At 39.0% G+C, this 72089-nt stretch overlaps 1 protein-coding gene across 1 annotated transcript; it reads right to left on the reverse strand.

Annotated features, from left to right (window-relative positions):
- Nucleotides 1–26736: 26736 nt before the first annotated feature.
- LOC141301497 (uncharacterized) lies at nt 26737–35666 on the reverse strand. The gene is made up of 9 exons (XM_073831694.1): nt 35413–35666; nt 35156–35307; nt 34876–35081; nt 34575–34653; nt 33102–33188; nt 30305–30409; nt 30147–30218; nt 27118–27323; nt 26737–27029 (listed from the first exon to the last, which is right to left on the reverse strand). Exons 2-9 carry the CDS (start codon nt 35269–35271, stop codon nt 26737–26739), a joined length of 1164 nt encoding a protein of 387 aa, XP_073687795.1. The 5' UTR covers nt 35272–35307; nt 35413–35666.
- Nucleotides 35667–72089: the final 36423 nt, after the last annotated feature.

The following is a 72089-nucleotide window of genomic DNA, read 5'->3' on the forward strand; positions in this document are numbered from 1 at the left end:
ACTACACCTTGTTCAACAATCATTGCAACTTTATCCACACTGTCAACAAAAATCACAACTCCATTGTTCATTCTGGATGCAGATTTAATACTACCATAACCAACTATTTGTCCGACTGCCAACACGCAGTCCTCCACAGAGCAGTCTACAGTCGGACACAGTTTGCACGCGTGCCGGCGTGTGAGCGCCTCCAGCTCCGCGAGCCGACATGACTCCCGGTACAAAGGCTGGTGCCCGCCGCCACACAAACACTAACTCACTTAAAACACACCACTAAGATACCAACAAAATTACCCCAAAACAAAAAACAACATAAAAAAGTAGAAAAAAAGATAGAAAAGAAAGCACTCACGCCAAACGCTCACACTCACGCCTCAGCACACTCGCTCAGCACATGCGCACAGAGAGAGAGAGAGAGAGAGAGAATTTTTTTTTAGAAGCGCTTTATTTAACAATAAATTAATCCCACAATTAAATACACTTTTTTCTCACCAATAAACAATCCATTATTTACAACAACATCAATTAATAGAAAACACCCGTAACATCACACAGAAAAAAATAATTCTCCTTCATATGTTGTACACAAAGCATCGTACCCACACCATATCTGTTCAAAAATAGACAAGTCATTCATGGCTTTATAGAAGCGAAAATCAATAAGAATTCTCGATTTTATCAACGTTAGAAAACAGACCATAACATCATCGCTTGACTGCTGTAGTATCTTGTTCTTTCTGCTAACATAAACAGCCATTTTTGCCTGACCCAATATAAAATTTAGCAATTGACATTTAAAACGTTTAGGTTGCAAATACTTAAAACCAAAAATGAAAATCTCATTAGAGAACATTTCATTAAACCTCTCAAATAAATCGCTCAGCTTGAGAAACAAGAGTTTTAACCTAGAGCAAAGTAAAAAGACATGAAAAATAGTCTCCCTTTGATCACAGAAGGGACAAACCGAATTAACATCAGAGTTTAACTTTGAAACAAAAGAATTTACAGCAATCGCACCATGGAGTATTCTCCACTGTAAATCCCCTACTCTCTTTGATAATGGTGGTTTATATATAGATCTCCATTCAGGTTTACATTCGTCACTAAGCTTAAAAAAAGATCGCCAAGGAGAATCAATTCTCTCCTCCAAAGATTTCCTATTAAAAAACAAAACACATATTCGATACAGTTTTTTTCCATCACATGTCAGAAAATCCGTTGTCAAATATTCACAATGTTTTAAAAAGAAACTTGTGTTTTCATCAAAACTTGGCAGAACAGTTATACAAGGAAACAGATCATTAGCATCAGACATATCAGCCCCTGTAAAAAACTCTTTCAATAAATATTCCTCATCAATTGTAAAGCAATCCTTAAGCTTATTTAAAAACTGGGTAAGTACACGAAAAGATTTAAAACCCAAAAACTTAGAAACAGCATCCACCTTCTTAAAATCAGGTCCCGCTACATTCAAAAGCAAACCCAAGGTAACCAGTTTGGACTTCTGTAGTGCATAACTCACTCCAGGTAAGTTAAAATGTGCTGTGACATCCATTCGAGCCCCAGCAATTAAAGGCTCTTGCAGCAACCAGTAAACAGAGTGATAATTCTCAATCTTTTGTACACGAAAATAACCCCACACTTTAAAAAGATTTTTATAAAATGTTGGTAGTCCTGACAATTCTAATCTCGTAGCATCCATTAGAAAGAGGGGTTTGTCCAGTCCAAAACCACCAACCGAACGCAGAAGAGTGCAACATGCGGCCCGCCAACTGAAATTGATCGAGCCATCAAGGAGTCTCTGTATGAATTGTAAACGGAAAGCTGCACATCTGCTCTGTAGATGAATCAAACCCTGACCACCTTCATCCTTAGGGAGGAAAAGAACACTTTGTGGGATCCAGTGCAAACCATCCCAAAAAAAGTTCACCATTGCTGCTTGAATCTCAGCTAAAAGGTGAGGAGGAGGATCAACGCAGGCCATCTTATGCCAGAGTGAAGAGGCCACTAAATTGTTCAGAACAAGGACTCGTCATCTATACGACATATTGGGCAGTAACCATGTCCATTTCTCCAGTCGACTTTTAACTTTTTCCAGAACCCCATCCCAGTTCTTTTGCATCACGTCGTCTTCTCCCAGTTGTACTCCCAAATATTTGATACCCCCTCTACTCCAGGTCAACCCATCAGGGAGCCGAGGCACTCCTGCAGTCCACTGACCCAGCAGTACAGCTTCACTTTTACTCCAATTTATCTTAGCAGAGGAAGCACTTTTAAAATCATCAATTAAATTAAGCAAAACCTGTACATCACTCTGTCTGTTAATTAAAACAACAACATCATCTGCATATGCTGAAACACAACATTTCTTTGTACCAACAGGTAAAACCAAACCACACAATTTACTTCTTATTTGTACAAGTAATGGCTCAATCGCCAAAGAATACAGCATACCAGATAATGGGCAACCTTGCCTTATACCCCTATAGAACTTGAATGGAGCACATAAACCACCATTTATTTTAAGCATACTCTCAATGTCGCAATAAAGTACTCTAATCATATTAATAAATTTATCACTAAAACCAAAAGCTGATAAAACACTCCATAAATAATAGTGCTCGACTCGATCAAAAGCTTTCTCCTGATCCAACGATATTAAACCACAGTCTATATTTAACAACTTGGAAACATAAAAAGTGTCAGGAATAAAAGAAATGTTGTCAAAAATGGATCTGCCAGGGACACAGTAGGTCTGGTCCGGATGGATTACCTGATTTAAAACACCAGCCAATCTATTTGCTATAATTTTTGAGAGTATTTTATACTCATTGCAGAGGAGTGAGACGGGTCGCCAGTTTTTTATCTCTGTAAGGTCCCCTTTCTTAGGTAGTAGGGTGATTGCTGCTCTTCGGCAGCTCAATGGCAGCCTGCCCTCTAACAAACTATCACTGAGCACCTCCAGCAGATCATCACCCAACTCCATCCAGAAAACCTTATAGAATTCAATTGGGAGACCATCTATTTCAGGTGCCCTCCCAGACTCCATACTTTGCAGGGCCTCATACATTTCACCCAGAGTCAAAGGTTTTTCCAGGATGCTATTTGCATCCTCCGACACTTTAGGCAACCCGTCTAGGAACGTAGTTTTCCCCTCAAGCCTTCCTAACTTGAGCTCACTTCCAAACAGATTCTGGTAAAAAGAAACTGCTCTTTGTCGGATATCCGCAGAATCCGATAATAACACACCATTCTCAGAACGGAGCGCATGAATACAACGTCTCTGCCCATTCTTTTTTTCCAAATTAAAAAATTTTTTTGATGGTACATCCATCTGATCCACATTTTGAAAACGTGAACGGACCAGAGCCCCTTGTGCCTTGTAACCTAACAGATCCGACAGCTGTGCCCTCTTCTTAAAACACATTTTTAAAAAATGTACCTCGCTCAACTATTTCTTTCTCTAAACTTTCCAACGAATGAGTCAACTCCTTTGTAACATGGAGAGTATACTGCTGAGCAAACTGCCTTATCTTTACCTTACCCACATCCCACCACTGTTGTAAAGATTTAAAAGAAGACTTTGTTGTTTTGTGAACCTCCCAAAAAAACTTAAAAGATTCCTTAAAAAAAACATCATTTAATAAACTAGCATTAAAATGCCAGTAAGAACTCTTTGGTTTTATTAAACTTAAAAACAATTTACAATTAACCATGCTATGATCTGTAAAACCTGAAGGTGTAATGTAACATTTACTAAAAATACTCAATTGATGTTTAACACAATAAAATCTATCGAGCCTAGCCAATGATATAACATTATCCCTTGAATGTGTCCATGTATACTGTCTATCATTCCCATTAAAAGACCTCCATATATCACACAGTTCGTATTTCCTTATAATATGCGTAAGTCGTTTTCGTGAAGCCAAATGCGGCTCAATGTGATTCCTGTCAAGATCAAGCTCAGTACAATTAAAGTCCCCACCAAGAATGAAAAAACTTTCAGAATCACAGTTTTGAAGGGTCTGACACAAAGTTTCCAAAAACAACAATCTCTCTACTGGCACAGTAGGAGCATACACACAAACAAAAATAAAACCATAATTCTCAAAGACAGCTTTGACCTTTAAAAGTCTACCTTTGACGACCTCTTCAACATCATATGACACAGGAGAAAATTTTTTTGTAAATAAAATACCAACCCCCCCACTCATAGTTGTGTTATGACTTAAAACAGAAATACCATTAAATTCCTTCCCCCAGTCAACAACATTATTAAAATCACTATGGGTTTCTTGTAAAAACACCACATCAATATTCTTCTGTGAAATTATTTCAAACAACATTGCTCTTTTTCTAACATCTCTTGCACCATTAACATTCAGCGTAGCCATGTGTACTTCACTCATGGCTATCAAAAAATAAAATAAACAAAAAAACAAAGAAAAAAAACCCCAAAAACTTCCCATTAAACTATTAAACTGCTTCGTTAGTCAGAATGTCACGAGTATTTTTCACAATTTTTTTTAATCGGTACATTTCTTTATTTGTAAAGTACCCCTCTCCCATTAAACTTTTGGATTTGTCAACAAACTGCTGCAGATCAGGAAAATATTCCTTCACACACACACCTCTCTTATTCTTAGTTGATCTAAGAAATAATTTAATATCATTCAAATCATAGTTTCGCCCAGCAAAATCACTTTGTGAGAGTGCCACACTCGAGTCAGATGACTCTCCATCACTCACAGTATCCTGATCCTCCTGCTCTTCACATTTTCGAACTATTTTAGCAGAATTTGTTTTATTTTTCTTTCTTTTGAGGGGAATTTTAAAACCCGTTTGTTCTTCACTCACTGTCTCACAATTAACTTCCATGCATACTTGGTTATCCTCTATACTCACGCTATTATTATTATACACATCATCCCTGATCTGTACATTAGCTCCAACATCTTTACAGTCAATTTGTGTAGTGCATGGAGTCTGATGTGATGAAGACCCAGCGTCAGTCTCAGTCTCAGCGGGAGGATTCATATCCGTCACCGCTACAGTTAGAACCGCCTCGGGTAACACCGCTTCAGACACACCGGCCACATCTTCCACATTCTCATTCACATTTTCATTCACAACTGTTTCAGCTTCTTTCTCAACATTTTTAGCGGGACAATTACGCAGTAAATGTCCGGGCTGTCCACATCCAAAACACTTAAACTTAGCTGTCGTCACATAAATCGCGTAATCAAATTCCTCAACGCGAAAACTTAGTGTCACATCAAGCTCCTCATCATTATGAAAGATCATATAAACAAAACGCCTGAAAGAGACAATATGCTTTAACAGAGGTGACTCACTGTTAATAGACATCATTTTGATAGGGGATACCAGTTTTCCATAACGAGATAAAGCCTGTGTTAATATCTCGTTGCTAATAAACGGTGGAACATTGGAGAGAGTAACTTTTTTTGCCGGCGTTGACAGGGGGAGAACAGGGACAAATTCACCATTGATAACAATTCCGTTTTCAACTACTTCATTGGCTTTATCCACGCTATCTAAAAACACCACCATAGCACTGTTCATTCTAGCGGCAGATAACACACTCTCATGACCAACAACATCACCGATAGCAAGACAACACTCCTCCACACCCACCGCAGACACCACTTTAACTGCATGGCGTCGTGTGAGTGTGTTTAAAACCTGCACGCGTGGGGCCGACATGCTTCCAAACGGACAGCACTCGGCCCGAAAAAAAACAAAAACTCAAACAACAAAAAAAAAAAAAAAAACAACAATAAAAGAAAGAAAGAAGAAAATAAACTCACTTGCAGTTCACCACTCACGCTCACGCTCACGCTCACACACCGGAAGTGACAGAGAGAGAGAGAGAGAGAGAGAGAGAGAGAGAGAGAGTCTGATATCCCCCACCCTCTCCTCAAATATCACACCACCATTTAGAAGAAAGACAGAGTGGATCTTAAACCATGTGCATTTTGCTAGCAGTCCATTTGAGGTATGCTGTAGTAACATTAAGATGTGTTTTACCCTCTGGAAAAAATGTAAGAGTCTTTTTCATTAACCTCAAAGCTTTTGTTTTATTGCTTGAAATTGTACATTATCAGGTTTATAATGACAAGATGTTATATGTATATGCACATAGATATTGGTTTTCTGAGCACACTGTCATGCTTTATGTTTTCTGGGGACTCTCCATAAATATATTAATGATTACAGCTCATATTTACATTAACAAATTTATATATATATATATATATATATATATATATATATATATATATATATAAGTATGATTGTAAGTATTTTAATTATAATGGCTCAAAATTAAGTATGTTTTTTTAGTGTTTTAATTTAAATGGCTCAAAAGATATCCTCATAAACCACATAATTACAACATAAAACTATATAAGCATACAAAACTGTGTTCTGATAAATCATATAAACAAGTATAACCACACACAGCCACAATTGATTATATATAAAATGACATTTATTATTGTATATAAATAAAAATATAAATCTTACATCTTTCTTTTCTCACATCCTAAAGAAATGTATCCTGTCATGTGGTTGCCGTGTGGTCACCGGATGTCTGGAGACTTCAAAAATGACCCTGCATTGCTACAATTTCACCGGTCAGAGTTCAACCAACATTAATCTTCTTACAAACCCTAAAGCCATCTTTAACATGTCACAAGGTCATCTCCGGAATTTTAATTGTCTATTCATAACCATCTGGACATCATTAGCGGGTCACGAGGACGTGGTCAAAGGGGACGAAAGGTCACAGAGGGGGAGGGGAAAGGGCACGAAAGGTCACGAAAGGGGAGGGGAAAGGTCAAAGGTCAAAGTCATTAATCATTTTGACATAAACCCAATCATATGACTACTCAGATGGATGATGCTTCTAGTCAAATCAAGTCTCCTCAACAGGTACGTTCACATTAATCACTGGAGATTCAGTCTTAGTTTTAATCTTTTTTGAGCATATTTTGTTGCATATCTGGTGTAAATTAGTTCGCCCACCAGTTTAACGACATCCGTCCAGTTGGTTTCCAGTTGCAATTTATTTGAATGGGTTCGGCCTAGCTGTTTCGTGGACACGCTTCCGAAAGGGCCGATCGAGCTGAAATCGAAACCTTCGGCTTGAGGAGACCCCCTCGGCCAGTCGGAAAAGTCCTGTGACCGTACGGCCTTTTTTAGGGGCAAAAGGTCAAAAAGGGAGCGCGCGTCCATCTGCCATTTATATGAATGGGTTCGGCTTAGCGGGTTCGTGGACGTCTCCCGTTCAGAGACGCTGGGTCGTAGGGCCACGAGATTCGAGACTTGCACATCTCTGGGGCCCCTCGCTCACACCCCCGAAGCACGAAGCCCTAGGACCTCGGGGAAAAAAATACAGCTTTGACACTTTGAAATCACTCGAAAGCCTCTGACAGTGTAAGCTCCTGGGACATTTCTGAAAAAAATCCCACCTGCCATTTATTTGAATGGGTTCGGCCTAGCAGGTTCGTGGACACGCTTCCGAAAGGGTCGATCGAGCTGAATTTCGAAACCTTCTGCTCGAGGGGACCCCCTCGGCCGGTCAGAAAAGTCCTGTGACCGTACGGCCTTTTTTAGGGGTACCGTACAGCCTTCGAAAGGAGCACGCGTCCACCAAACTGGTATTTGTAAAACAAATTCTACAGTATGAGATGAAACTGACAGAATTGGCTTCCACTGAGTGTGCTGAGTACAGTAGAAGTGTTTTTATCAACAATATTGGTGATGTTTATGTACATGACGAAATGTCCATTTCCAATTTATTCAGGCCCGTCAAATAAGTTGTGGGTGGACATGCACCATATGTGGTGAAATACTAGAAAACTCAACCTGAAATCCCCAATGTTGTTCATTTGTAAGCAAATTATACAGTATTATGACATGAAACTGACATAAATGGATTAAAATGAGTGTGCTGAGTACAGTAGAGGTGTTTTTATCAACAATATTGCGATGCATATTTGCATGACAAAATGTAATTTCCAATTTATTCAGCGGGCCCTTCATACTGCTCCCATGGACATTCATTTTTATGCAAATTCTACAGTATTATGACATGAAACTGGCAGAACTGGCTTCCTCTGAGTGTGGGGAGTACAGTACATGTGTTTTTATCAACAATATTAAGATGTTTATATATATGACGAAATGTCCATTTCCAATTTATTCAGCCCCGTCAAATAAGTTGTGGGTGGACATTAGGGTTGGGTACCGAAAACCGGTGCCAATACGGCACTGGTACCCATATGACCGGTATGTACTGGACCGGAACAGAACGCAAATTTCGGTGCCACTTAAGTGCCTGAACTGTCTACTGAAATTTGTCTTCTGGTGATATGACACGGATGTAAGAAGCATTGATTTGTCAACATGCATGATCGCTAGTTAAGTTTAAATACTGCATTCATGGGGTGTCAGAATTAGGGGTGGGAATCTTCTAGGGCTGCACAATATATCGAAGAATTATCGTTATCGTGATATTAGTATACGTGATATCAATATCGCAGAGAGTTGCGATAATTGACATTTAATTTATGTGCCAAACATTTGTGCATTGTGCTATTGGCTAGACCGGGCCAAAAGGAACCTGGTGGCTCAGAGCAAAGAATGAAAAATAAATACGGCAGGAGTATGAAGGGAGAAAATGACAGCAGCGCTGAACTTGTGCGTCTGAAATATACAGGGATCAAAATTGCGACCGTTTATGCTCCCAAAATTGAATCTGCGCATCCTCAAATTATATTTGGGAGCATTTGTGCGAGTGCGAGAAATTGTTGTGGTGCGACCTAGTTTAATTTCTTTACAAAACTTTTGTTAACCTAACTACTGCACAGACTGCTGTGAGCTGATGCGTTCGCTGTGAGCTCCAACATTACATAACCATTTAAACTTAATCTTTATTGTTACCTTAAATGAAGATTTGAGATATTAGCCATCTTCCTGTCACTGAAAATGCGCACCGCTGAACTAGGAACCGGCTGTTTTTTTCCTGAAACCTCTGTTCCGGATTTGTACAAACTGCATTGCAATTAGGGGTGTGTGGTTTGACGATTTTTGATTGTGGACAGTAAAAAGGTTCTGTACAACGCGGCATACATTCACATCAGATGATAACTCAGCGACCGAGTTCCACTCATGAAGGGGAGTATTTTCCACTGGGGACACGCTTTTCAAAATCCTGTTGGTGTCCCCCGACTTTCAAATGGTTTGTTAAAGTAATCTCTTGTATTGCAGAATGCATGCTCTGCACCGCCGAGAGTTTCGCGCGATCCTTAAAACGAAACCAAAAGTAAAACGTGCACGCACTTTCAAAAGAAAGTTTAATACCCCACGTTTAGAGAGTGACTCCCCAAAGCATGCAAATTAGGCTAGATAAAATATCTAGGCTGTTATTAGAATGTGGGCTGCCTAATAAGTTGTGTAGTTGTCTATAACTCTGTATCATACTTGAAAACATTTGGTCTCTATTTCCACTTTGAATATTGAAAGAGTAGTCTACTTTGAATATGGATGCATTTATTGTCTATTTTTTGTTATTTGTACTGTTTTTTTTTTTTTATTGATTCTGAGGCTCTCAGAAACAGCCCATTTGATATGCCAGGCAATTGGAATCGGCCATGAAGAATCAAGATCGGTGCATTACTGAAAAGAAATTGGGTGCTCCTAATTTTTTTTTGATGCTCCTAACTTTTTGAAGGTTAATATTAAACTTTTTGTTTAATAATATTTGTTAAAAAAAAAAAAAAAAAGTGTAAGCTCTTTAGTGTATGGTTACAATGTTTGAAAGCAATTAATTTTGTGTTTGCAGGTCTGTAGTAACAGCAAACCAGAAATCAGAATATCTGCCGAGATTTTAAGTAATTCATAGTGATTTAAAAGTCCAAATTTTTGCAACTTCCTTGATATAGTTTTTTTTTTATAGCTTTAATTAGATTTAATTCGGATGACAGAATAATATCTATTACATGTTTATTTTAGCATGATCATTACATATATAAATTATTTTAAAAAAAGATAATAATAATAATAACAATAATAATTATTAGAGCATTTCTCTAGGGAAATGTAATATCGCAAGAAATATCGTTATCGCAATATTGAACACCAAAATCGCATATCGCATATTTTCCCAATATCGTGCAGCCCTAGAATCTTCAGGCACTTCACGATCCGATTCCAAAACGATTCTTGATCTACATTTTTTCCCCAATTAATTCTTCTGCTGTGCAAATACTTTACAATTTTAAAAACATGGAAAATTGCGGTTTCTATGCTTTGTTTATAGCTGGAATCTCTGTCAAAGTAGGCGTGTCAATCTTTACTGGTTCCAAGATTCTATTTAATTACAGTTTTCATTTTCAACTAAATATCATGATGCGCACATTCTCAGTTTTCAATAGTACTGCACATGGCTACATTTTCATATACGTTTTATATCAAATTTATTTTGTGCCAATTTTACTTTATTTTTTAAATTATGTAAGCCAGGTACTATTTAAAACAATTAGTTATTTAAAATAAGTGTTCTTTAGGTATCCGAAAGTTTACAGACAATAATTTTTCTTTTTTCCTCAGCATTACTGCCATTTTATTATTACTGATGGGATCATAGACAGGCAGCTTTAACAGGCTGCATAATGCACAACAGTGGCGAGCGGTGACTTTTTCCCCCCAGGTATGCTAAAACCACCAGTTATACCAAAAATAATATCTTTAGATTATTTAGAAACCAATAAAATCAGAGACGAAATCATATTTTAATATTTCCTCTTTTTCCTGTTTGTTAGTATTTTTAAAAAAAAGTATATACTTTTTCTAAGGCAATTTTTTTTTCAGTGGACTTTCAAATTTTGAATTGTGAAATTATGAAAATATACAGTTTGGATGTTTTTTTTTTTTTTTTTTTTACATTTGATTTAGTCGAGTAAGTTGTGTATCAAACACAATATGATTTTCGGCAATCGAGATCTGGCAGCAACAGCACGTTTTTCCGCTTGGGCGAGCGCTTCGCGGCAGCTTACTCCGCAAATGAAATCAAGCATGCCAGGAAAACAGAGAATGGAGTCGAGAAAGATGCAGAGAATCTGCTTGCCCGGAAGATTCAATCTCAAATAAGGGATCAACTTATAAACATGTTTATATTAATTAACACGTGAACATTCATTCCTGGGTATGCGGAGCATTAGCGGCTTATATGGATGGAACGCCACTGATGCACAGATCTATTTCGATATATCAGATGTTTTGTCCTGCTCTGAAAACATAACTGACAGTTGACAGTTGTACGGTATGTACAGTTTCGTTTAAAACTTTTCGAAAATGCAAGTGCATTTAACCGCATCCGCAATCGAGCTTAAGGACGAACAAACACAAAGCACACGTGAAAGTCTGTCAGTGCACGAGTTTCCTGCATTTCATAGTAGGCTACTGCAATCCAGACGGCATAAATGAAAGCATATCTTAACCCAGTCAGCAATGACATGTGGGGCCCAGATGAGGGCTTCATGGGCGGCAAATGTGGGCCCCATTATGGGCTTGCACCCGGGATTTACATTGGGGCCAGCTGTGGAAGCCCAGACTTACTAAGTGGGACCTGTAAGGGTACTGCATGGGTCTTAATTGGGCAATTCATGCCAAACCCATTTGGGCCCCACCTGCCCAAAGAGTGGGTTTGCACCCGGGATCCACATGGGGGCCAGCCGTGGATGCCCAGATGGGTTAAGTGGGATCTGTAAGGGTCTTATGTGGGTCTTAACTGGGCAATACATGTCAGACCCATTTGGGGCCCACCAGTTTGTAGGGGTTTAAAGTGGGCTTGCACCCGGAATCCACATGGGGGCCAGCCGTGGATGCCCAGATGGGTTAAGTGGGATCTGTAAGGGTCTTATGTGGGTCTTAATTGGGCAATTCATGACAGACCCATTTGGTCCCCACCTGCCCAAAGGGGTTTAAAGTGGGTTTGCACCCGGGATCCACATGGGGGCCAGCCAACGCCCAGGAGGTCCAGGCCGCCCCAGACGCCCCCCCGGGATGTGCCGGAATCCGCCCCCTCGCCCTAGCCACACACCCGGACGCCCCGGCAGCACCCCCCCAAATAATTACAATAAAAAAACCTTCAATAAAGTGTCAAAGCATGCTCAAGGTGGACAATTAACATTTTTATTTAAAAGACAAAAAACAGTCTGCAATACAAAGTCTGTGCAAATGCCATATAAAATTTACATTTTACATTTCAGCTATTTTTTTAAGAAATACAGCACAATTAAATTAAAAGAACACGGGACAGTTTCATTAAAACATTTAATTAAATATATGTTTACCTTAAAACTATTAGAAAATATTTCCTGATAATTCACTCACCCCCATGTAATCCAAGATGTTCATATCTTTCTTTCTTTAAGTCAAAAAGAAAGTAAAGTTTTTGAGGAGTAGATTTCAGGATTTTTCTCCATATAGTGGACTTCAGTGGGATTAAGGTCAAGGATAAAGGTTTCAAAATTTCAATACAGCTTTCAAATGGCTTTACAAGTTCCCAGTGACCCTTATTCCTTGGGTGGGATGATGTAGAGCCCTTTGAAGCTGCATTGACAATTAAATTTGGACCTTCAACCCCTTGGCTCCCATTTAAATATGGAGAAAAATCCTGGAATGTTTTCCTCAAAAACCTTTTTGACAGAAAACGAGACAGACACAAGCATCTTGAATGACACAGGGGTGAGTAAATTATCAGCAGGAAATATTTGTGTCAGAATTGAACTAGTCCTTTAAAACTGAATAAATACAAAACCAATACATCTACAAAATTGTCAAGATTAACGATTTTATTAGTTTCAGATGTAAATTTAGATTATTGAATTTTTCATTACCAGTTATTCAGAGCTCCGAGGTGAAATTTAACTGAAAATGCATTTCTATTTCATCCACATCATTTTATTTTAATCCACAATATTCTACTGACTCCCATGGGCTCCATATACAGTGGTGTCCAAAATTATTAGAACACTAGTGTTTTTACCAGCTAAAAATGATTTTAATTCAGTCATGTCTATCTTTTGCTGTAGTGTTTCAATGGGTAATTTATTTTATATTTCTAAACATTAATTTTGCCATTAAATGTAATAATCCAGTAAGATTTTTGTTTGACAACAGCCAGTGCTCCAGAGATCTGATCTTATCATCATCCATTCTGCACAGAATGGCATGAAGAAACAGAACAAACTGAGACAGATTAAATCTAGAAGAACTGTGGCAACGTCTCCAAGATGCTTCAAGAGACCCACCTGCAAACCTGAAAAAATATCCGCAAGTGCACCAAGTGCAAAAGCTGCTTTAAACACAAGATGATGGTCACACCAAATGTTGATTTAATTTAGTTAAAAGAAGTTAATTGATAAAGAAAACATTTATGACATTTTTATCAACATTCTCATTTTACAGAATTTGTACACAAGTGCTTAAAACTTTTAACAGTACTGCTTTGCTGGTAGGTTTCTTTAAGCATCTTGGAGATGTTGCCACAGTTCTTCTGGATTTAAATGATGAGATTAGACCTCTGTGTCAAGCGCTGTTTGTTTTCATACTTATTGTGTCACTGATTATTATAATTAATGGCAAAATGAACGCTTGGAAATGTATACTGATATTTCATACTGACACACTATAGCAAATGAAATAAGTTTAAACCATTAGTTAAGGTAGTTTAAATACTAGTGTTCTAATAATTTTGGGCACCACTGTAGCTCTGATAATTAATGTAGTGTGAGAATAAGTGAAACCAAAACATACAACAAAAGGTCCATGACTCTGCACCAGAAGTGACAGACACACCAGATAAAGAGCAGCCATCCTCCAAATGGCCAGGAATCAGCTGAATCAGCTGGGGGTAAAAAACAAAACAAAAACAAATTTAAAACAAAAACTGAAGAAAAATACTACGAACTTTCCTTTAAAAATAAATTTATGTTAGTGTGTCTTAATGTAAAATGAATACTTACTTCCACTGAAGATTAGAAGATTTTCATTCCCAAAACTTCTGGATCATAAGGGGAAACACACACACAAGCAATCAATTAAATTAAAATTAATTTGTTTGACATTATCTACTTACTGACAGACATGGTCTTGCGAAAATGTACTCACCGGCTCCATACCAAATCTGCACAGCTGATCCAAAATCCTGGTTTACATCTAGTATTCTTCTCCATGGAGTCCAATGATCATGCTTTCACTCAGGTCCTCTCTCTGTCAGATGAGTTCACATAACAGTGTTCTTAGGTTACTCATTTTGAAGTTCTGTCACATTTTATGAGTTTGATCTTAAAACTAGCATGGGTGCACGATATGACCATATTATTTCACAATAGTAATATATCACAGTATAGTTATTTATAATATTGTATTTCATTCAACATACGATCAAAGTAGTTACAAACAATAGGACTAATACAAAGGCAAGTTAAGTACATTTAATGATTTTCTCTTTAGTATTTTGTTGTTTGATTATAATTAAGACCGACTGGTAACGTTAGGCTTAATTATACTGCTGTAACTTTAAGAAGAAAATGCACAGATCCAGTAACTGACACCTAACCTGGTTAATCTTGAATCAAAATATTAGTGACTGTATTTAGGTCAATTACATCTTAAGTAAACTGTCTGTATTTGACTATTCAAGTGAGCTGCAGATTTCTTTCACTACATATATTCGGCAAGACATAAATATAACGTTAGCGCCTAGCCGCAGCTAACAGTATTAGTTAATACTAACAAAACACTGTAACACACACTGGTAGGATACTAAGATATGTAATCGCGATTAGTATATCACTTCAGTACCTTAATGTAACTAGCCTAACAGTCTATAGAACTTTATATAATAGTAAAAGGTACTTACCTTTTGCAGTTTGCATGATCTTTAGCTGCTGGTAAAAGTCCATATTCGCGTTTGTTTGTTCTCAATCTTCATCCCACAACCAAAACTCGCTCAAAATATGAATTAAACAGTCAGACGTAAAATAATCCACGTGAAAGCCGTTGCTTGAGGAACGACCGAAACAGACTGCAGCAGAAGCCGATCAGCATATTCAAATTTAACCGGGAAACGGCTCCCTACTAGTCATTGGCCAGAATAATCAAAGGCAGCGATAATCAAACGCTCATTGGCTGTCGCCAGTACCGTCATAGATTGCAATTTGCCGTGTTTCACTTTCAGCCGGTAATGCGTGATTTAAATAAGAAAGCGCGTCATTAGCTTTTTCAGCATTTAACAACTTGAATTATGCACTGCTTCCCACACTAAATTATCATCCTACTGTATATTCCACCAGAGAGGACTGCAAACGTATTGTCATTTGGACTACTGTGGCATTGCTTTTTGACACGACTAATGCAAATAAATTATACACTCACTCTTTATTGGTTAATTTTTCCTTTATAAAAATAAAAAAAATGTAATGCAATACATTTTTATTGCATGGTTACATGATTTGTGGATTTTAAGACTGATTTTCTATTTTATACATATTCTACTTTTTTAGAATTACAGAGTTTTAATGTAAAATACACCTAAATAAAAACTAATAAGATTTACTTTCAAATTACACCATGTTCCAAATTATTATGCAAATGATATCTTTCTCCGATTTTCATAATTAGTCAATGCAAATGACAGTCAGTATAATTTTTTAAGTTATCAACCATAGGGTATAATTTGAATTTTATTGAACAAACCTCCTATTGATAACAGTATTTATTTCAAAAATAAAAAACTGAAAATGCACTGTTCCAAATTATTATTCACAACAGAGTTAAAACATTTTATAGGTTGTAAAGAACTGAAAATTGGCATTTTCTGAATTTGCAGCATTAGGTGGTCATATTTACTGAAATCAAAAGCTATTTCAATCAAAAACATCCTAACAGGGCAAGTTACATCTTAACATAGGACCCCTTCTTTGATATCACTATCACAATTCTTGCATCCATTGAACTTGTGAGTTTTTGGAGAATTTCTGATGGAATATGTTTGCAGGATGTCAGAATAGCCTCCCAGAGCTGCTGTTTTGATGTGAACTGCTTCCCAACCTAATAGATCTTTTGCTTGAGGATGCTCCAAAGGTTCTCAATCTGGTTGAGGTCAGGGGAGGATGGTGGCCACACAATGAGTTTCTCATCTTCATACTTTGCCGAGGTCATTTTCACACCTTCAGGGACCCTAAAGGAACCTACCAGCTCTCTCCCTATGATTCCGGCCCAAAACGCCAGCTCCTTGTTGTGGTCGCAGCCTTGTTGGGACATGTTCCATCCACTACTCCATCCATCTGGACCATCCAAAGACGCACGACACTCATCAGTAAACAAGACTGTTTGAAAATGAGTCTTCATGTATGTCTGGGCCCACTGCAACCGTTTCTGCTTGTGAGCATTATTAGGAGTGGCCGAATAGTAGGTTTATGCTCAACTGCAAGCCTCTGAAGGATCCTACACCTTGATGTTCGCGGGACTCCAGAGGCACCAGCAGCTTCAAATACCTGTTTTCTACTTTGTAATGGCATTTTAGCAGCTGCTCTCTTAATCTGATGAATTTGTCTGGCAGAAACCGTCCTCATTCTGCCTTTTCCTGAACAAACCAGTCTGTGCTCTGAATCAGCCACAAATCTGCACAGTACAATGATCACACTTAAGTTTTTGTGAAATATCTAATGTTTTCATACCTTGTCCAAGGCATTGTACTATTTGACACTTTTCGGCAGCAGAGAGATCTTTTTTCTTTCCCATATTGCTTGAAACCTGTGGCCTGCTTAATAATGTGGAACAACCTTTCATAAGTAATTTTCCTTTAATTGGGCTCATTTGGCAAACTATTTATCACAGGTGTCTGAGATTCATTTCAGTGATCCAAAGAGCCATGAGACACAATACCATCCATGAGTTTAATTGAAAAACAATTTTTTTTTTATGTTTATGACACTTACATCCAATTTGCATAATAATTTGGAACACGGTATACAAAAAGAACATTAAATTGTTAGTATAGACATAAACCTTAATGAGCTACATTATTTAATTACAGATTGTTTTTGTAATTTTATGTCAATGTGTAAGTAATTTAAGAAAACAGAAAAAATACTGCAAAAAAAAAAAAAAGAATTCCTGTAATTTGTCATTAATGGAATAATACTTAAAATAATAGTTAAGTTGTTAATTTACAGATATTGTTTGTAATTTTACAAAGTAATGTAATTTTAAGTTTTTAACAATTTAAAATAACACAAAAAATACTGTAAAAGTAATTTTCCTGTATAAAAAAGAAAAAAAAAGTAATTTGCCTTTAATGATATAGGACCTAAAATAACAGTCAAGTTGTTAGTTTACAGATATTGTTAGTAATTAGTGGTGGGCATAGATTTTTTTTTTATCTAGATTAATCTCACTGTAATTTTGAAATTAATCTAGATTAATCTAGATTAAAATGGCTAATTTGAATTCTGCTGAAGGCTATCCGAATATGTGTGCTACCCAAATAATGACTAAAAGGTCTTTGAGAATGGGTTTCTCAAGCCAGGTGGCACATTAGACCAGGCACTCATCTCCTGTTTCCAAAATGCATCACAAACTGCTTGACAATTGCATTTACAACATAATTAACTATACAAACTTGTGTAACCAAGTACTTCTGCGCAAAAGGCTGCATGACGTGCGCGTTCCCCTTAAATACACAGACGCGTGCGGGCATGGATATCTGTGTGCATAGTCTTCGATTAAACTGCGTTGCTTTTAGAAGCGTCAATTCAGTTGTTGCATATAGTTTAATGTCTTTATTTCGGGATTATCAAAGTAAATTATAACTCAAATTTGAGATTTTACTGGGGCACGTGCAGGGTCTAGCAACGCACCTGCCCTGAAGCAAACCCGGCGGCTTCATAGGTGCATCCATGTTTGCACGTCTCGTTTGATGTGGTCATTTCACACTCACAGTAGGCATACACACAGGTTGAAGACTCGTTCTCACCTCCTACAGTGGCTAGGTATACGTCATCCGCACTAAAATATCAAGGTGAAAGTCATCATATCTTGCGTAGTTTAGACCCAGTTCCCAACCCAACTTTGAGAATAGATTAACGGCGATATTCTTTTTATCGCCTGATAAGAGTCTCACGTTAACGCAGCACGTTAACTCCAATAACGGCCCACCACTATTAGTAATATTACTAAGTTATGAATGTAATTTGAAATCACAGAAAACTACTGTAAAAAAGTTAGTTATTTTCTGTAAAATTAGTAAATTAGTAAAACTGCAGTTCAAACCAAACTTAGCTTATAAATATGCCATTCAAGACGCATATATGTGTTCCCAGATCAAACCTATGCCCACTTGGCCCATAAATATGCCATTCAAGACCCATATATGCATTCCCAGATCAAACCCATGCCCACTTGGCCCATAAATATGTCATGCAGGACCCATATATGTATTCCCAGTTCAAACCCATGTCCACTTGGCCCATAAAAATGTCATGCAAGACCCATATATGTATTCCCATATCAAACCCATGTCCACTTGGCCCATAAATATGTCATGCAGGACCCATATATGTATTCCCATATCAAACCCATGCCCACTTGGCCCATAAATATGTCATGCAGGACCCATATATGCGTTCCCAGATCAAACCCATGCCCACTTGGCCCATAAATATGTCATGCAGGACCCATATATGTATTCCCAGATCAAACCCATGCCCACTTGGCCCATAAATATGCCATGCAGGACCCATATATGCATTCCCAGTTCAAACCCATGCCCACTTGGCCCATAAATATGTCATGCAGGACCCATATATGCGTTCCCAGATCAAACCCATGCCCACTTGGCCCATAAATATGCCATTCAAGACCCATATATGCATTCCCAGATCAAACCCATGCCCACTTGGCCCATAAATATGTCATGCAGGACCCATATATGTATTCCCAGATCAAACCCATGCCCACTTGGCCCATAAATATGTCATGCAGGACCCATATTTGTGTTCCCAGTTCAAACCCATGCCCACTTGGCCTATAAAAATTCTATGCAGGACCCATATATGCATTCCCAGTTCAAACCCATGCCCACTTGGCCCATAAATATGCCATGCAGGACCCATATATGCATTCCCAGATCAAACCCATGCCCACTTGGCCCATAAATATGCCATGCAGGGCCCATATATGCATTCCCAGTTCAAATCCATGCCCACTTGGCCCATAAATATGTCATGCAGGACCCATATATGCATTCCCAGTTCAAACCCATGCCCACTTGGCCCATAAATATGTCATGCAGGACCCATATATGCGTTCCCAGATCAAACCCATGCCCACTTGGCCCATAAATATGCCATTCAAGACCCATATATGCATTCCCAGATCAAACCCATGCCCACTTGGCCCATAAATATGTCATGCAGGACCCATATATGTATTCCCAGATCAAACCCATGCCCACTTGGCCCATAAATATGTCATGCAGGACCCATATTTGTGTTCCCAGTTCAAACCCATGCCCACTTGGCCTATAAAAATTCTATGCAGGACCCATATATGCATTCCCAGTTCAAACCCATGCCCACTTGGCCCATAAATATGCCATGCAGGACCCATATATGCATTCCCAGTTCAAACCCATGCCCACTTGGCCCATAAATATGTCATGCAGGACCCATATATGCGTTCCCAGATCAAACCCATGCCCACTTGGCCCATAAATATGCCATTCAAGACCCATATATGCATTCCCAGATCAAACCCATGCCCACTTGGCCCATAAATATGTCATGCAGGACCCATATATGTATTCCCAGATCAAACCCATGCCCACTTGGCCCATAAATATGTCATGCAGGACCCATATTTGTGTTCCCAGTTCAAACCCATGCCCACTTGGCCTATAAAAATTCTATGCAGGACCCATATATGCATTCCCAGTTCAAACCCATGCCCACTTGGCCCATAAATATGCCATGCAGGACCCATATATGCATTCCCAGATCAAACCCATGCCCACTTGGCCCATAAATATGCCATGCAGGGCCCATATATGCATTCCCAGTTCAAATCCATGCCCACTTGGCCCATAAATATGTCACGCAGGACCCATATATGCATTCCCAGTTCAAACCCATGCCCACTTGGCCCATAAATATGTCATGCAGGACCCATATATGCGTTCCCAGATCAAACCCATGCCCACTTGGCCCATAAATATGCCATTCAAGACCCATATATGCATTCCCAGATCAAACCCATGCCCACTTGGCCCATAAATATGTCATGCAGGACCCATATATGTATTCCCAGATCAAACCCATGCCCACTTGGCCCATAAATATGTCATGCAGGACCCATATTTGTGTTCCCAGTTCAAACCCATGCCCACTTGGCCTATAAAAATTCTATGCAGGACCCATATATGCATTCCCAGTTCAAACCCATGCCCACTTGGCCCATAAATATGCCATGCAGGACCCATATATGCATTCCCAGATCAAACCCATGCCCACTTGGCCCATAAATATGTCATGCAGGACCCATATATGTATTCCCATATCAAACCCATGCCCACTTGGCCCATAAATATGCCATGTAGGACCCATATATGCATTCCCAGTTCAAACCCATGCCCACTTGGCCCATAAATATGTCATGCAGGACCCATATATGCGTTCCCAGATCAAACCCATGCCCACTTGGCCCATAAATATGTCATGCAGGACCCATATTTGTGTTCCCAGTTCAAACCCATGCCCACTTGGCCTATAAAAATTCTATGCAGGACCCATATGTGCATTCCCAGTTCAAACCCATGCCCACTTGGCCCATAAATATGCCATGTAGGACCCATATATGCATTCCCAGTTCAAACCCATGCCCACTTGGCCCATAAATATGTCATGCAGGACCCATATATGCGTTCCCAGATCAAACCCATGCCCACTTGGCCCATAAATATGCCATTCAAGACCCATATATGCATTCCCAGATCAAACCCATGCCCACTTGGCCCATAAATATGTCATGCAGGACCCATATATGTATTCCCAGATCAAACCCATGCCCACTTGGCCCATAAATATGTCATGCAGGACCCATATTTGTGTTCCCAGTTCAAACCCATGCCCACTTGGCCTATTAAAATTCTATGCAGGACCCATATATGCATTCCCAGTTCAAACCCATGCCCACTTGGCCCATAAATATGCCATGCAGGACCCATATATGCATTCCCAGATCAAACCCATGCCCACTTGGCCCATAAATATGCCATGCAGGGCCCATATATGCATTCCCAGTTCAAATCCATGCCCACTTGGCCCATAAATATGTCATGCAGGACCCATATATGCATTCCCAGTTCAAACCCATGCCCACTTGGCCCATAAATATGTCATGCAGGACCCATATTTGTGTTCCCATTTTAAACCCATGCCCACTTGGCCTATAAAAATTCTATGCAGGACCCATATGTGCATTCCCAGTTCAAACCCATGCCCACTTGGCCCATAAATATGCCATTCAAGACCCATATATGCGTTCCCAGATCAAACCCATGCCCACTTGGCCCATAAATATGTCATGCAGGACCCATATATGTATTCCCAGATCAAACCCATGCCCACTTGGCCCATAAATATGTCATGCAGGACCCATATATGTATTCCCAGATCAAACCCATGCCCACTTGGCCCATAAATATGTCATGCAGGACCCATATTTGTGTTCCCAGTTCAAACCCATGCCCACTTGGCCTATAAAAATTCTATGCAGGACCCATATGTGCATTCCCAGTTCAAACCCATGCCCACTTGGCCCATAAATATGCCATGCAGGACCCATATATGCATTCCCAGTTCAAACCCATGCCCACTTGGCCCATAAATATGTCATGCAGGACCCATATATGTATTCCCAGATCAAACCCATGCCCACTTGGCCCATAAATATGTCATGCAGGACCCATATTTGTGTTCCCAGTTCAAACCCATGCCCACTTGGCCTATAAAAATTCTATGCAGGACCCATATGTGCATTTCCAGTTCAAACCCATGCCTACTTGGCCCATAAATATGCCATGCAGGACCCATATATGCATTCCCAGTTCAAACCCATGCCCACTTGGCCCATAAATATGCCATGCAGGACCCATATATGCATTCCCAGATAAAACCCATGCCCACTTGGCCCATAAATATGTCATGCAAGACCCATATATGTGTTCCCAGATCAAACCCATGCCCACTTGGCCCATGCCTGTCCCTTATGTGACCCATGTAATCAGCTCATATGGGCTTCCTATGTGGGACTCATACTACAAAACCTACATGGGACCCGCTGATTTCACCCAGCCAAAGCCCATGCCCACACAGTTCCCATGGAACCCGTAGTTAACCCAGCTGGGCCCCACAAGTCATTGCTGGCTGGGTGGCAATATTGCACTGGTCTGTTGGACTTGGTTGAACAAAAATAAACAATATTTTGTTGCTTCAGTTTATGTATTCAGTCATTATTCAATGGTTACTAAAAATCCATATGAAAAAACTTACTTCTCACTGTTCTCAGGTCAAATATTTATATGCGATTAAAATGCGATTAATTTCGATTAATTAATTACAAAGCCTCTGATTAATTAGATTAATTTTTTTAATCGAGTCCCGGCCCTATATATATATATATATATATATATATATATATATATATATATATATATATATATATACATATCCTTTATAGATACACTTTATAGTCGATACACTAAGGGGACCAACAAAATAAAATATCACCTCATTTGTATTTGTATAGTGTTTGAATACAGTACATGAAAATCTAGTGAATAAAATATAAAAACAAAGAGAAACATTGCAACTATAAGAACCAGTCTTCATTTCATGTTGTAGTACTGTTCATCGTTTGATAAACATTTTGTTGTCCTTTTATTTAGCTCTCTTTATCTGGTTTTACTGGGTTTTTTTTTTTTTTTAATAAAGTGCAGTTGAGTTGTCAACCTTGGCTTGTCATCAGTTGATTATTTGTCTTTTATGTGTAGAACATTAAACCTGTATTCAACTTCTTTATGGAAATATGATTCACTGATTTTAATTTTATTATAAACTTTTCATTTGACCCTAATGTTTCAAGTAGTTGAGTAACATTTGGTGTCTTACATTTTAATAAAACATTAAATAAGTAATATTTTATCATAAATACATACAAAACATAGATAAATATAATTATATAAAATAAATATTATCTGTAGCTATATCAAATTATTTTAATATTGAGGTACTATGTAGCTGTACATTAAAATAGAAGCTTAATAATAATATTGAGCCCAAAAGTGCAATGAAAAATGAATATTCTTGTTGAATTTCAACACAACGTTGATTTAGCCAAAAATTACAAATTCTTCATAGCAATAATAAGCTTTAATTTGACAGAAACATCTTTATATAGGCTCAACTTGGGTAAAATGATGATTTTATTGCATAAACAATTAACAAAACACAATTATTTACTCTAAATTCTAAGTCGATGAATGATGCCAGTGTCTGACTTCCACCCCCCTCGAGGAGGCCGGCCTATCCGTCGGGGGCTCACCTTAATCAGCCTGACGGCGTGCCGAGCCCTTCCCTGGAGGAAAGTCGGATGGGCTAACCAGTTCTGAACCTGTCTTTTTAATGCGTTTTTTCGAAACGCTATTGCACGCGAACGCCGCGAGCGATCCGCACCAAACTCGGGTCGATGGTAGAGCGTCACGGCCCCTATCCGACGTCGCCCACCCCGAGACTCTAGCCCTCCGGGGGCCGGAGATAGGGCCCCCCAAACCCCACACTTTGACCGGCTGTCACTCGGCCGAATCAACATAATGATTTACTCTAATGTATATATATAGTACATTTATAAAAAAATTATAAAAAATTTAGTCTTTTATAAAACTTATATTAAACAGCTTTGTGCTTTATTTGGCTGGTGGTTAAATATATATATATATAAATATATCCTTTATAGATAAAGTTTATAGTCGATACACTAAGGGGACCAACAAAATAAAATATCACCTCATTTTTATTTGTATAATGTTTGAATACTGTACATGAAAATGTAGTGATAAAATATAAAAACAAAGAGAAACATTGCAACTATAAGAAGCAGTCTTCATTTTCTGTTGTAGTACTGTTCATTGTGTAATTAACATTTTGTTGTCCCTGTTATTTAGCTCTCTTTATCTGGTTTTACTGTTTTTTGTTTTGCTTTGTTTTTTTTTTGTTTTTTTTTTAAATAAAGTGCAGTTGAGTTGTCAACCTTGGCTTGTCATCAGTTGATTATTTGTCTTTTATGTGTAGAACATTAAACCTGTATTCAACTTCTTTATGGAAATATGATTCATTGTTTTTCATTTTATTATAAGCTTTTCATTTGACCCTAATGTTACAAGTAGTTGAGTAACATTTGGTGTCTTACATTTTAATAAAACATTAAATAAGTAATATTTTATCATAAATACATACAAAACATAGATAAATATAATTATATAAAATAAATATTATCTATAGCTATATCTAATTATTTTAATATTGAGGTACTATGGAGCTGTACATTAAAATAGAAGCTTAATAATAATATTGAGACCAAAAATGCAATAAAACATGAATATTCTGGTTAAATTTCAACACAACGTTGATTTAGCCAAAAATCACACATTCTTCATAGCAATAATAAGCTTTAATTTGACAGAAACATCTTTATATAGGCTCAACTTGGGTAAAATGATGACTTTGACCGGCTATAACTCTGCCGAATAGACGCCGAACCGCACCAAACTCAGGTCGATCCTAGACCTCCTACGCCCCTATCCGACGACACCCACCACGAGAACCTACCCCTTCGGGGACCAGAGATAGGGCCCGAACCGCCGAACCGCACCAAACTCGGGTCGATCCTAGACCTCCACGGCTCCTATCCGAAGACACCCACCACGAGACCCTACCCCTTCGGGCAACAGAAAAATATAGTCTTCATAAAGTCACAAACAGCTTTGTGTTTTATTTGGCTGGTGGTTAAATTTCAACACATGCGTTGATTTAGCCAAAAATCACAAATTCTTCATAACAATAATAAGCTTTAATTTGACAGAAACATCTTTATATAGGCTAAACTTGGGTAAAATGATGATTTTATTGTATTAACAATTAACAAAACACATTTATTGACTCTAAATTCCTATAGTTTGAATACTTATTTTTCTATCTATCTATCTATCTATCTATCTATCTATCTATCTATCTATCTATCTATCTATCTATCTATCTATCTATCTATCTATCTATCTATCTATCTATCTATCTATCTATCTATCTATCTATCTATAGTTTGGTTTGTTTGTTTTGCACGTATAATAAAATCTGTTATATATATATATATATATATATAGTAATTTTATAAAAAATTATGACACCCAGTCAAGGACATCCAGGGGGTCACTGTTTCCCTTCCTCCCGCACCCCACTCCACTAATTGTGCGCACATGTCACAGTCGTTTCACCCACAGCTGTTCCACATTATCACCACTATTTAAGTCTTCCCTCTCCCTGCATTCTGTCTGTTGGTATTGTAGTCTGATGTCTGTTTTTCTTGTATCCAGTTATCTGTGTTCTAGCCTTTGCCGTGTCTGGTTGTGCCGTGTTGACCTTTTGTTTTGTTTTGTTTGTTTATTGTTTAAATATTAAAAGCATCTCACCTGCATTTGGACCCTGACCTCATTTCTCCACGTGACACGGGGAAGGACATCTGTTCTGAGAAATTAATTTCAAAATTAAAAGGTGTTGTCTTTTTAAAGTTTAAACTCAAGCTTATATATTTATTATTTAATTACTATAAATGTATTAAAATTTAGGATATCAACTCTTACTCATCTACCTGTAACATTAAAAGTTCAAATGAAAAAAAAAAAAAAAGTTGAATACAGATTTAATGTCCTGCACATTATAGAAAATAAAAATAAAAAAATCAACTGATGACAAGCCAAGGTTGAGAACTCAAGTGAAGTTTATTTTAAAAACAAAACAGTAAAAACAAGTAAACAACAAGTCTTGGAGAGATTTGCATATTCAACATACTGATAAATCCAAAATAAGTATTAAAATAAATGATTTTAAAACAAAGTGAACTATAAAAAAAATAAAAAAATAAAACAATAAATCTTTTTTTTTTTTTTTTTTTTTTTTTTTTATGATGAACGACGAGTAGTGACATAATTTGTGTAAGTAGTGAATTCTGGAGAGCAGCTGGATGAGGGTCAGATTATTGATTAAAAATCCATCCAGTCTAATTCCAGTCCTTTCCCAGCAAAGGATTTTTTCTTACTGCCATAATCATAAAGTAACTCCTCATCTGCCGAAATGTCTCTTACTGCTATAAAGAGCACAACATCCCCTTGATTGTAGACAACCTAGGACGTACGTTTGCTCTTTTACTGGAGTGCTGAATCAATCGTCCGTAGTAAACAGAGAGAGGGTGGCACTGGCAATTTTTTTCGTGTGCATCAATGCACATGGCCTTGTTCTGTTTGTTCTTATAAAAGAACAAATGTCCCGGCTTTATATCAGGGGAGGAGGCATGAATCGCCAGCCCCTCTTCTCAGCTGACCAGCTGGCCGTGGTAATAAAAAATTACCTCCCCTTTCTGAAAGTCCCTTTTAGCCAAAACAGCAGCACACCCCCTCTCAGGGACGTCCCTGACAGTCAGTCCTTTCCAGCCTTGTCCTCTGATCATTCTCCCAACAAAGTCACTGTCAGGGGCAGAGTCAAGGGAGCCGAAGGGTGTCCACTTCTGGAGGATAACAGAAGCCTGTGGGACATTAGCTGACCAGCCTTGTTTTTCTACCCAGGCCTCCATTTTTGACTGCGAGGGCCGTCGTCGTCCGAAATGTTCTATAAAAACAAGCCGTTGAAAGCATTAGACATTGTGGTTACAAATACTTTGAGATTTCACTGACCTTTCACATGTGTGGACACTCACCAAGAACATGCTGTTCACTCAGCTTGAGCTGCTCGCTACGCCAGCGGTCATAGCAGTGCCTCTCGTGTTGTCCGCAAATTTGCTGCCGGCATGTCCTTTTTGGAGGAGGCCCGTCCAGAGTCACTGGCCAGGACTGCATTAAAATGGCAACAGCCGTTTGCTCATCCAGCACAGACTCTCGGCTGGTTGATCCAGTAAGCCCTTGCCTGTAAGATCAATGAATGAATGAATAAATTAAAGAAAGAAAGGGCAAATTAGAGACTGCTGACTGAAAAAAAAATGATTCATTGAATTTACTAAAAATGTTTAAGGTTAGTGGTTGCAATCAATTGATTTGATCTAAATTTAAACAAGCACATTTATTTGGATTTAATAAATTTTATTTAGTTAACTTTTTATTAAAAAATGAGTAATTTCAGCCCAATTTAATTATGCTACTTCCTCTAAATTTATTTATTTGTTTCTGAAGAAAACATATTCATTGAATTTACTAAAAATGTTTAAGGTAAGTGGTTGCAATCAATTTATTTTAGCTACATTTAAATAATTACATTTTGTAGACTAAATTTCAAAATTGTTTTAATCACTTACCTTATTTATTTTTTCTGAATGAGAGGTTCTTAAATGGCTTTGCAAATAACACAACAAGTTTAATGTTTTGAATTTAGTTTTAATGTCATCAAATGTATATTCAGTAACAGTTTCTTTGTATGTACAACAAGTGTTTGGAAGACAAGTGCTTACTTAAAGGGATAGTTCACCCAAAAATGAAAATTTGATCTGCTTACCCCCAATGCATCCAAGATGTAGGTGACTTTGTTTCCTCAGAAAAAATACAAACGAAGATTTTTAATGAAAACCGGTGCAGTCTGCCAGCCTTATCATAGACGTGGATGGGCACCAAACCTTTAAAAGTAAACAAAAACATGCACAGACAAATCCAAATTACACCCTGCGGCGATCGTTTTTTGTGAGAAACTAAACAGTATTTATATCATATTTTACCGTTGATACACAGCCACGTCCATCTGTCATGAGCACGAGTTTGGCATCAGTCACGTCACATGTGCACGCGCTCTAGCGTAGAATACGCAAACGCCGGAAGCCATCTGTCACATGTATACGACACTCATTGTTTACACAGTGCACAGAGATTGTGGGTATAGTGGCTATACAAAATGGTAATTACTTGCGCGTATCCTGGTTGTTTAAACCGATTTAAAGCTAAAAGATTACGTTTGCTTGCGCAAACTCATCCGGGACTTTTCGCTGATTTCCCCTTACGGCGTTTGCGTATTCTACGCCAGAAGCGCGTGCACATGTGACGTGACTGATGCCAAACTCGTGCTCATGACAGATGGACGTGGCTGTGTATCAAAGGTAAAAAATGATATAAATACTGTTCAGTTTCTCACAAAAACCGATCGTTTCGTGTCTTAAGACATCAATGTATCATCACGAGCCGCAGGGTGTAATTTGGATTTGTCTGTGCATGTTTTTGTTTACTTTTAAAGGTTTGGTGCCCATCCACGTCCATGATAAGGCTGGCAGACTGCACCGGTTTTCATTAAAAATCTTCGTTTGTGTTTTTCTGAGGAAAACAAGTCACCTACATCTTGGATGCATTGGGGGTAAGCAGATAAACATCAAATTTTCATTTTTGGGTGAACTATCCCTTTAACATTGCACATTCACAAAATAAACATTAACAAAAATTCACAAGTGAAAGAGGCCACATTGTTGAGTGCTGACTTTAAATTGCAAAATTAATTAAAAATATGTGGAAACAGGCGACAGTATTTAGTGATTTAACAGTATATAGTATTTATTCAATAGTGAATAAAACAATAGTGCTAAAACTGTTCATATGTCAAGCAACAAACTGCAATTTGTAATGTATTATACAGGTTTGCCCATGGTGATGTTTTCTGGGTCTTTCAAGGAGTCATCTCTTTGACTGTCCTATATTTAAATAAAAAGAAACTGTTATTAGTAGGGTTGGTTATCAACTGATATTTACCAGCCAATATGCACAAAAACACATCAGTGTGTCATCATAAACAGCAGTTTTTTTTTTTAGGTTAAAGTAAAAGGAAGCAGATGAGAAAGAAAACTGACAAATCTATACAATCAGGGGTAATTATAGTCCTAAACTATGACATCCCCTTCCCCCATCTCTACAATGTTATTGCAGTGTTTATTATGTTTTTAACATTATACTTTTTAAAACAAATGATGCCAAACATATAACATGCTAAAAAAAATTCACAGCAATAATGATCCAATTATTATTTTTTTTAAAGGGACAGTTTGCCCAAAAATAAATTATGTGATTAGTTAGTTAATTAATTAGATTAATTAATTCACCCTCATGTTGTCCCTAACCTGCAAATAGAACACAAATTCAGATATTTTTAATGAGATCTCTGAGCTTTATAACCCCGCATAGACTGCAACACTACTCAACTGAAATGTTCTTAGGCCAAGAAACACATTAAAGATATTGGCAAAATAGTAGAACATGCAAGAACCATGTTTATAAGCAGAGGAAAACACACACATATGTCATTGTAGTCTTGACAATGGAGGCAGGGAGAAGAATTGTTGAATAAAGTTATTTTTGTTTTCTTTGCACATAAAACATTATTCTTGTAGCTCTGTAAAGATACAGTTGAACCACTGATGTCACATAAATGGTTTCACTTATGTCCTTAGTACGTTTTTGGGCCACTTATATTGTTGCCGATGCAAGTCCAGAAACCTCTCAGATTTCATTTGAAAAAATCTTAATTTTTTTGGTTCTGAAGATAAACTAAGGTCTTCTGGTTTTGGAAAGACATATTTTTCATTTTTAGGGCAACTATAAACCTTTTAGTATTTGAAATTTAAGTAGAATTAAAAAAAAAAATCCTTTAAGATTTTAAATTCAAGCAGAGACATTTTTGTCTAGACAGTGTATTTGACATCACTGTGTTAAATAATAATACATATGGGAAAGGAAAAGACAATTGATAAATGAATACATATACCTCCTGTAAAAAGCCGAAATATTTGACCACTTTCCTCCCAGGAAGACCTCCTTTCTGGAAAACAGCAGTGAGCTGTGGAACATAACATAATATTATATGATACATTTCATTAAAGTCAACTGTTTATTGTAAAATACTTTAATATTAAAAATACTTACTGTGCATATTGCTGGAATAATACAACTTCAGGAAAGTGGCGAACCTGGAATATTCCTTCGGCATCAAGGAAATCGTATGTGTTCACACGCACGTACAGAGAGTCCCTCAAAAGAAACAAAGCACACAATAATTAATATTGTTAGATTAAGACACATTTTACATGCTGCACCATTAAAGCTAGCAAAACGGGGGATGTATTAGTAGTAAAGACATTTACCAGTTTACATTAAAGGAGAAGTTCACTTCCAGAACAAAAATGTACAGATAATTTACTCACTCCCTTGTCATCCAAGATGTTTGTGTATTTCTTTCCTCAGTCGTTAAGAAATCATGTTTCTTGAGAAAGAAAGACACAAACATCTTGGATGACAGGTGTAAGTAAATTTTTGTTCTGGAAGTGAACTTCTCCTTTAAAGTCATCAGTAACACTTTATGCACAAATATGCATTAATTTACACTTAATTAATGCACAGATAATCACAAGTAAATGTATAATTCATGAGGAACTAAACCATTTATTAATTATTACTACATCAGCAACTAATTAATATTCTATGATTTATAGAATATATAATCAATACATTGTTATTAGTTAAATGTTTTCATAAAGTTTGTATTTACTAATAACTTAAAATTTTATTAACTCATAATATAAAATCATGTGTTAATTACCACAGTGGTCAAAGCTATACGCTTTAACTTCCAGTTGTCTGCTTTAATTACTCATAAGCTAATGGTTTGTAAATTTATCATTATGTTATGACTTTACTTGTTGGGGTACATGATGTATTAATTCTAAATCCACAATTACAAATTACTCAAAAATTATAGTTCCCCTTCAGTCGAATCACTTCGATGTTACATTGGGATCTTGCTTAAGAGACCAATCATCTCTGAGCCTTATTCCAGAAAAAAAAAAACCTTCTACAGAGTTCTTCGGAGTTCATGCTCCCTCCCGCTGGCGTGCTGCCAAAACTAAAAGTGTTTCAAAAGAGCATTGTTTGGCAGCCGCCAGCGTGGTCCTGCGGGCTGCCGTTTTCACGGCATCAAGAAGCCTTTTTGCATTCCGCGGCTCCTCCCTAGGCAAACCGGGATCACAAAAGAGCAATTTCTCATGGCTGTTAAGACGTTCTTTTCAGAATGGCTTTTCGGCCGTGCGTTTCTGGGTGTGGTACTTTCCTCTCCTCATCGGACGGACATGAATGCTGCCTCACGTGTTTGGGCTTCGAGCACGCTGAAGCGGCGTTCACGGATGGTTCATGCCCACACTGTGAGAGCATGACCATGGCCATGCTGAAGTCCCGCGGCTCGTTTGCGAGCCGGCTCCCCCCGCCTTCCTCCCGCGGTCGGTCGTTAAGCCGTCAATGCTTTTCGGCCACCGCGGCGAGGTCCGGGGGGGACATCCAAGTCACGGTAGAGAACGTACCGCCGGCCCATAAAGCCCTGCGGACTTCTCTATCTCAGCATGGCACCTCTCTAACAGACATTTGCAGAGCTGCGGGTTGGACTACACCCAACACCTTCGCTACGTTCTACAATCTCCGCGTAGAGGCCGTATCCTCCTGTGTCTTAACATAGACATCAGGTAAATGGGAGATCGGCTGGTGCCGGCTTGCTGCGCCATTCCTACGGGATCCGTACGCCATTTCCCAGCTGTTCCCTCCGGCGAACCTGGGTCCTCCATGCCCCGCAGTCAGCCTAGAGCGGAGTAGTTTCTGACTGTGCTCCTGCCGGGTCTCCTTCGCCCCGAAAGGTTGTGACAACATGTCTCAGTATTTTTTCCCTCGTTCAGCCAGAAGGCCTTGGTTTCCCTCGTGTATCCCTAGACTTCTATTGATATATTGAATTACTCTGATTCCACATGTAAAATGATCTCATGTGCTCCGCCCCCCCAACCCCTGCTTCAGTACAACTGGCATCCCTGTGGGGTACCCTACTTGGCCCCCAGGGCGTTGGGAAGGTTACGTTCATATCCGCCTGCAGACACGTCCGCCTGTCTGCACGTGGTGTTGTGCGTTACGCGGCGTCAGGGTCGTGGCCTGTTCCATGGGTCTAAGTTCCCAATGTAACGTCGAAGTGATTCGACTGAAGGGGAACGTCTAGGTTACGTAGGTAACCCTCGTTCCCTGAAGGAGGGAACGGAGACGTTACATTCCCCTGCCACGCCCCTGGCGTCGCGCTGACGCCGGCTCGATCGGCTCCTCAGCAAAAACCTGAATGAGTGGTGCGCGCCGCCATCTTATATACCCGTATGTACGGGGGTGTGGCTGGCACGCACACACCACTCGCCAATTTTATTGGCCTTTTGAATAAGGCTCAGAGATGATTGGTCTCTCAAGCAAGATCCCAATGTTACGTCTCCATTCCCTCCTTCAGGGAACGAGGGTTACCTACGTAACATAGACGTTCTGTGCCTCATAACTATCATAATCTTTGCAGATAATTAGCTAATGATTAATTAAAGCAGACAATTGGAAGTTGAAATGCTATGGCTTCAACCCATTGTGGTAATTAACACATGAATTTACACTATTAGTTAATAAAATAAGTTATTAGGGAGTAAATACACTATGACACATTTAACTAAAAACAATTTATTGATTACTTAATCTATGAATCAGTTAAGTATTAACTCATGATTATCCCTGCATTAGTTAAGCATGAGTTAATGCATATTTGTACACCTGTATTGTAAAGCATTACCAAGTCATCTGTATACTGTAATGAGTAGTGATTAGTAAAATAAAATTACTTACTGTGCAAATCATTAAAATAATAACATTTAAGGAAAACTACCTTAAGTCACACCATGGGAACCTGGAAACTTCCTTTGGCATCAAGAAAATGGTATGTGTCCTAGTCACAGGAACATGCAGAGAGTCCCTCAAATGAAAGTAAAAACACAATAATTATTATTGCTATTTTAAGACAGTTTACATGCTGCACCATTAAAGCTAGCAAAAAGGGGCATGTTCACATGATTACAATTGTGAACATGTGTCACCAAAACATTCAGAAATCCAATGTTATATTGTGAGATTTATCGATAGGAACTAACTGGAAATTCCCCACATAACTTATATACCTTCGTCCATTTTTTAACTTTCCATTATGAGCAATATTTGGATTTCGATGTGATGGCGTCCAGTTTGAATGAAACACATCTATATACAGCATACATCTAACGGCGCATTTTAGGCTTATAAAACTACTTTTCATCCAAAAATATCTTAAAAGTACATTCCGTCACATAAAAAAGTAATATTTGTTTTATTTGTGTAAGTTATATGCATGGGCGTAAATTTCATTTAACAGTAGAAATATAAAATTTCTCATGAGCAATTTTTGAAGGGGACACAAAATAATACAGTCAAATTGTACTTATAAAGATACACAACAATAAAAACAAGGAATTAAAAAAAGGTTTAAAATTTTATTTAAAGTGAGGTCAGCTCGGACGTAAAACAGTGCTCATTTAGAAAATGCACAGCTAAATGAAATTATTCACAGTCGTGACGAGCGGGCCTTGAACCCGAGTCTGTTTGGCTGGACCCACTAACAGTGGCCTCTGTTGATCAATATTCTATTTGTGGCCATTAATGTTAAGTTAACATTATGCCAAGTCGTCAAAAATAAAACAATGCATGGGAAACGGCTTTGGCGTGTTAGTTGCAGTGCATTATGCAACAAGCTATGGTAAACAAACTAACGTTAACTAGATAAGTAATATTTTAATCGCTAATATTGCAGATTCATGGAAAATTACATCGGTAATAAGCATTTGTGTCGCAACCAATTTATGAATGAGTCTGCATCAACTACATTAAAGAGAATCGCTTTATTTAAAGTTAATAAAATACCCTACTTACTAGTTCAACATTAATTGAGCCGCAGCCACACACCTGACTCGTGTGTAGAGCAGGCAGTGGGCCAAACCACTGTGAGGAAGGGGAGGGGAAACTCAACTGTTTCTAAATGCATTTTTTGCGGGGTTTTTTTTTTACTTACACGAGTATTTTAGGTATACATACATATATTTTCACAAGAGAGAGTGCTTTTTTTTATACAAATTTTTTTCAGAGGGGGGGGGACAACCCTCGGATGGGGGGGGGGGGGGACATATCCCCCCCGGGATTTACGCCCATGGTTATATGTGATCGTTGGTCGCTGTGGAATTTATCTCAAATATATTATTTATACAGCGAAAAAACTTTTTACAATAATAAAACAGTGCTAAACTACATTATTACTCACATAAATATTACTCACCTTGTAAATCGACTTAATGATGAAAACTCCAGCTCCGGAATAAAAAGTTCCCACCGTGAACCTGAGTCATGACCAACTCCTTATAGCGCCATGGAGAATGTGCATTTGTGAAAATTTACTTAATATTTAATATTTATACTTAATAAAACAATTTATACTTATTATTTAAAATCAAAAACTAAATTTTAATTATTTAAATTAGCAAAATTTATTTATGCTTAATTTAACTGGGCCATAATAATTTTTTTCAGTGTAGCAAATGTAAGAATAAGAATCGTTCATTAGATGTCAGATTGCGTACCGTGGGGTTTTCTAGCAAGCTGTTCAACCACTCTTTGGGCCAGAAATGCATCTGCCGGAGTTCTCATCCTGTAGTGTTTTTCGGCCGTTTCTGGTGTGTGGCCCAAGAGCCGTGCCACTGCATTCCTCTCCACCTCCGTCAGATTTTTGGCAGCTGTCTCAGCTGCTCTACATGCATAGCCACAGGACACACTGGGGACATTATATCTACAACACAGAGCCTCATAAGTATACAGACCAGAATAAAAAGAAAAGATATAGATATCTATAATATCACTTACTTGTCATGCAGTCGTTTCAAGTCGTTGGAGGGGTTGTAGATTGGCCTGTCAGTGCTTGAAACAAAGAATGAGCTGACTGCTTCTGTATCATCAGCAGAGCCGTTTTCTTTTAGCATTACTGGCCGCACCTCGTTGAAGTATTTGTCGAACCACTGGTCTCAGAAGAAAAAAAAAACACAATGTCTCTGTCATCTTTTATGCCTTTCCCATAATATATTTAATTTGCTGTTATGGAGTAATTTCAACTATAAACTTACACTTTCCTGCTCGTCTGACAATGGCACTTCTGCAACTTGTGATGCTGCCCTTTTATGCTCTTTTACGGCAATTGAAACACCATTGTCCCCTCGTTTTCTCCCCAGCCATTCTTCAACCTGCAAATGGACAGTCGTGCACGTTTAATGAGGGGCATCACAAATATTCAAAAGGTAAATGACATAAAGCATAATGTGAATAAATAAAAAATGTGAATAAAATAAAAGGAGACTGGAACAAAAAATAAAAAATACTCACTGTCATGTTTGTGACGACTCCGGGCCACTGAAGTAGCTTCAGCATAATTTAAAATGTATTATTAAGAGGATAAGCCCCTTGAGATGAATCATCTCGTTTTCGAGGGGGTCCTCAATGTACACAAATATATACAAACATGGCAGATACAGCAGTGCAGTAATGAAACTGCATCAATGCAGTAAAACAACAATACAATAAAGTAAATACAAAAACAAGACAACACAACAATTCACACACACACACACACACACACACACACACACACACACACACACACACACACACACACACACTTACACAAACTCTCAAAAAGCTGCCTGACCACCCAACAATCTGCATCCTTCACATTTTTAATGTTTTAAAGTTATTTAACAATATTGCATTAAACTTATACTGAAATACAATATTTAACCATATACAAACAAAAATCAGAAACAAATACAAGTATTCTGTAAGTAATGTACAAGAGAATTTCTAAACAAATAAAAGGAAGTTAAGGATCGAATAGAAGCTGGCAAATTATTCCAATCACAAGGTGCTTTATATTTAAATGAAAATCTGCCACTTTCTTTATTAATTCTAGGAACAACAAAAAAAAATATTTGATCATCATGGAGTAAATTATAAGAAGAGCTGACTGGAATTAAATATTGTTTCAAATAATCAGAATAACTAAAGTGAATGCACTTGTAAATAACCAATAACCAATGAAAATGACATCTAGAGGATGGAGTAAACCAGGACAATCGGTGATACATAAGACAGGGATGAGTTCTTAAAGGACAATGGAGAATAAACCTGCACAGACTGTTATAAACAGCATTAAGAGGCTGAACATTAGTGGCTGTGGTATTTAGATTAATAATATCACTATAATCAAGAATTGGAAGTAATAATTGAGAAACATTTTTTTATGAACAGAAAAATTAAAACAACTAATTGATTGATAAAGTATTTTTAAACGATAAGTAATGTTTATTTATAATCGAATGTATATGAGTATTGAATGAAAGATTAGAGTCAAGCCAAAGACCAAGATATTTAATTTGCCTAACAGGCTCAAGTGGTAACGAGTCCTTAAATTTAAGATTAAGATCATTAGGAACCCGAGATCTGCTCGTTTTGTGAAATAACATAGAATACGATTTAGTTTTGTTGAGTACTAGTTTATTAGACTGCAACCAACACAGAACTTTGTCAACATCAAACTGTAGAGAATTATGAATTGCAGTGATATTTGAGTTGGAATAATAAATCACAGTATCATCAGCATACAGCTGGATATTACAGTCAGTGCAGGTAAGAGGAAGATCATTAATGAAAATAGGAAACAAAAGAGGCCCAAGAGAAGAACCTTGAGGTACACCTCTCTCTAAAGTTCTAAAATCTGAGGAACTGCCTCTAAAAGAAATACATTGTTGACGATGATGAAGATAAACCAGAGAAGAGAAGTCTTGGGAGATAACCATGTTTCAGGAATTATGATAAGAATTATTATTATCAGGGCCCGAGCCCAGAATGTTTTTCTAAGAATTATTATTATTATTATTATTTTTCGTCAACGTTTTGGGGGGTTTCGGGGCCCTTAACATGCTAAAAAACTGCGGGACAGAGACTGGTACCTGGGCGTGGAATTTTGAGGGCCATATAGCACACATACTTGCACGTACACATATGAAACTCGGTACACCTATAGAACTCATCAAGCTGAACAATTTTTGCGCTGCATGTCATTAGCTCATCCCGAAAGGAAGTTGGTTATTCAGAGTTTTGTGCAAAACACATTTTTTTGAATTTGATATACTTGTTCCAGGTTTTTTACCCGAATGCCACCAAACTCTGTCAACATGATCTAGAGACATTGGGAATGAAAAATTGTGAGGGGATTTTTGATATTTCGAACGGTTTGGCTGTGGCGAGGCTTTGAAATTATGGCGAGAAATTAGAAAAAGGAAGTGCCTAATAACTTTTGCATACTTTGTCTGATTGTGATCAAACTTAAGAAGTTTCTTTGTTGTATGATGCCGATCACATAAATGTGACTATTAAGAGACAAAGTTATATCACTCAATAGTGCCACCTTTTGACAAAAGTTGGGGGGTTAGTTTTATCTACAGTCACTAAACTCTGTACATATAATCTGGACAACTTTCTAATTTACACTCATTAGCTACGACCAACAGGAAGCCAGCTATTTAGATTTGAATGTGGATTGTTTGGAAAAATCAAGCTGTAAATAAAATCATACTAAACAAAACATAAACAAGTAGTTCACACCAAACTTTGTCAACATGATAAGAATATACTCAAAATGCTAAATTGTGAGAGGATTTGGGATATCTTGAACGGTGTTGATGTGGTGATTTTTTTAAAGTCACAGTAAAAAAAAGTTACATTAATTTTCATATATCTTTAAAGTGCATTATGCTAACTCTTCAAAACTTTGTATATATGAAGAACAAAACATTCTTGGGAAACACGCATGGTATCAAAATTTTATCATGCTCAGAGGCCCAAAAACAATAAAGGAACACACAAATAATATAGTCAAATGAAGACTGTAATACGATGTTTGACCACCGGAGGTGTCTTGTATGATAAGGAATATTTTTACCTCCAATCCTGTTCTGCTCATTCTCAGTGTATAAGAATGAAAGTAATGCATAGAATCATTTGTTATGTACTGTACTGTCAGAATACTTTTACATAATTATTATATAAATGCTTAAAAGAGCATTAAAATAATTTTTTAATTTTTAAAGAAAAATTGTGAAATGTTGGGGGGTTAGTTTTGCCTACAGTCACCAAACTCGGTACATTTATTGGTCTCATCAATCACTCATTACACTCATTATCTATGATAAACAGGAAGTTGGCTATATTTATTTGAATGTGGATTTTTTTGAAAAATCAGGCCGTGGAATTTTAAATGCTTCTCTCTGGAAAACCAAGCAGTTCACACCAAACTTTGTCAACATGATGTCAAGATACTGAAGATGCTAAATTGTGAGCGGATTTGGGATACCTTGAACGGTGTTGACGCGGTGATTTTTTTAAAGTCACAGTAAAGTTTTTATATATCTTTAAAGTGCATTATCCCAACTCTTCTAAACTTTTTACATATGAAGAATAAATACATTTTAGGAAATACACTTAGTATCAAAATTTGATCATGCTCAGAGGCCCCAAAAATATTACAACCATCACATTAATAATATAGTCAGATGAAGAATATAATACCAGGTATGACCACCAGAGGTCATAGAACAATCAGTCGTTATGTACTGTACTGTCAGAATACTTTTACATAATGATTATATAAATGCTTAAAGAGCATTAAAATCAATTTTTACATTTTTAAAGAAAAATCAATAAATGTTTGATTTGTCTCTCACTGATAGGATAAGACTTTTTTAAATCAATGAATGTTTTATATGTCTCTCACTGATAGAATAAGATTTTTTTGGAGTCCGACCATTTACTGCTCAGTACAATTAATTAGAATAAGAAACAAATACATAAAAATTGTTAATTTGTACTAATATAATTATCTTACAAATGCTTATAGATCATTAACATAATATTTAAAAATGAACTAACAATAAACAATTTATTTTAACAGAATCATAGAATAGCATAGAATCAGTTGTTATGTTCTGTACTGTCAGAATACTTTTACATAGTTATATAAATGCTTAAAGAGCATTAAAATCATTTATTAATTTTTAAAGAAAAATCACAAAATGTTTTATTTGCCTCTCACTGATAGGATAAGATTTTTGTAGCTTATTTATTGAAGAAGCAGGACAACCACCTAGTAGTGAATTACAATAGTCCAGTCTAGACGTGAATGCATGAACTAACTTTTCTGCATCAGAGACAGGCAACATGTTCCGTAGCTTAGCAATGTTTCTAAGATGGAAGAATGCTGTTTTTGTAACATAGGAAATATGATTTTCAAAAGACAGGTTGCTGTCTAATATAACACCCAGATTTTTGACTGTAGAGGAAATAACAGTACATCCGTCTAGTTGCAAATTGCAGTTTAAGAGATTCTGTGTACTGTTTTTTGGTCCAATAAGTAATATCTCGGTCTTATCTGAATTTAATAGTAGAAAATTATTGGTCATCCAGTCTTTCACATTTTTAACACACTCTGTTAACTTGCTAAGTTAGAAGTTTCATCTGGTCTTGTTAAAATATATAGTTGAGTATCATCAGCATAACAATGGAAACTAATCCCATATTTCCTAATAATATTACCGAGGGGTAACATGTAAATTGAAAATAGTAGAGGACCTAGGACAGATCCTTGTGGCACTCCATACTTTACTGGTGATAGTTGCGATGACTCCCCGTTTAAATAAACAAAGTGATAGCGATCGGACAGGTATGATCTGAACCATCTTAAAGCCTGCCCTTGAATAGCTTTGCAATCGATCTACGAGTATGTCATGATCTATAGTGTCGAACGCAGCACTAATATCAAGTAAAACTGGCAATGAGACACAGCCTTGATCTGAGGCAAGTAGCAAGTCGTTTGTGATTTTTACAAGTGCAGTTTCTGTGCTATGATGGGGCCTGAAACCTGACTGAAATTCTACAAAGATATTATTATTTTGCAAGAAGGAGCACAATTGAGCAGACACAACTTTTTCTAGAATTTTAGACATAAATGGAAGATTAGAAATGGGTCTGTAATTTGCCAGTTCACTAGGGTCTAGCTGTGGTTTCTTAATAAGAGGTTTAATAACCGCTAGTTTGAATGGTTTTGGGACATGACCTAAAGATAACGATGAGTTAACAATATTAAGAAGCGGTACTTCTGCTACAGGTAACAACTATTTTAGTAGTTTAGTGGGTACAGGGTCTAATAGGCATGTTGTTGGTTTAGATGTGGTGATAAGTTTATTTAATTCTTCCTGTTCTAAAGTTGTAAAGCACTGCAGTTTTTCTTCGGGTGTAATGACTAATACTGAAGTATCAGTTGCTGTTGTATCTATATTAGTTATTGTATTTCTAATGTTGTCTATTTTATCAGTAAAGAAATTCATAAAGTCGTTACTATTAAACTGTGCAGGAATATTCAGGTCAGGAGGTGTTTGATTATTTGTTAATCTAGCCACTGTGCTAAATAAAAACCTTGGATTGTTTTGGTTTTTTTCTATGAGTTGGTGGATATACTCGGCTCTAGCAACTTTTAAAGCCCGTCTATAGCTGGACATACTGTTTTTCCATGCAATTCTAAAAACTTCTAAGTTAGTTTTTCTCCAGTAACATCATCGCTTTGAGGTACGATATCTATATTAGTTAGATCAAGTCTGTGCGATATAATTAGATCTAGTGTATGATTAAAACGATGAGTGGGCCCAGTGACATTTTGTTTGACTCCAAAAGAGTTTATCAGGTCAGTAAATGCAAGTCCTAACGCATCATTTGTATTATCAACATGAATGTTAAAATCTCCAACAATTAATGCTTTATCAAAATTAACCAATAGGTCAGAAAGGAAATCTGCAAATTCATTTAGGAAATTTGTATACGGCCCTGGAGTTCTATACACAGTAGCCAGAGCAAGAGATAGGAGAGGTTTATTTTGCATATCTGACAGAGTGACATTAAGTAGGAGTACTTCAAATGAATTAAACCTGTACCCTGTTTTCTGGGTAACATTGAAAATATCACTATATATTGTTGCAACACCACCGCCACGACCAATCTGACGGGGCTCATGCTTATAACAGTAGTTTGGCGGAGTAGACTCATTCAGACCAATATAATCGTTTGGTTTTAGCCAAGTTTCAGTCAAGCAGAGTACATCAAAACTATTATCTGTGATTATTTCATTTACAATAAGTGCTTTGGGTGCGAGTGATCTAATGTTTAGGAGCCCAAGCTTTAAAAATAGTTTTTGTTCATTTATTGTGCATTTTTCTGGTTTAATCAAGATTAAATTTTTTCTAGATCCTGCATTAAATTTTTGTTTTGACCTCACTATTCGAGGAACAGACACAGTCTTTATAGATTGGACAGCACCAATACTATCGTTTAAATGTGCATAACAAAAGCCATCATCACAACTATTTGAAGATATGCTTACTAGTCAAATGGAGCGCAGCGTCCTGGAGATGTTGTCCGACAGGAGTTCTGCTCCGACTCTGCTGGGGTGCAGGCCATCAGCGCGGTAAAGCCTAGGACGCTCCCAAAAAAGATTCCAATTATTAACAAAGAGCAGTTTCTGTTCTTTACACCATGACAACAACCATTCATTTAGAGCAAAAAGTCTACTGAACCTTTCGTGTTCACGTCGATACGTGGGAAGCGGTCCTGACACGATGATTCTCGTCGCGGGCGATGTACTGCGTACTGTCTCGATCAGGCTCCTGAAATCCCTCTTAAAGACCTCCGTCTGCCGCAGCCTGACATCCTTCACCCCCGCGTGCAGGATGATTTCACCGACGCTCACATCATCCTTCAAGATGGCAGGTATCTCTGAAGAGACATCGAGAACGCGAGCACCAGGGAAACAGTGAGTGTGCACTTTACCGTTAGCAAAGTTAGCACGAACGTACCGGACAATGGAGTCTCCGATGATCACAGCGTCGCGTTCCGTCTCGCGGAGGGGAGCGAAGCAGTTCCGGGTGGAGATCTCGAAGACCGGAGGCGGCGGAGGGGGGAGGTCCTCACCCGGGGTCTGGCTCGCGTCTTACGCTGCTGCTGCACCCAGGGTCCGTGGTGTCCCGGCGGAGTGAGTGACATCTGGGAGGATCGCGTCCTGGGTGCACCGGACCTGTGCAGAAAATCATATGGAGTAGAGGTAATGGGAGTGTTTTTCTGTCCCGCAGCTCGATCTGCCTGGTCAGCAACCCCTGGATCTGCTTCTCCACGGCCTCCAGCTCCACTGAACGTGTCTTCACCTGCACTCAAAGGTAGACACAAATTCGCCATTAAAGCAATTCATACACATATAGACCTCATCGGGCTGAACAACTTTCGTGCTCAAAGTCTGTGCTTCGCCCAATAGGAAGTCAGCTATTCAGGGATGTCTAAAAAGTGCATGCAATGGAATTTGATATACTCCTCCTAGGCCTTTCCACCGATGGCCACCAAACTCGGGGTCAGCATGATCTCAAGACATTGGGGACGCTAAATTGCCAGGGGAATTTTGATATTTCGAACGGTTTGGCCGTGGCGGGGCGACAAAGTTATGGCGAGAATTGAGAAACTGGATGTGTCTAATAACTTTAACACACTTTGTCTGATTTTGACCAAACTTCAGCAGTTTGTTCATTGTATGATGCTGATCACAGAGATGTGACTATTATGAGTCAAAGTTATAGCACGTTTTCTAAATGCTTTTAAATCAGCCTCTTAATTTTACTCAATTTGCTTCAAACTTCATCCCAATAATGTCGAAACACGGCCGATGAGAATCTGTGAAGGGCTTTATCGATAACTTTTATCATGTTGCCATGGCAACATGTCAAATTTTAACTTTAACTTTTTGTGTTTTTGAGCCACTCTAAATACTTAGAATTTCATGAAACTCAACACACACATCTGTATTAATGATATTTAGACACTGATAACAGCCCATAAATAGGCGTGGAGGAGGCACTCTATAGCGCCACCTTTTGACAAAAGTTGGGGGTTTAGTTTTGTCTACAGTCACCAAACTCAGTACACATATTGATCTCATCAATCCGGACAACTTTCTAATTAACACTCATTAGCTATAATAAACAGGAAGTTGGCTATTTTTATTTGAATGTGGATTTTTGGAAAAATCAGGCTGTAAATAAAATCATAATACTCGTAAAAGAATGACATTGTTCACACCAAACTTTGTCAACATGATAAGAATATACTCAAAATGCTAAATTGTGAGCGGATTTGGGATATCTTGAAGAGTGTTGATGTGGTGATCTATTAAGGTCACAGTAAAAAAAAGTTACATTATTTGTCATATATCTTTAAAGTGCCTAATACCAACTCTTCAAAACTTTGTATATTTGAAGAACAAATCATTCTTAGGAAATACACTTGGTATCAAAATTTTATCATTGTCAGAGGACCCAAAAACATTAAAAGTATCCAGATGTGAGAGAGAGATAGATGAAGACTGTAATACGAGGGATGAACACCAGAGTTCCTCGTATGTTAAGGAATATTTTTACCTCTAATCCTATTCTGCTTATTCTCAATGTACAACAATAAAACGAATGCATGTAATCAGTTGAAGTTGTAAAAGTTGTATAAATACAAAAAAAAACATTTTATATATATATATATATATATATATATATATATATATATATATATATATATATTTTTTTTTTTTTTTTTTTTTTAAGAAGAATCGTGAAATGTTTTGTCTCTCACTGATTTGGTAACACTTTATATGAAGCCCCTATTATAAGGGTATTTCTAAGGCATTATAATGAACGCATAATGCATTATAAAAAAAATTAAAAAAAAAAAACTTATAATATGTTATATCATCCAATGAATATTCATAACAACAATTATCATACATTATAATACTTAAATATTAGTGGTTATAACTTTTAATATTATGATTATTTATAACACACAATAGACACCATATTAAATCGACTTCATTTGTAATGGACTATATCATATTACATTTATTTTTTACATTATATTCGTTTTAATTTGATGGTCCCCTTAGTCTATTGACTATAAGCAACTAACTCTCACCAACTAACACTCCTTACAGTGTAGACTTAGGTTAATGTTAGGCTAAGTAGAAGGTTCATGTACTTGCAAAGTTACTTATAATCAGTTTCTCTTTTTTCATATATATATATATATATATATATATATATATATATATATATATATATATATATATGTATAGCCTGCCACCATAGATCCCCCCACATAACAAATCCCAATTTAACCCCTGCCAGGTTGTAATATGCAAATGTCATATAAGAGGGAAAAATGAATACCTTGTCTGCACCAAAGACTTTTTTTTCATTTACTCATTTAATTCACTTACCTCTTGTTTGCTGTTCTTGTTGCCCAAGTCTGCATGCAAATACTCATTGAATCCCGAAGAAGGGGGTGGTCAATTGAGTGCTTCTTATAGAGGCCTTTATCATTTCCACTCTGACTGAAGAGGTCCACCTGGGTCCCTCAGTGCTGAAATCAAATAAAGCAAGTGTTAGAAAAGTGTAAACGTGTTAGAAAAGTGTTAGTGTAAGAAAATATGAGTATTGATGAGTTGTAATGTGCCTTAACGAGTCATGCAGTGTTTCCTGAGTGTATTACTGTATACTTTGCATAATAAAATTAATATAACTCTCAATTATGACTTATTAAGGCAATGTCCACAGACAGCCTGTGAAGGTCACGTCAAATAAGTTACAGGTGGGCAGAGCTGGACAGTGACAGAGTACATTGACAGGAATGAAATAAGTTACAGTTGGTCAATTGTCCACACACAGCTTGCGGAGCTGACAACTGCAACTTATTTGACAGGGCCTAGAAAGGCTTTTTGTGGACATACCTTTTATGAAGTAAATATGAATATTAATGAGATGTAATGTATATAAACTTGTCAGACGGTGTGTCCTGAGTGAAGTACTGCACTAAAAAAAAATTAAATCTGTTTGTTGTTTGATTAAAATAAATAGAGTATATTGAAACAAATAAAATGAATCAATTTAAGGGACATACACAGTTATTTCAAACCTCCCAAAACCAAAAAGTCAGAAACTGTTACCGGCTATAACCAGGCTCTGGAAGACTGGGCTGAACCAGCGGAGGCTCTGGAAGGCTGGGCGGAACCAGCGGAGGCTCTGGAAGACTGGGCTGAACCAGCGGAGGCTCTGGAAGGCTGGGCGGAACCAGCAGAGGCTCTGGAAGGCTGAGTGGAACCAGCAAAGGCTCTGGAAGGTTGGGCTGAACCAGCGGAGGCTCTGGAAGGCTGAGTGGAACCAGCAGAGGCTCTGGAAGGCTGAGTGGAACCAGCAAAGGCTCTGGAAGGTTGGGCTGAACCAGCAAAGGCTCTGGAAGGTTGGGCTGAACCAGCGGAGGCTCTGGAAGGCTGGGCGGAACCAGCAGAGGCTCTGGAAGGCTGAGTGGAACCAGCAAAGGCTCTGGAAGGTTGGGCTGAACCAGCGGAGGCTCTGGAAGGTTGGGCTGAACCAGCGGAGGCTCTGGAAGGCTGGGCGGGACCAGCGGAGGCTCTGGAAGGTTGGGCGGAACCAGCGGAGGCTCTGGAAGGCTGGGCTGAACCAGCGGAGGCTCTGGAAGGCTGGGCGGAACCAGCGGAGGCTCTGGAAGGTTGGGCTGAACCAGCGGAGGCTCTGGAAGGCTGGGTGGAACCAGCAGAGGCTCTGGAAGGCTGGGCGGAACCAGCAGAGGCTCTGGAAGGTTGGGCTGAACCAGCGGAGGCTCTGGAAGGCTGGGCGGAACCAGCGGAGGCTCTGGAAGGTTGGGCGGAACCAGCGGAGGCTCTGGAAGGCTGGGCGGAACCATGGATCGAATTCGATTTTCAGCGCGATTTGGCGTGGCTTGTCAGTGATTTACGGCGGGGTGTTTGAATTGCCGCTCCAGCTGAACGCACGTGATGGAGATTTACTACTAATCAAAGTACCGGCTTCATTGTCTAGACGCGCCTCACAACATCGTTCGATTAATCGTTGCAGCCCTACACACAACAAAAGAGCAAGATCCATATAATATTGTAAAGTCCAGCCCGGTTCAATCATGGGCATGAGGGAAGCCAATGGCTCTAAGAGTCCTCCACGGAAGAAAATCATCAGGCATTGATCATCCATAGAAGACAGATTTGCCAATTCAATGAAGTCCATCGCATAATCCTCAATAGTCCCCTCACCCTGCTTGAGACGCATGATCTGTACAGTGGGGTTCGTGCTGGAACCGGATGACACCATACTAGCTTCTGGATCCTTGTAGCGGCGAAGTCTTCTGTCACAGGGACGGACTGAGACGTGCGGATCCATTTGCAGCATTTATTTAGAACAGACAAACACAAAGGGGCAGGCAGAAATCGTAGTCAAAACACAGGCAGAAAGGTCGGGGCTGGCAGCGAGAATCAAACACGGGAGGGAGTCCAGGAATCAAAGACGAGAAAACAAACACGGGAAGAAACGCTCAGAAATGCAGCCGGGGCAATACAAGACTTCGCGAAGAAGCTAAGTGTGTGAGTGGCATATAAGCTGTCCGTGTGATGAGCTGCAGGTGTGTGTGTGTGTGTGTGTGTGTGTGTGAATGAGCTGCAGGTGTGTGTGTGTGTGTGTGTGTGTGAATGAGCTGCAGGTGAGAGCAGTGATCAGTGCAGTGAGAAACAGGGAGCAGGTGAATGCAGTGATTGGTGCAGTGGCTTGTGGGGAATGAAGTCCATGATGTGTAATGCAAGAGTTTATGATGACAGGACGACCAATACGTGACAATTATCTTATTTAAACATTTTATGTTTTTCAAATAACTTGTGTCGCTATCTGTGCTGCATTCAGGCAGAAAGTAAGATTTTGCATGCTCTGCGCGCATGCTGCTGAGTGAGCAAGAGATATGTTGAGGATCTGTCTTAATCTTCATTACAAATCTTGTTAGGTTTTATTTTGTATCATTGCATGTTAAAAATAATTCACTATGCTGGATTGCGAATAAGATTAGGCTATGGCATTTTACAACATATATTCAGCATATTTAACAACCTTTATTATTTAATGCATAAGCAATGTATTAAAACAAGTTTATGCTGCGACATCTGCGTAATCTCGATCAACAGCAACTAATGACCAACGAATTGGAGCGGCATCGGCCCGTTAGATCATTTTAAAACGTCAAATATTTTCTCCAATTTGCAGGTTATAACTGCGTTTGTCTCGGATGTAGACTTGTGATGATGTGCTATTATCGATATTCAAGTGTTTGTGATCCAAATAACTCGTCGCTATCGAGGCAGATATAAAACAACAGATTTTGTTTGGATGAATTTCGTATCATTGCATATGAAAATATTTTTTGTTATGCAGATGCAAAACGTGAATCTCATGTAAAGAACTAAGTTTCGCATCTAGCAGGACCACGGTACATAAATAAACATATATAAACAACAATAGAGGTAAGAGCTATTTTTAAACCTGTGTATAACTAACTTACCAAAGTGTTAATGCATAAGCAAGTCATTGAAACATTTTTTGAGCGGATCCGTTTAATCCTGATCAGCAATGCATCGGAGCGGCATTGTTCCGTTAGGTCATTTTAAAATGACAAAAAATAAAGCGGATTTCAAACTCTATAAACTCTTTTGTTTAGTTATATATTTTAATTTTTTATTTTTTTAGAAATACTAAAGAAAGACCAGATGCGCTTTCTGCCATCTCTGTCTGTCTCTGGCTGGAACTCAGCGTGTGTCTCACATAGGCTACAAGAGATATGTCTACAGAAAGCTTAAAATGTCTACTTTTAAACGAAACAATTAAAAAAGAAAATTAAATACTCCGCATTTATGTAAAATGAAGGCTTTATTTCTCTCTTAAGCCACATCCAGTACAGGTCTGTGGAGATGCGAGTCATCACTGTGAAATAAAACATTCGCCTAGTTTATTAATAAAAAAAAAGATAAAACATTAAAACATCTCCTTTTTGTATACATTAATTAGTTAAATAATGGCCTAAACGAATGTTTTTACTATTAGTTACAGTTAGACGTCTCTGTTCAAGGTTTTAAAGCGTTCTATACGCATTTCCAGAGTCGGATAATGGTCACGTCCGTAAGGCGGATTAATCAGCTGAGATATAAAAGGGAAAATGTAAACAAAATTTATATTTTAGGTTTTGTAAATAGCCAGCCCTTGTCAATTCGGCAGATATTGTTACTTCTGCTCTGTGCACTGTAAATCGCAGAAATTTTACAAAATATGTTGTGTCCCAAAAACTCCTGTCTTTCTTTGTCACGTCCGTAACGCATGTGTATTTCTCTCATTTAAAATATAAAACAGGGTTTTAGACTGAAACTTTTCTGATGTCTAGACTCTATTTTTAGGGGTTTCGAAAAATATAAAGAGATGGTTTAATATATTGGTAAAGAATAAAATTTATGAAAATTTATATTTCAGGTTTTGACCTTGAATGTCACCGTCTGTAATGCTGGAATTGCTCAATTTACAAAAAGCCTTTGATAACACCGAGCTAAAAACAGGTAATGATACTCACCTGTGTATTTTGGCCGTGTCATTCAGAAAGCAGAAGTCCGAAAGCTTGCCCTTCCCCTCCGACATGTAGGCGATGAAATTTTTAATCCGGTAAATTTGACCACCCACATTTTCCCTCAGCTTGCGGGTGGGATCCGGGCCCAACAGGTACCGACTGTATCCCTCCATTAATTCATCTGCACGCAAAAGGCAAAAGAGCAAAGGCACAGTTAGCCCAGTAATAAAAAATAGTAATAACATAGTAGTTACATAGTAATGAGAAGAACAAGAGCAGCGTCAGACTCACTTAGAACCGTCACGTGGTCGGGATACTGAGGGGGGCTTTTTTCCCGCGCGGTGCTGGGCTTGCCAGCGCTGACGGAGGGCTCCTCGCATGGGGTTTCTGTGGGCTGCTCACTGGTGGAGGGCTCACAAGGACCGGAGGCCTGTTCGGGAGGCTGAGCGGCCTCTTCTTCATTATCAAAAGTAGAGAGGAGTTTCCGCACCACCTGACCGACACGGACAGCGCCCGACGGGGTCGACCTCCTCGACAGGGTGCGGAAGCGCCTGGTGACATTTCTTAAACTGTCAGTCAGAATGTCGACCAGTTTGTTCAGGTCTGCCACCTGGGATCTAAGAAACTCTTTTTGTTTCTTACACCCCATGTTTCCGCACTCCTCTTCCTCCTGATCTTCACGGTCAGGTGGCACGTCAGCCTCTTCTGTCTGCTGGCACTCCTCCAGGTCCAGGGTGGACACCATCGGAATCTCTGGGTTGGAGGCCCTCAAGGCGGTCAACTTGTTTATAACCACCCTCCGTTTGCATCGGAGGATTGCGTCCTCCTGCTCCACCACCGATATTTCGCTATGCGTTCGTATGTGGCGGTCAAGGCGGTTGGAAGACTTGCCGCATTCAGGAATCGGGCAGTTGCCCGCCCGGGCGTTGATGCGGCCTGACTCGATGGCTAGCAGAAGCTTCCTCTCCTCCTTATTGTGCACATTGTGCGTAGTTAGGAGGTGCTGGCTGAGACGGCCATACATTCTACAACAGATTGGACAAGTTTCAACGGGCATCTTGTCAATGCGCAAAACAGCACAGGAAAGTATATGTTTGTACTTCGGGGATTGGCGTTGAATGAATGGGCTCTCAGGCTTTAGAAAGCACTTTATTCCACATTTAAAGTTCAATCAGTTTCCTGGTTAAAGTAATTGACTCCACACTTAATCTGAAAATATATTGAGTTTTAAAGCAATTGAGTCCACACTTAATCTGAAAATAGATTGAGTTTTAAGGCAATTAACTACACACAGAATTATTGCAAACTTAAATAATGGGCTAATAATGCATTGTCCACGGAAAACCTGCAGGTCAACCAAATTCCAACATCATAAAGTGACAGCTGTAATTTTTTTGACGGGGGCCTCTGCAGGCTTTCCGTGGACAGACCTTTTTCAAGGTAAATAGGATTCAAATATGCAATAAAATAACTGCTTGCATATATTTAAACATTTTATTTTTATCCATAATACACTACCAGCCAAATACATACAATATATGGCTACATTTTAGCTTTTAATCTATAGATTGGTTAGTTTGTTTTGTATGTAGAATATAATCTGTAATATTGAAAAAATAAATGTGTGTGTGTATGTGTGTGTGTATATATATATATATATATATATATAAATATATATATATATACACACACACACACACACACAATTTATAATATTATTTATCATATATATCATAATTAAAGACTATTTAACTTATTCTTCATGCATGAAGCATTATATTCTTAACAGATGGATTAGTTTTTGTTTGTCTGCAGAAAATGGCTAATTATCAGCTCATCCTAACTATTGATATTGATGATTTTCAGTTCTGCAATTCGGTTAATGACTGTGATTTTTTAGTAATGGCTTCATTATTTTAATGGGAGAAACCATTTTCAGCACAAGCCAACTAAAGCACAACTATGTAAATATGTTTTTATATGTAAAGTAAATAAGCTTTTATATCAAATTAGAGCTGTGAGGCTTCCATAATTATTGTTTTTTGGTTAAATTACTGCCAACAAATAAATAATATATAAAGTTTATCTAAATCGATTCAAGAGATCATTTCTTAACCATTTGCCAAAACCAATACATAGACATGTATTACTCTACACAGACAAAGAAGCATATTATTAAATACTTTTAAAAAAATATAATTGTATGTTTGAATCAGTGTTTAAAAGCACACATATAACTTCAAATTTTTTGGGTTAGTAAATAGACACACTGTAGGCACAGCACCATTCAAGCCTGTGTAGTGAAAGACTTCAACACCCAGAATTCATTGCAGCAAAACAAACATGGCGACCTACGGTTGCTTTCATTTTGAACAAACGGAATATCAGATTGAAACAGATAAAACGATCAAACATATCTTTTTCGGACTGAATTCAACAGCGTGTTCTAAACCTGCTGATGCTGCAAGAAGCGTGCAACACCGTTCAGCAAATAGCTTAGCGTGTGTAGCGGTTGTCCCTCTGCGTTGTGTAATTTTTTTTTTTTTAGAATAAAGGACTGTCCACACAAACTGGTTTGATGCGGGTGATTTAATTGTAGTGCCTGTATATGTAAACAAAACACACACAGACACAGGCACAATCAGCGTTGCTCGTTTTGCCTTTGCCTCTCTCCACTAACAGCATCGCCGGAAAGAGCAGGCACCAATCATAACATTTACACATACACACATTTACAACACACATTTACATTATATATAATAATATTATAATATCATATATAGTATATTAATATAATAGTATAAACAATAATAGCAATTATATTTAACAATAATATAAAGTGAAATTCGTATACATTTTTGTACAGTCATATTTTACATCAATTAACATACCTGTATATGTAAACAAAACACACACAGACACAGGCACAATCAGCGTTGCTCGTTTTGCCTTTGCCTGTTGACCACAAAGTGCATGTTAAATGCAACAGGTAGTTAATCATTAAAGCACATATACTTTCACTTCTTAATATAGGATTCGTTATCTTTATAATACAATAGATCTCATTATAATCATATACATATATCTCTTATATATATATATATATATATATATATATATATATATATATATATATATATACCCAGCCAACATTTGTATGTGGGGCCCATGTGGGTTTTAAATGGGCTGAAAAATGGGCCCCATGTAGGATTGTCCGCGGGTTCCATAATGGCCCTATGTTAATTGCCCACATGGATTTCATATAGGATTGCACTTGCCACAAGGTGGGACCCAACTGGGCAACATGCACAAAACCCACATCGGTCCCAGCTTTAACCCAGCTAAGTTTTGTGTGTGGGGCCAATGTGGGTTTTAAATGGGCTGAAAAATGGGCTCTGCATGGGATTGTCCGCGGGTTCCATAATGGCCCCATGTTAACTGCCCACATGGATTTCATATAGTACTGCACTTGCCACTAGGTGGGACCCAACTGGGCAACATGCACAAGACCCACATGGGTCCCAGCTTTAACCCAGCTAAGTTTTGTATGTGGGGCCAATGTGGGTTTTAAATGGGCTGAAAAATGGGCTCTGTATGGGATTGTCCGCGGGTTCCATAATGGCCCCATGTTAACTGCCCACATGGATTTCATATAGGACTGCACTTGCCACTAGGTGGGACCCAACTGGGCAACATGCACAAGACCCACATGGGTCCCAGCTTTAACCCAGCTAAGTTTTGTATGTGGGGCCAATGTGGGTTTTAAATGGGCTGAAAAATGGGCTCTTTATGGGATTGTCCGCGGGTTCCATAATGGCCCCATGTTAACTGCCCACATGGATTTCATATAGGACTGCACTTGCCACTAGGTGGGACCCAACTGGGCAACATGCACAAGACCCACATGGGTCCCAGCCTTAACCCAGCTAAGTTTTGTGTGTGGGGCCAATGTGGGTTTTAAATGGGCTGAAAAATGGGCTCTGTATGGGATTGTCCGCGGGTTCCATAATGGCCCCATGTTAACTGCCCACATGGATTTCATATAGGACTGCACTTGCCACTAGGTGGGACCCAACTGGGCAACATGCACAAGACCCACATGGGTCCCAGCTTTAACCCAGCTAAGTTTTGTATGTGGGGCCAATGTGGGTTTTAAATGGGCTGAAAAATGGGCTCTGTATGGGATTGTCCGCGGGTTCCATAATGGCCCCATGTTAACTGCCCACATGGATTTCATATAGGACTGCACTTGCCACTAGGTGGGACCCAACTGGGCAACATGCACAAGACCCACATGGGTCCCAGCTTTAACCCAGCTAAGTTTTGTATGTGGGGCCAATGTGGGTTTTAAATGGGCTGAAAAATGGGCTCTTTATGGGATTGTCCGCGGGTTCCATAATGGCCCCATGTTAACTGCCCACATGGATTTCATATAGGACTGCACTTGCCAATAGGTGGGACCCAACTGGGCAACATGCACAAGACCCACATGGGTCCCAGCTTTAACCCAGCTAAGTTTTGTATGTGGGGCCAATGTGGGTTTTAAATGGGCTGAAAAATGGGCTCTGTATGGGATTGTCCGCGGGTTCCATAATGGCCCCATGTTAACTGCCTACATGGATTTCATATAGGACTGCACTTGCCACTAGGTGGGACCCAACTGGGCAACATGCACAAGACCCACATGGGTCCCAGCTTTAACCCAGCTAAGTTTTGTATGTGGGGCCAATGTGGGTTTTAAATGGGCTGAAAAATGGGCTCTGTATGGAATTGTCCGCGGGTTCCATAATGGCCCCATGTTAACTGCCCACATGGATTTCATATAGGACTGCACTTGCCACTAGGTGGGACCCAACTGGGCAACATGCACAAGACCCACATGGGTCCCAGCTTTAACCCAGCTAAGTTTTGTATGTGGGGCCAATGTGGGTTTTAAATGGGCTGAAAAATGGGCTCTGTATGGGATTGTCCGTGGGTTCCATAATGGCCCCATGTTAACTGCCCACATGGATTTCATATAGTACTGCACTTGCCACTAGGTGGGACCCAACTGGGCAACATGCACAAGTCCCATCTTGTTCCCAGCTTTGGGTTCTACAAGGTTACTACATGGGCTGAAATACGGGCTGTAACTGGGATTGTCCATGGGTTCCATGCTGGCCCCAGCAACTTATGCTTCCATCTAAAAGAATATCAACACCACACAAATACATTTTAAAGGATTAAAGCACACAGTGAGATTAAAATATTTTTAAATTTAAATTTTATTGGAGACACACAAGGACAGTATTTAAATAAGAAGATTAATGTCAGATTAAAGGGATAGTTCACCCAAAAAATTTAAATTTGATGTTCATTTGCTTACTCTAAGGGCATCCAAGATGTAGGTGACTTTGTTTCTTAGTAAAACACAAAAAAAGATTTTTAACTCAAACCATTGCAGTCTGTCAGTCATATAATGGCAGTCAATAGTTACCAAATCATTAAGAGTGAAAAAACACTGTGGATTGTGACGATACATTGAGGTCTTGAGACACATAACGATGGGTCTGTAAAGGAAACTGAACAGTATTTATATCATTATTAACCTCTAATCCACCGGAACATTCAGCTGTATGGAGAACGTTCACAATAGCTGACGTGTGATGCATCAACATGCTCTGGCAATGTAGTCAAAAGTTTGTCTTTGTAGGTGAAAAGTCAATACTCGCAGATGAGTTCACACAAGGAAATGTAATGTTTTAGTTTTTAATCAGTTGCCAGAATCAGGATAAGCACAAGTAATTGCCATTTTGAGAGGCCAATATGCTCATGTAAACGATGAGTGATGTATACGCGTGAAAGATCACACACGGACTGGGTGAACATTCTCAGGACAGCAGAACGTTCCGGTGGATCAGAGGTAAATAAAAATATAAATACTGTTCAGTTTTTTGCACAGACCGATCGTTTTAAAGGGATAGTTCACCCAAAAATGAAAATGTGATGTTTATCAGCTAACCCCAGGGCATCCAAGATGTAGGTGACTTTGTTTGTAGTCTGTCAGTCATATAATAGCAGTGGATGGGCACAAACCTTTAAAAGTAAAATCCAAATTACACCCTGCAGCTCGTGACGATACATTGATGTCCTAAGACACGAAACAGTTGTTTTTTTTATGAGAAACTGAACAGTATTTATATCATTTTTTAACTTTGATACACAGCCACGTCCAACTGTCCTGAGCACGAACTCATCATCCGGCTCGTGTGTACGCGTTCTGGCGTATTATACGTAAATGCCGGAAGCGATCTATCCCGTGTGTACGACACTGATTGTTTACACAGTGCACAGAGATTGTGGGTATAGTGGCTATTCAAAATAGTTTACTTGCACTTATCCTGATTGTTCAAACCGATTTAAAGCAAAAAATTACGTTTGCTTAAGCAAACTCATCCGGGACTGCTGACTGTTCACTGTTTCCCCTTATGACGTTTGCGTATACTACGCCAGAGCGCGTACACGTGAAATGAGCCGGAGGCTGAGCTCATGCTCAGGACAGTTGGACTTGGCTGTGTATCAAAGGTAAAAAATGATATAAATACTGTTCAGTTTCTCTCTCAAAAAACAACAACAATCGCTTCGTGTCTTAGGACATCAATGTATCGTCACGAGACGCGGGGTGTAATTTGGATTTGTCTGTGCATGTTTTTGTTTTGTTTTTACTTTTAAAGGTAAAACCAAGCACCAAGCCCATCCACTGTTATTATATGGCTGACAGACTGCAACAGTTTGAGTCAAATATCTGAAGAAACAAAGTCACCTACATCTTGGATGCCCTGGGGGTAAGCAGATAAACATCAAATTTTCAGTGAACAAATTTTTTGGTGAATTATCCCTTTAAGACCTCAATGTATCGTCATGAGCTGTAGGGTTTAATTTGGTTTTGTCTGTGTATTTTTTTTTTTTTTACTTGTAAAGAGTTGGTAACCACTGACTGACCTTTAAAGAGCATCTCTTCGAAGTTATAAACCTACTTGTTCAAAATAATGTAAAAGTTAATACATTTTCAACCTGTATTTGACCTAATATTTACTGAAAGTTTCGAACATTTGAACAGGAAATAAATGGGAAACAATTAGAAGCAGCAGCAACTATACATTTGTGCTTACAATGCAGACAGCCACTCGTGCATTCTAGACATCCTCCGTCCCTTATTCCAATTTTGAGAGAATCCCCATCAGCTTCTTGCCAATCATCGCATTCTTAAGAACCTCTGCAAAACAAATTTGTTTAAATATACTGAATATGCAAGATCAAATTACAAATAGCATTTTTGTGCTTGACTGAATTAGGGTAATGCTTAAAATGAAAATAATTTTGTCAGAAAGATGACATAAAATAAGGAAACTGCCCTCACCTACAGAAAGGAAAACAACAAGCTGTACAGATTCTATTCCAATAGACAGCTTTTCTAGGATGTGTTTAGTAAATGTTAAAAAATGTTACTTACATGTTAAAACAACATATTAAAGAAAAACAACTATTACTCAGGATAACACTAAAAATAATAACAATAATAATAATAATAATTCTAAATTGTCATAGAATTGGAGTGTTATATAGGGGGGGGCAATAGAGAATTACTGTTCATTGTTTCAAACTAATCTAATTACATTTTTTTACTGATAAAATCAGTTTATGAAGCATAAATATGTGTTTTAAAAGGACCACTTCAATTTTTTATATGAGTTAACCATTTAGAAAATAATAATAATAATAATAATAATAATAATAATAACAACAAAAATTCTGATAATTTTTTTATCAATACTTTGTAATTTTACTATTAGGCAGATTCTCGCATTTATATTCCATGTCCATGGATGGAATCAACCAACAAAATAATGCTTAAAGTATTTTTTATTATTATTAATATTATTAATGCTGATGATTTATGAGTGCATTTAAAATAGTAATTTTAAAATATTCTTCTTTGTGCCTTTGAAAAACAAGTTGATCAAAAATGTGGACCATTCTTAAATTCCCAGGATGGATCGACTTAAGGGTTAGTTTTAATAACATAAGTTAGAGCTGTAAAAAAAGGGTAAATACCCTGAGAAGTTAGAGCTGTTAGATAAACTAAAATACTAAAACTATTTTTGTTTACTACCTAAAGATTTAACAAAAATATATATAATAATAATAAAATAAAATAAAAATAAATAAAATAACACGTAATTGTAGGTTCTGGCAAATTCATTTTTATAGTCAATTTAGAATTTAAGAATTACACTTAAGTCAGAATCCTTACTGCACACTGTATTAAGTAAATTATGTAAAAACAAATTTAAATAGTACATAAAAGTAAATTAAAAAGTAAATTTTATTAAATTACATCAAATCAAAACTCCTCACATATTGCAAATAGTTAATAAATCCATACCAGAAGTTATAGTGGAGTGCAGCAGATAAAGAAGAGCCCTCCACCATATTGCCAGTAATCAGCTGAATCCTCAGTCGGTCTGGGGTGGGCTGATAAGTCCTTAAAAATAAAGATTTGATTTTTTAAATTCTTTTAAACTCTTATACAAAATGTTTTTCAATTGTACCAACATTTGCCACTATAAATCATTCAGAAAACATGAACAGTCAGCTTTGAGACTGTTATTATATAATAAAAAATGTAAGAATATGCCTAACTCATGGCAATTCAAGAAGAAAAAATGTGAATCCCCAAAAAGACACTGGATTCACAACAATAGACTCTTTTTATAAATGTATCATAACAAGGTAAACACAATTGTAGCTTAAAAATGAATGCACCCAAATCAAACCAATACTTCTAATAATTTTACCTGCAGATGCATTTATCCAGTTACGACCCATCTGAGGCTCATGAAGGACTCATAATATTTTTTGTAGTGAAATAAATAAAGGACTGATGATGGTAGCATGTTCTCAGTCTTTGTTACCTCCGATGAAGAAAGACAAAAGAATAAAAAAGTTAGTCATATTGATAATCAGTGGGGCAAATGTCTTACAAATGTATTTTTGATTATGAGAAGAACCATACTTTTAACTTTATATTTTAATCCCATGTACGATTTAGAATCAAATATTACAAATTAAAAATAATGTTATTGGTAGCAGTTTGTGTTTTTATAATTAGATTCCTGTGTTTCCCAGCTTTAATAGCACTTTCATTACTTACTGTACTCATGCTCCTTCTCATGCGATGAGTTTAAACTAGATGACAACATTCGTAGCCTATCTATAACATAGCAATATCAGGGCTACAAATACGTGCTAATATGCTAATCGCGATTAGCATCTGGTCTAACATGTTTGATAAAGCAGTAACGTTACACACACAGTATGCAAGTCATAGTGCGTCTGTTGCCTCATTTGTAACTTACACAGAAAGAACATAACACTAGAAAGACTGAAAAATGTTCTGTTACCTGATATCGGCAGTTTGCAGGACCTCACAGGTCCAGTCCGACCATCCTCTGTGTTCACATTCCAGCTTTTGTTCTCAGCATGTCACAACGCAAGTTAATTTAAAATAAAAATGTAACAGTCACTTATTCAAATAACCAGGGACAGACCGCGTCATCTTGCTGAGCAGAAGCACACATATCACCAACTCAAACTAACGTATTTTCAAACTTGACCGGTAAAGGCGCGCACAGTTGTCATTGGCCAGTTACTAAGATGACAGTCAGCTTAACCAATCATGATCCCTGCAGCAAGGGTTATACAACCAGGGTGGTAATGGCAAGATAATTTTTTTAAAGTAATATGTGTGTTTTTAGTGTTATTTGTAGGCTGTATTATTTTAATAGTTGTTCAAAAAGTGTTTTCATTGTATGAAATAAAAATGCAGTTGCAGCCATTCACAAAATTGTAGGTCCACAAAATCAAAACAAAGATATTCAAAATACATACACTATATAGCCAAAAGCATTCGCTCGCCCCTTCTAACGAACAGGTTTGACTACTTTAGTAATTTCCATGAGTACAAATCTTAATGTTTAAGCATAAAATGATATTCTAGGGAATTAATTTTAATAGCAACAGTTTGGACAAGAGCCTCTTCAGTTCTAACATGACAATGCCTTTGTGTATAAGGCAAGGTTCAAATTGAAATGATTGATTCAGTCAGTGTGGAAGAACTTGACTGGTCTGCATAAAACCAAATCCTAAACTCAGTTGAACACCTCTGGAGTGAATTTAAATGCAGACATTGAGCCAAAAAGTTATCACCAAACACCAACGACTTGTACATTTCGGTACAGTCATTTTAGACAAATCCAAAACTTTTTCAAAAGAGATGGAAATAATTTTTTTAAATACATCAATTATGTTCCCATTTTTGTTGCCACAGTTTTAGAAGTGCCTATTTCTGTTTTAAAGAAGGGGTGTCCTAATACTTTTGTCCATGTGGTGTTTGTACAAGTCATTGGTGTTTGGCGATGAGTTTTTGGCTCAAGGTCTTTATTTAAAGTCACTCCAGAGGTGTTCAACTGGGTTTTTAGGACATGGCTTTATGCAGACCAGTCAAGTTCTTCCACACTGACTGAATCAGTCATTTCGATTTAAACCTTGCCTTATACACGAAGGAATTGTCATCTTACATTTGAAGAGGCTCCTGTCCAAACTGTTTCTATAAAATTAGAAGCACACAATTCCCTAGAATAGTGGTCAAACCTGTTCATTAGAAGGGATGGAATACTTTTGGCAATAGTGTATCATGTAAAAAAGTATTTTTGTTAACCCTTTTTAATCATTTAGCAAACCATTTTATAACTTTGATGGTTATGTGCTGGGACATAAACTAAAAAAGCTAATGAAACATTGGATTTTCTCTTCAGAAACATAAAATTTCATTCTATCTTTCTTTACTTGGGCTATTTTATTGTATGAACTGATGACCTTACAAAATTTAAAACAATATCTCTAGAAATGCATTGTCACTCCGACTGACCAAAAAACTGGGGGAGTTCCACTAAATCAGGGCACATGACAAGCTGCTAGAGGGTTTGATTTCTTCTACCCGCCTCAAAACCATTACAATCCCAACATTTTATCCCATTATTTAGATATAATTAGTCATCTCTAACCTTTTCATTAAAGTGCACAGTTTTCTGTATTTTTTATCTATTGTGATAAGCATTGTGCTGTAACTCACAAAATCAGACCACTAAAATCTGACACTTTGAATATTTAATGTCCAATTAGTGTACAGGTCATTTGCCCAATTTCAGATATCAAAAGACATGTGCTATGCAGGACATTTTTGACCACACCCAGGTTTGACCTGGTTTGCCTATACCAGGGTTCTTCAACTCCAAAATTCTGCTATCATTTCCTCACCTTAAGTTGTACCAAACCTGTATTAATTTCTTCTGTGTGATAAAAAACAATATACAAAAATATTTTTGGGAAATTATCTTAACAAAAAGTTTCTGGTCCCCAATGACTTCCATAGCCTTTTTATTTATGTATTTTTATTTCCCAATATGGGTCCAGCAACTGGCTTCCAACATTCTTTAAAATATCCAATTCACAAATAATTTAGATAATGTTCAACAGAAGAAAGACTTCATGCAGGTTTTGAACAGAGAATGAGCAAATGACGACAGAATTGTGAGTGATTGTCTTGCTGAGTTTAGTTCTAACTCTAACCAAACATGACTCTAACCAAAAGCTAATCATAATGCTCCAAACTATTTGTAAATTAGACACAGTCATGTTTGATTGGGTTGGAATCATATTTGGTTTGGCCAAGAGGACCCCATGTCCCTTATGAAAATTGATCATGGTTTTACAATGAAAAAAATATATAATTATTGTAATTATTTTTTGGTAACTATCAATTAACTATGTGGGTACCAATTTGGCCCCATGTGGGCACCCTATTTGGGACTGATTGTGTTTGCCCATGTCTTACACAACTGGAATGAATAAGCGGGCCCCATATATATTTGCCCATTCTGAACCCATATAAACAGTAACTATGTGGGTACTACCTTGGCCCCATGTAGGCAGCCTGTATGGGACTGATTGAGTTTGCCCATGCCAAACCCATATGGTTTATCAAAGCGGGCCCCATATGGGTTTCCCCATTCTGAACCCATATAGACGGTAACTATCTGGGTACTACCTTGGCCCCATGTAGGCAGCCTGTATGGGACTGATTGAGTTTGCCCATGCCAAACCCATATGGTTTATCAAAGCGGGCCCCATATGGGTTTCCCCATTCTGAACCCGTATAGACGGTAACTATCTGGGTACTACCTTGGCCCCATGTAGGCAGCCTGTATGGGACTGATTGAGTTTGCCCTTGCCAAACCCATATGGTTTATCAAACCGGGCCCCATATGTGTTTCCCCATTCGGAAACCACATAGACGGTAACTATATGGGTACTACCTTGGCCCCTTGTAGGCAGCCTGTATGGGATTGATTGAGTTTGCCCATGCCAAACCCATATGGTTTATCTAAGTGGGCCCCAAATGTGTTTCCCCATTCGGAAACCACATAGACGGTAACTATATGGGTACTACCTTGGCCCCTTGTAGGCAGCCTGTATGGGATTGATTGAGTTTGCCCATGCCAAACCCAAATGGTTTATCAAAGCGGGCCCCATATGTGTTTCCCCATTCTGAACCCATATAGATGGTAACTATCTGGGTACTACATTGGCCCCATGTAGGCAGCCTATATGGGATTGATTGAGTTTGCCCATGCCAAACCCATATAGTTCATCAAAGTGGGTCCCATATGGGTTTCCCCATTCTGAACCCATATAGATGGTAACTATCTGGGTACTACCTTGGCCCCTTGTAGGCAGCCTGTATGGGATTGATTGAGTTTGCCCATGCCAAACCCAAATGGTTTATCAAAGCGGGCCCCATATGTGTTTCCCCATTCTGAACCCATAGATGGTAACTATCTGGGTACTACATTGGCCCCATGTAGGCAGCCTATATGGGATTGATTGAGTTTGCCCATGCCAAACCCATATAGTTCATCAAAGTGGGCCCCATATGTGTTTCCCCATTCTGAACCCATATAGACGGTAACTATATGGGTACTACCTTGGCCCCATGTAGGCAGACTGTATGGGACTGATTGAGTTTGCCCATGCCAAACCCATATGGTTTATCTAAGTGGGCCCCATATGTGTTTCCCCATTCGGAACCCTTATAGACGGTAACTATATGGGTACTACCTTGGCCCCATGTAGGCAGACTGTATGGGATTGATTGAGTTTGCCCATGCCAAACCCATATGGTTTATCAATGCGGACCCCATATGTGTTTCCCCATTCTGAACCCATATAGACGGAAACTATCTGGGTACTACCTTGGCCCCATGTAGGCAGCCTGTATGGGACTGATTGAGTTTGCCCATGCCAAACCCATATGGTTTATCAAAGCGGGCCCCATATGGGTTTCCCCATTCTGAACCCATATAGACGGTAACTATCTGGGTACTACCTTGGCCCCATGTAGGCAGCCTGTATGGGACTGATTGAGTTTGCCCTTGCCAAACCCATATGGTTTATCAAACCGGGCCCCATATGTGTTTCCCCATTCTGAACCCATATAGATGGTAACTATCTGGGTACTACATTGGCCCCATGTAGGCAGCCTATATGGGATTGATTGAGTTTGCCCATGCCAAACCCATATAGTTCATCAAAGTGGGCCCCATATGTGTTTCCCCATTCTGAACCCATATAGATGGTAACTATCTGGGTACTACATTGGCCCCATGTAGGCAGCCTATATGGGATTGATTGAGTTTGCCCATGCCAAACCCATATAGTTCATCAAAGTGGGCCCCATATGTGTTTCCCCATTCTGAACCCATATAGACGGTAACTATATGGGTACTACCTTGGCCCCATGTAGGCAGACTGTATGGGACTGATTGAGTTTGCCCATGCCAAACCCATATGGTTTATCTAAGTGGGCCCCATATGTGTTTCCCCATTCGGAACCCTTATAGACGGTAACTATATGGGTACTACCTTGGCCCCATGTAGGCAGCCTGTATGGGACTGATTGAGTTTGCCCATGCCAAACCCATATGGTTTATCAAAGCGGGCCCCATATGGGTTTCCCCATTCTGAACCCATATAGACGGTAACTATCTGGGTACTACCTTGGCCCCATGTAGGCAGCCTGTATGGGACTGATTGAGTTTGCCCTTGCCAAACCCATATGGTTTATCAAACCGGGCCCCATATGTGTTTCCCCATTCGGAAACCACATAGACGGTAACTATATGGGTACTACCTTGGCCCCTTGTAGGCAGCCTGTATGGGATTGATTGAGTTTGCCCATGCCAAACCCATATAGTTTATCTAAGTGGGCCCCATATGTGTTTCCCCATTCGGAAACCACATAGACGGTAACTATATGGGTACTACCTTGGCACCTTGTAGGCAGCCTGTATGGGATTGATTGAGTTTGCCCATGCCAAACCCATATAGTTCATCAAAGCGGGCCCCATATGGGTTTCCCCATTCTGAACCCATATAGATGGTAACTATCTGGGTATTACATTGGCCCCATGTAGGCAGCCTATATGGGATTGATTGAGTTTGCCCATGCCAAACCCATATGGTTTATCTAAGTGGGCCCCATATGTGTTTCCCCATTCGGAACCCTTATAGACGGTAACTATATGGGTACTACCTTGGCCCCATGTAGGCAGCCTGTATGGGACTGATTGAGTTTGCCCATGCCAAACCCATATGGTTTATCAAAGCGGGCCCCATATGGGTTTCCCCATTCTGAACCCATATAGACGGTAACTATCTGGGTACTACCTTGGCCCCATGTAGGCAGCCTGTATGGGACTGATTGAGTTTGCCCTTGCCAAACCCATATGGTTTATCAAACCGGGCCCCATATGTGTTTCCCCATTCGGAAACCACATAGACGGTAACTATATGGGTACTACCTTGGCCCCTTGTAGGCAGCCTGTATGGGATTGATTGAGTTTGCCCATGCCAAACCCATATAGTTTATCTAAGTGGGCCCCATATGTGTTTCCCCATTCGGAAACCACATAGACGGTAACTATATGGGTACTACCTTGGCACCTTGTAGGCAGCCTGTATGGGATTGATTGAGTTTGCCCATGCCAAACCCATATAGTTCATCAAAGCGGGCCCCATATGGGTTTCCCCATTCTGAACCCATATAGATGGTAACTATCTGGGTATTACATTGGCCCCATGTAGGCAGCCTATATGAGATTGATTGAGTTTGCCCATGCCAAACCCATATAGTTCATCAAAGTGGGCCCCATATGTGTTTCCCCATTCGGAAACCACATAGACGGTAACTATCTGGGTACTACCTTGGCCCCATGTAGGCAGCCTGTATGGGACTGATTGAGTTTGCCCTTGCCAAACCCATATGGTTTATCAAACCGGGCCCCATATGTGTTTCCCCATTCTGAACCCATATAGATGGTAACTATCTGGGTACTACATTGGCCCCATGTAGGCAGCCTATATGGGATTGATTGAGTTTGCCCATGCCAAACCCATATAGTTCATCAAAGTGGGCCCCATATGTGTTTCCCCATTCTGAACCCATATAGACGGTAACTATATGGGTACTACCTTGGTCCCATGTAGGCAGCCTGTATGGGATTAATTGAGTTTGCCCATGACTGACCCATATGTTAAACCCATATGGGCCCCACATGTATAGCCCATTTTGAGCCCACATGCTCATTTCTCATTAGTGACCCAGTTGGGACCCACATGGGGAGCCCACCTCTTTTGACCCAGGTGGGACCTACTTAGCTACCTCAGGTGGGCCCCAGATAAGATGCCCATTTTGGGACCATGCCCACTTGGTACCCATATAGCCCAAGCATAAACCATGTGGGCCCCACATATGCATGTTGGCTGGGTATATATATATATCTTTATATAGCTATTTTTATATTACATGTATATATTTATTCATATCATAAGCGCGGCACTAGCCGCTAACACATCCCTCGCACATGATACACACGTCTCGCACACGATACAGACACGGCGCCGCCATTTTGTATAGTTCGCTGTTCACCCACTAATTAAACTTATAAACTTCATTTAACACACTGATAACTCAAACGAACAGTTTGATATAACATTAGACTGAATACTTTTGCATATTTTATCGTTTAAACATGAAGTGAACACTTATGAAACATACTAAAACGTGAAATAAACAGAGCTCGCGAGATCGTACCTCTCTCCACTAACAGCATCGCCGGAAAGAGGACGAACTTAGATTGCACCTCAATTTTCTTCGCTCACTTACGTATGACGTCAGCCGACGTGCATACTGTGATTACTACCTTTAATAAGAGCTCACAATCGTCTTTCAAAATAAAATACCCCATAACAAATAATAATAAGGAATAAAATAAAATACTATAAATAAATAAAATGAATAATCTGGTGTAACAACATATCCCTGCTACATCCACCCCCACTGTTTTACACCAGATTATGAATCACGTATAAAAACTTTGCAAGTTAACAATGTCACATGTTCTGAGATCACATTAGATCCGATCAGCTTTCAACTATCTCTTTCGAGATTAAGATAACCCAGGGGTAGCTAATCCCCAAATTACCTATAGAAAACTATGCCTTTTACATAGTTCAATACATGACATTCAGAATTGTACCCGTAAATGTACATTATACAAAATATGTAGCCAAGAAAAACAAAAACAAACCAAAAAAAAAATACCTTCAAACAATGTAACATCACTTAGTTTTCGTTCAGCACTTTAAATTTCATGAATTGCGTGTACTCTCTGTGTAGACATTGACTGTATAAGCCTGTTTACTGGTCTAATGAGCCTTCCAAATCTTGACCTTAAACCTTCTTGACCATTTGATTCTCTTTCATTCGTCTGTTCTTGCACACTTGACATAGGAGTTTCTGTGACAGATGGATTATTAGGCTCATCAACTTTGGAAGCACACTCATCACATACAGAAGAATCATCAGACACCATTGAACATACTGACAGAACTGAACTGGGTAAGTTGCCAGAATTTCTCTTACACACAGATTCTCTGTCCATCTTAGTGTCAAATTCCGCAACCATGTCATCAGTTGCATCACTCTGATCAACGTTGAAACACTCAACAGACTCATTCCTCGTCACATTCGAGGCATCATTAAGATCGGCCACCCAACGAGTTGTACGATCTTCACTCTGAGTTTGATTGTCTTCTTCACAAGAAGCACAGACAGTGGAATTCTCAACACTGTCACCACTATCACTGCCTTCATTCCAAGCAGGCACTGGCAGGAAGTTAACAGGCATCAACAGATTACGATGTACAGTCTTGATTTGACCTGTCCCAGGATTTCTTATTTTATACGTGTTCAAAGTGTCACTTTTACCCACAACAACATATACTACCCTCTCCCATCGATCTGCTAACTTTCTTTTTCCACGTTCCCCCTTATTAGCAAGAAGCACTCTGTCACCCAACTCAAGAGAATGCCCTTTCCCTTTTCGGTCATAATACTCAGCTTGTTTAGTCTGTTGCCGTTTGGCATGTTCTTGTGCGATTGACATTGCTTCCCTCAAGTCTTTCTTAAGTGACTGAACGTACTTATGAACATCAACAGTTTCATGATCCAAGATGACGCTTTCGAACAGGACATCCACTGGTAATCTTGGTGTTCGTCCGAACATCAAGAAAAACGGTGGACACCCAGTGGTTTCATGTCTTGTACAATTGTACGCGAAAGTAAGAGTATTTAGCATCTGTGGCCATTTAACTTTGGATCTCGGAGGAAGTGAACGGATCATATCACCCAGGGTACGGTTAAATCTCTCAGTTTGTCCGTTCCCCATGGGATGATATGGAGTTGTGTGTGATTTTCTCACACCAGACAATCTCAATAGCTCAACCATCAACGAGCTCTCAAAGTTCGCACCTCTGTCGGAATGTATGCGACCCGGGAACCCATAAATGCAGAAAAACTTGTTCCATAAGACACGGGCAACTGCTTCTGCAGTTTGGTTCGGACACACATACGCGCAAGAAAACTTAGTAAAATGGTCAGTGACCACTAACACATCGACCGACTTATTGTTTGCATCTTCCGCTGACCAGAAGTCAAGGCACACCATTTCTAGTGGGGCAGTTGTCTGAATTGATACGAGTGGAGCCCTCGCCTCTGGCTCAGGTCGTTTACTCAAAACGCACCTCTCACACTCATTAACGTATTTCTTTATGTCTTCCTCCATAGACTCCCAGAAGAACCGTTGTCTAGCCAACCAGAGGGTGCGATGCTGACCTTGGTGGCCAGCATTATCATGCACACCCTTCAAAACAGTACTCCGGAGAGCTGTTGGCACCACAAATTGATAAGTCTTTTTCTTAGACACCGGATTCTTTGAGATTCTATAAAGAATGCCCAACCTCAAATCAAGTTTACCCCATTGTCGCAGAATTTTTAAAGTTCTTTTAGACTCAAACACTTTTTCTCTGCGAGAGGGTCGTCTTCCTCTCTCTACAAAGAATTTCACTCTTTCAATTACAGGATCCTGACTCTGCTTTTCCAGCAATTCATCATGAGTAAGACTATGAAGCTGACTCTGCTCTACATCCGCCACGCTCTCCAAGTGTTGCACATACGCCATACTCCTAATGGCTGCACCATGCTCCCAGTCCCGATGAGATCGAAAAACAGCTGACAAATCCTGACGAGAAACTGTCCCAGTAAAGTAAGTAGACCCAACATACACATTTTCACCACCATTTGTATGCTCTGAAAGCCTATCCACATCAGTGCCATCACACTGCCTTTGCTCACATGTAAGATGGAACGTATCCTGCACCTGCTCGACAGCAACAGACTTTGCCTCATGCAGCAAAACATCGTAAGATGTTCTAGTCAATCTATGCAGAATTTTCGAAGTCGCAAACGGTTGCCTGCTCAATGCGTCTGCCACTACATTTTTCGGTCCAGGAATGTATTGAATGTCAAAATCATACGGCGACAATTTCGCTACCCACCGCTGTTCACATGCATCCAGCTTGGGTTTTGTGAGGATGTACTTAAGTGGGTTATTATCAGTCCACACAGTAAACCTGTGTCCCCTGAGCCAATGACTGAACTTATCACTAATAGCCCACTTCATCGCCAAAAACTCAAGTCTGTGTGCTGGGTACTTTGACTGTGCATGATTTAAAGATTTCGACGCAAACGCAATGGGCCTAGCCACAGCACTCCCCTCCTGAACCTGCGACAAAACGGCACCAAGCCCACTAGTAGAGGCATCCACAGACAGCAGAAACGGCTTCGAAAAATCTGGGTGAGCAAGCAAAACCTGACTCACCAAGGCAGTCTTCAAATTTTCCAGGGCTGCCTTGCAATCGTCAGTCCAATCTGTTGAAGAGAGAGTACGACTTCCTTTTAGTCGCTTCATTCCTCTCCCCTTCCTAGGTCTTTTCTGTCCTGTCAAAAGCTGAAACAAGGGCTTGGCCACTGAAGAGCAATTTTCTATGAAATGCTGGTAGTACACCACCATGCCTAAAAAGGACCTGATTTTACTCGCAGATGGTGTAACTCCGTCATTCTCCATCAAATCTTTCTCAGATATATTCACAATAGCTTCAATTTTTGCTGGATCACTGGCGACCCCTTCTTCAGACACGATATGACCCAAAAATTTTACTGACCTCCTCAAAAATCTGCATTTTGAAGGAGACAGTTTCAAATTGTGGACTTTCAGACGCCGAAACACCATCTCGAGCCTTTCCAAACTCTCCTCTTCAGTCTTTCCGAAAACTAACAAATCGTCCAAATAACACAAAAGACTTAAGAAATTCTGGTCACCAAACACAGTCAACATCATTCTCATAAATGTTGCTGGACTGTTACACAATCCTTGGGGTAAACGATTATACTCGTGGAGCCCCAAGGGTGAACAGAACGCAGTGAATTTCTTATCGTCTTCGTGTAAGGGAATGTTGTAGTACCCGGATGTCAGGTCCATGGTACTAAAGTATGCATTCCCCCCTAAAGCCGCCAGCACATCGGCTTGGTGAGGAAGAGGGTGAGCATCCTTCACTGTGCGTGCATTTAGCCATCGGAAATCAGTGCATATCCTTAACTCACCATTTTTCTTCCACACCAAGACCAATGGCGACGCAAACTCACTGCTCGACTTCCTTATGATTTCTTTTTCCTCCATTTCATCTAAAGTCTCTTTCAGCTTCAAGTAATGTGCGGGAGATAGACGACGATATGGAAGACGAAAGGGCTTGTCATCTGTAAGTCTGATACGATGACAAAACTCCTTCGCTTCGCCACAGTCCAAATTGTGCCTGGAAAACACACTTTCATATTTTTCAACGAGATCAATTAGCTTGTTCTGCCAAAAGGAAGATACTTCACAGTCCCTGACATTTAGATTGCTCAGTCCAAGGTCATGCAACCTACGGTCACCTACCGAACTTGTAGTAGATGTAGAGCTAGTCGTCATCAGACTACCACACGACCTATTAGAACGTACTGCACCTGAATTTTGACTAACCATCATGTCTGTGCTTTGTGCTAGATCCTCCAAAGCAACACAAGGATACACGTCGGCCACCTTCGCATTTCTCCTCAGCACAATTTCTGCATTGGTCGGGTTGATCATCTTTACCGGAAGCCAGCCATCACCCCACAAAGGTGACACAACCCTCCCAACCAACACGTTCCGATGCACACAACGCAAAGTACTTGGTTCGATGACCACTGTGCTCCCTGCCGACAGTACTGACCCTGGAGGCAAACGACCCCAGACAAGGTGATCACTCATAGGCTGCAGTGTCACAGATGACCTCAGCCTCAGCGTACCCACCTTGTCAGGAATTGAATCGCCCCTCCATCTCTCTACACATGAAAGCATGCGCAAAAAGTGGCTATTCTCGGACGGTACAGCTGCGTCAGGTTTATTCACCACTTTCCAAAATTGGTCTGTACGTTTCATCTGACTTATTAGAGGTTTTAGGACATTAGTTCCGAGGATGATTGGGTCCTTTTGACCACTCACAATTAGAACAGGGACACTAAAACTAACCCCGTAGACTTCAAGCTTCAGGTTACATACACCATCAGGACTAGTTTGTTTTCCACCGCAACCTACCAAGACAATATCTGAAGAACTCAGGATATCCTGGTCCAGCACCCCTGCACTTCTGAGTCGCGGAACTACATCAGCACTCAGAGTAGTCGCCATGGAGCCACTGTCCAACATTCCCTGAAGTTCAACTTTGTCCTGTAATAACACACTAGCATAAAACAAACTGCTACTCTGATCAACTTGCATGCTGTTCTGAAAAATTACGGTTTTCGTTTTGCCAATACTCTCACAGAAGAAAGAATAAACTGACTCAATATCAGTCTCACCAGAGGAATTACTACACAGCCCCACCTCGTCCTCCGCCCGAAGGGAGCTGTCTAGTTTCCCTGCGGTGTAACCTCAGTTTGGCGACCGGAGCCCACCCTGGACGTAGTTCTGTCACAGTTGTAGCTCACGTGTCCAGCTGCAAAACACTTGAAACACAAGTTGTACATTTTACAATGAGCAGTCGTGCTGTGCTCACTGCTTCGACACACTCTGCATTCTCGAATTCTATTCCCTGTTTGTTTAGGCCAGGGGCCCCGCGTAGACTGAGCGTTGCACACTAAAGCTTTTTCTAGCAAGGTTAAGACTTTGTCCAGCGCATTTTCGTCATTCACACCTGCACCCTGTTCAGATTTAGATGGTGAGGGAGTCACGTTAACTTCTGGTTCGGAGACAACTGTGGTAAATTGTTTGACAGCTTGATTATTCAACTTGCGTTCTCTCAACAACTCATCAAGTTGCTCTTGGACTTCTGATGCAGTCCATGACTGTACAGGTTTACTCTTGAAAACAAAAGCCAATTCTCTGTCAGGACAGTTGCGGATAAACATAACTGCTAACTCTTTGCTTCTGTTATCTAGAGTTCTGCCTTCCCATCTTAAGCTTTGCTCAGCAACATCTGCTGCCTTGTTTAGTCTTATCCAATAATCCCATGCACCCTCTTTAGGATATGGTCTCACAGAATAGAAGTCAGCCAACGGGATACCTGAACTGCTCTGGTCCCCGAAGTGCTGCTTCAAAACAGAAAAGACAGAGTCAACAGTAGGAGTAGTTGTACCATTGCGCAGCCATACTTTCATTACATCTCTGGCCCGCCCCATTACTCTGTTCATTATTTCATCAACCATGTCAGAATTGGTCACATCTAGTTTGTTCAAATATACCCTCATCATGTCTTCCCATTCCATGATTGAGTATCTATCTGAACCATCCCCTCTAAAGTGTGGCGGTGCTGCCACCTCAGTTTTCAGGATCAAATTCATTTTCGATGCATCAATGACAGTAGTATTTGAATGATCAGTCACATGACCACTGTCACCTTCTTGAGACTTCTTAGTGAATGGATAATTCGGAAGATCAGTTTTCATCATACTTTCTCTGATTGACTGTCCAATCTCACTTCCAATTTGTTTTATGAGGTTACTCATTTGACCTGATACTTCTGACTCCTGAGGAGCGTACTCAAAGTTTCTGGCACTTGGTAATGGGCTACCACACATTTCACTATTGTTGAAAGCAGAAACGGCAACTCTTGAGCTACCCCGGCCTGTACTGCAATATTTAGGGTCCCCAAACAGCCTAATGTCTTCAGGCCTATCCATCAGATTGCCCCGCCCTCTACCGACCGTAAATGTGCTGTCCCACCCCAAATCACTTTGTTTAGCAGCCATTCCCTTCTGGTGTCGTAGTACGCTCTCACAACACAAAAACGTTTAAAAACAAAACAAAACAAATTAAATCAATGATAATTAACCTGTGTTATAACCCTTCAAAAATTTTCAACTGTCCATAAACCCATATAAGACTCAGTTCACTATTATTATTACAGTTCTTTGGTTGAAAACCCAGTCAATCGATGATGTGAAATACCTTCCTTCACAGTTTAGTCAGTAATTTGGTGACACTCCTCAACGATCCAGCACGCCGCTTGTCCGATCCAGCCTAACTGCAACCGACCAGTCCAACAGTCTGAACATCTGTCGCCCTCCTGCGTCTCCAGTGTCAGAATCTCCTTTCAGTGACGGTCTCCTCCTATGCACGACTCCAATCTCCCG

Source organism: Garra rufa, chromosome 25, assembly GCF_049309525.1.
Source record: "Garra rufa chromosome 25, GarRuf1.0, whole genome shotgun sequence".
NCBI classification, from domain to species: domain Eukaryota; kingdom Metazoa; phylum Chordata; class Actinopteri; order Cypriniformes; family Cyprinidae; genus Garra; species Garra rufa.

Excerpts from the sequence above, each read along its gene's own strand:
- LOC141301497 (XM_073831694.1), bottom strand. The coding sequence starts at position 35,271 with ATGCTAAAAGAAAACGGCTCTGCTGATGATACAGAAGCAGTCAGCTCA. Across the intron at positions 33,189-34,574 it reads TCATTAAGTCGATTTACAAG|GGACTCTCTGCATGTTCCTG; the intron begins GTGAGTAATATT and ends CTTTCATTTGAG. Across the intron at positions 30,410-33,101 it reads TTCCCATGGTGTGACTTAAG|GGACTCTCTGTACGTGCGTG; the intron begins GTAGTTTTCCTT and ends GTTTCTTTTGAG.